Source organism: Podarcis bocagei, assembly GCF_964188305.1.
Source record: "Podarcis bocagei genome assembly, chromosome: 8".
NCBI classification, from domain to species: domain Eukaryota; kingdom Metazoa; phylum Chordata; class Lepidosauria; order Squamata; family Lacertidae; genus Podarcis; species Podarcis bocagei.
Genome location: NC_138133.1, coordinates 89,642,312 through 89,712,843, shown reverse-complemented (window position 1 = coordinate 89,712,843; position 70,532 = coordinate 89,642,312). Strand labels below are relative to the sequence as shown.

General features: G+C 45.8%; 3 protein-coding genes, 1 long non-coding RNA gene and 1 pseudogene across 6 annotated transcripts in view; 3 read left to right on the top strand and 2 right to left on the bottom strand.

The window, feature by feature from the left end:
* LOC308593075 (lymphocyte antigen 6E-like) overlaps positions 1–4,385 on the top strand; it is a 13,992-nt gene extending 9,607 nt beyond the window's left edge. The window contains exons 2-3 of the mRNA XM_081205304.1: positions 1,367–1,486; positions 3,135–4,385. Of these exons, the coding sequence (XP_081061430.1) occupies positions 1,367–1,486; positions 3,135–3,343 (329 nt within the window). The 3' untranslated portion in view covers positions 3,344–4,385. The remainder of the gene's footprint in view (positions 1–1,366; positions 1,487–3,134) is intronic.
* A 19,780-nt stretch (positions 4,386–24,165) lies between these two features.
* On the top strand, positions 24,166–36,261 carry LOC308593076 (lymphocyte antigen 6E-like). The gene is made up of 3 exons (XM_081205305.1): positions 24,166–24,444; positions 32,654–32,773; positions 35,355–36,261. The coding sequence occupies exons 1-3, from the start codon at positions 24,393–24,395 to the stop codon at positions 35,561–35,563; spliced, it is 381 nt and encodes a 126-aa protein (XP_081061431.1). The 5' UTR covers positions 24,166–24,392; the 3' UTR covers positions 35,564–36,261.
* Positions 35,741–39,347, bottom strand: LOC308593169. The gene is made up of 2 exons (XR_014010807.1): positions 37,325–39,347; positions 35,741–36,768 (listed from the first exon to the last, which is right to left on the bottom strand). It is a non-coding gene; the product is annotated as an uncharacterized lncRNA (long non-coding RNA).
* A 7,389-nt stretch (positions 39,348–46,736) lies between these two features.
* On the top strand, positions 46,737–63,261 carry LOC308593072 (ly6/PLAUR domain-containing protein 2-like). Of its 2 annotated transcripts, none has more exons than XM_081205301.1 (3): positions 46,737–46,942; positions 58,586–58,705; positions 61,228–63,261. In XM_081205301.1, the coding sequence occupies exons 1-3, from the start codon at positions 46,894–46,896 to the stop codon at positions 61,437–61,439; spliced, it is 381 nt and encodes a 126-aa protein (XP_081061427.1). In that variant the 5' UTR covers positions 46,737–46,893; the 3' UTR covers positions 61,440–63,261. The 2 variants fall into 2 exon arrangements, with proteins under 2 accessions (XP_081061427.1, XP_081061426.1); XM_081205300.1 differs by lacking the exon at positions 46,737–46,942 and adding an exon at positions 54,964–55,266.
* LOC308592631 (small nuclear ribonucleoprotein Sm D2 pseudogene) lies at positions 47,163–47,906 on the bottom strand (annotated as a pseudogene). The gene has a single exon. The product of its transcript is annotated as a small nuclear ribonucleoprotein Sm D2 pseudogene (transcript).
* Positions 63,262–70,532: the final 7,271 nt, after the last annotated feature.

The window sequence follows — 70,532 nt, the reverse complement described above, 5'->3', positions numbered from 1 at the left end:
ATCGGAAGGTCGGCGGTTTGAATCCCCGCAATGGGGTGAGCTCCCGTTGCTCGGTCCCTGCTCCTGCCAACCTAGCAGTTCGAAAGCATGCAAATGCAAGTAGATAAATAGGTACCGGTCTGGCGGGAAGGTAAAAGGCGTTTCCGTGTGCTGCTCTGGTTCGTCAGAAGCGGGTTAGTCATGCTGGCCACATGATCCGGAAGCTGTACGCCGGCTCCCTCAGCCAATAAAGCGAGATGAGCGCCGCAACCCCAGAGTCGGCCACGACTGGACCTAATGGTCAGGGGTCCCTTTACCTTTATCTTATATATGCCTTGCTTGCCTATTTCTCCCCTTATTCTCCTCCTTACAATCAACATTAAGAAGAGCTTTTGACAGCAAGAGCTGCTAGACTGCGGAATGAACGACCTCGGAAGGTGGTTTTTAAGCATTTTTTAATCTCTGCCAAGTTAAGCAGTTGGCTCCTTTCCTCTCTTGCCCTGACCTAGCCACTGTGATCCACGTGACGGTCACCTCCAGACTGGATTATTGTAACTCGCTCTACGTGGGGCTGCCCTTGAAACTCCAGCGGGTGCAGAGACTCCTTACAGGGTCCTCGCCATGGGATCACATTCACCCGGTGCTCTACCAGCTGCACTGGCTCCTGGTGGAGTACAGGATCAGGCTTAAGGTGCTGGTTTTAACCTTTAAAGCCCTTTATGGCCTAGGACCCTTGTACCTACAGGACCGCCTCTCCTGGTATGCCCCGCGGAGGACCTTAAGGTCCACAAATGACAACACCTTGGAGTTCCCAAGTCGCAAGGTGGTTAGATTGGTCTCAACTAGGGCCAGGGCCTTTTCAGTACTGGCCCCGATCTGGTGGAACGCTCTGTCCTAAGAGACCAGGGCCCTGCGGGACTTGACATCTTTCCGCAGGGCCTGCAAGACAGAGCTGTTCCACCAGGCCTTTGGCCAAGCCACAGCTTGACCCCCTCCTTCTGTAAACCTCATAGAACTCTAGCCCAGTGGTTGCCATTAATTTGATTTTGAACTGATTTTAAAATGAATTGATTTTAGAATGTATTTCAATTAATAGATTGTGATTTTATGTAAACTGTGTTACTTTTACTGTTGTTAGCCGCTCTGAGCCCGGCTTTGGCTGGGGAGGGTGGGATATAAATAAATTAATAATAATAATAATAATAATAATAATAATAATAATAATAATAATAATAATTATTATTATTATCTTTAGCTGAGATTCCTGTGTTTTCAGGGGGTTGGACTAGATGACCCTCTGTGGCCCCTTCCAACTCCAAGCTTCTATGATTCCTGCCCCTGCTTTGCGGTCGGTACCTAAGGAGCGTGTTTTGTGTTCCATTCACAGTGGCATCGCTGACCTGCTTCCACTGTGAGAACGAGGAAAACAATTGGAACTGCCTGAAGCCAAAGACCTGCGGCGACGCGGACAAGTACTGCGTCACCAAGTTTTTCGGTGGAGGCGTCGGTGAGTGCCGCGTAGCTTCATCAACTTCTACCATTCTTGCCTTTTCTCTAAATTGAAATGTCCCAAAGGCGCCAACCTCTGGATTACTTTTACCTGGCCTATCTGAGGGAGTTGCCTAGGGCACAGACCTCAGAGGGGTGCAATACGGACCTTTGAGGGGGGCCAGTTTTATGCAGATTCGATTTTGTTCTCTCTTACAAATTCCTGATATAGTTTACTTTCATTTTGAAGAATGTTATCATTTCTATCAGTTTTTGGAAATTGAAAATTGGAGCCGCCCAGAGTGGCTGGGGAAACCCAGCCAGATGGGTGGGGTATTATTAAGTAGTAGTAGTAGTAGTAGTAGTAGTAGTAGTAGTAGTAGTAGTGTGTGTGTGTGTGTGTGTGTGTGTGTGAGAGCAAGCAAGCAATCTTCAGTCTTCAATCTTTAAATTAAATCATCCAGTTAAATCTTTGCCATTCGCTATATCGGTGGCGCTGTGGGTTAAACCACAGAGCCTAGGGCTTGCTGATCAGAAGGTCGGTGGTTTGAATCCCCGCGACGGGGTGAGCTCCCGTTGCTCGGTCCCTGCTCCTGCCCACCTAGCAGTTCAAAAGCATGTCAAAGTGCAAGTAGATAAATAGGTACCACCCTGGTGGGAAGGTAAACGGCGTTTCCGTGCGCTGCTCTGGTTCGCCAGAAGTGGCTTAGTAATGCTGGGCAAATGACCAGGAAGCTGTACGCTGGCTCCCTCGGCCAATATAGCGAGATGAGCGCTGCAGCCCCAGAGTCGGTCACGACTGGACCTAATGGTCAGGGGTCCCTTTACCTTTATATCAACCTCAATAAAAAATTATTTGAGGAGTAACAGCTGTTTGGCAGCCGTTTGACTCCCTAAGGGAGGTGTGGCCCCTCCTTCCTTAGAGGTGTTTGTGTGTGAGTGTGTGCAAGCAATTAACCTTGTTTAGGGCATAAAATAGCGTTTCACCAGCCCAGGTCCTTTAAAGCGAGATGAGCGCCGCAACCCCCGAGTCGTCTGCGACTGGACTTAATGGTCAGGGGTCCCTTTACCTTTAGTCATAATGGCTGTGCTCCTCTGAATTCCAGCTGCTGGGAACTACAGGAGGGGATAGGGCTCTTGTGTTCAAATCCTGCTTGCGGGTTTCCCATGGGGGCAATAATAATAATAATAATAGTTTATTATTTATACCCCGCCCATCTGGCTGAGTTTCCCCAGCCACTCTGGGCGGCTCCCAATCGAGTGTTAAAAACAATACAGCATTAAATAGTAAAAACTTCCCTAAACAGGGCTGCCTTCAGATGTCTTTTAAAGATAAGATAGCTGCTTATTTCCTTCACATCTGAAGGGAGGGCGTTCAACAGGACGGGTGCCACCACCGAGAAGGCCCTCTGCCTGGTTCCCTGTAACCTCACTTCTCGCAGTGAGGGAACCGCCAGAAGACCCTTGGCGCTGGACCTCAGTGTCCGGGCAGAATGCTGGGGGTGGAGACGCTCCTTCAGGTATACAGGACCGAGGCCATTTAGGATTAATGCTGCCACGCTATAAAGGAGTTTTTAAATATTCTGACTGTTTGAACTGTCTCCTTGGGCAATCTTTATTTTAATATAAAAATAACTGGACCTCTTTCTTTCCCTCCTTCCTTCCAGGTGACAACAAGAAGCAGTCCATCAGCAAATACTGCTCTCCCATGTGCCCCCAAGGAGGAATCGACCTCGGCGTCATGGCCTTTTCCATCAAATGCTGCGATTCCGAGCTGTGCAACTTAAGCGGCGCTTCCGGCGTGAAAAGCAGCTCCCTGATCTTGGTTGCGGGCACCTTGGCCAGTCTGCTGTACATCTTTGGAGCCAAGTTGTAGATGCAGAAGGCGAGAAAGACTTCTCCTCCAGGGAGAAACCCAACCTTTCCCCCCACGTGCAAAACTGTGCTTTATAATGCATGCCTGTTAACTTTATTCTCTGCCCGGAGCCGTCTTTCCCATTGGTGTTAGTGGTGCGTTGCGCCAGGGTGCCGGCCTCTCAAGGGCGCCCTTGCGAGTCGGGGAGCTGTGCAGTTTTGCTGGCAGCTTCCCCCCATAGCTGCCAATGTTTCCCTTTTTTAAAGGGAAATTCCCTTATTCCGAATAGGATTCCTCGCAAGAAAAGGGAAAAGTTGACAGCTATGGCCTCCCCTATCCCTGCCTGCCTGCCCGCTGCGCCCCACATATATGGCGGGCAGGCAGCTTTCCTCCCAAGCCTCTGCATCTGCTGAAGATGGCCCTGATCCCAGTGGTCATCCTCCTCCTGCTTCCTAGACGTCCGCCAGCACGTTTTCCTGCTCGATCACCGCCGCCACGCCGGGGATCGGGACAGTGGGGAAGGCAGAGGACATTTTCCACCACCCCCTCCCTTGTTTTGGAGTTGCAAGGGCGTCAGCGCCGGAGGGATCTTTGCACCAATGCGCCGGATATGCTTAAGACGGCCCTGTCTCTGTCCACACTGACTTGGAGTCAAGGAGCATTCATTCCACTGGCGCCACATCTACGGCCCGCGCACATAATGGTCAGGGCAGGGATTACTCATGAGTAAGCCCCCTCTGGTCTCCTCAAGCTGGAAAGATGAGCTGCAGCTCAATGAGGAACATGGGTGGGTCGGTGGGTGCTTCCTCCTCACGAGTAGGCCCATTTGCGGGGGGAAAGGCAACCTAGCCTCTCACTAGAAACCGGGGCAGCGAGTAAAGCAGCTTGTGGGCTTTCCCTACAGGTTGGTTTACTCCAGAGTAAACACCCATCGCATGCCAAGCTTGCAAGGATGATACGCCACATAATTATTAATCTGTATTTTTACTGTTGGAAACGGCTTGGGGGACAGTTAGCGAAAAGTGGTCTAAAAATCTAATAAATACGTTAACGTACACATATAGATGGCAGGAACATTGTATGTTTTTTTGGGGGGGGTGGGGAGGGTTGGGGGAAGAAAACCTTTTCGCTGGAACATATCCTAAGAAAAACTGCTAATATGGACAAAACACAGACTCCAGGAAGGATTTTTGGGGATGGCTTGGGAAGGGTAAGTATCTTCCCTGAAGAGTTCTGGCCTCTTGAGGCTCTGTTTATATATGCACAGCTTGGTGGGAAATAAAGAGATTGTGAAATAAATACATATAAATCCCTCTTGGGCAAAGTGTAGGCAGCCAACCTCAAATAAAAAAAATCAAAGCACCTCTAATTCCCAGATTTCTTTTCTTTCTTTTTTTAAAAAACACCCCTGCATAGTTAATTTTGCTTTGCATCACACCAGGAATGCTTGCAGGGCAATCCTAAATAGGTTTACTCAGAAGTAAGTCCTGCAGCTTTCAATGTGGACCAGGTTGGGCTGCTTAGGAAAAGCTGTTTATCTCCACGGTGACCTGAGGACACGCAGACACACTTGGCCCAAGGGAGAATCCTGTTATTCAAGGAAATTATTCTCCTCTGGCATTTTATATTCTACACTGTTACAGAAAAATCTAGGTGTGAGGCTGCTCAGTCACCCAGCTCATCAGGCAGAGCCCGCGGGTCCCTGCGGAATAAAGGAAGGAGTCCAGCCACCAACCGGAGCAAATAGCAGTAGACCAAAGTTTATTGCGCAACAGGTTCAAAGAGGAGATTTCAACCCCGAGGATGGAGTGACAAGGACTTTTAAAAGTTTCTATCTTATCCCAGCATACAGTTCATTAAGCATCACCACATCATTGCTACATCAGAAAAGGGGAGGGTTATACATGATTATACATGGGATGCGGGTGGCACTGATGGTCTCTGACCTCTTAAGCAGCCTCGGCAATTGCAGCTGGAATCAATCAGTCAATCAGTCAATCAATCAATCAATCAATCAGAGCCTCGCCCTCCCCAACAAGGTAGAAGGAGGCTAGCAAAATAGGCAGCTGGTCTCACAGGACTCTCAGCCAAGATGGTCTCTTTACATTTATATACAATCCCACCCTGTCCTCAGCTCTCACCTGTAGCTCCTAGAAGCTGTCAGGAGCTGACAGCTGCCACACCCTGAAAACGGCTTCAAATGATCAGCTAAACCAGGTGAGGGGAGCCAATAATAATAAGAATGTATTATTTGTACTCCACCCATCTGGCTGGGTTTCCCCAGTCACTCTGGGCAGCTCCCAACAGAATTACAGTGGTGCCTCGGGTTACAGATGCTTCAGGTTACAGACGCTTCAGATTACAGACGCTTCAGATTACAGACTCTGCTAACCCAGAAATAGTACCTCGGGTTAAGAACTTTGCTTCAGGATGAGAACAGAAATCGTGCGGCAGCGGGAGGCCCCATTAGCTAAAGTGGTGCTTCAGGTTAAGAACAGTTTCAGGTTAAGAAAGCACCTCCAGAACGAATTAAGTTCTTAACCTGAGGTACCACTGTAATGATAACAAAAATTAAAAAGTGATAAAACATCAGACATTAAAAACTTCCCTAAACAGGGCTGCCTTCAGATGTCTTCTAAAAGTCAGATAGTTGACATCTGCTGGGAGGACATTCCACAGGGTGGGTGCCACCACCGAGAAGGCCCTCTGTCTAATTCCCTGTAACCTTGCTTCTTGCAGGAAGGGAACCACCAGAAGGCCCTCAGAGCTGGACCTCAGTGTCTGGGCTGAACGATGGGGGTGGAGATGCTCCTTCAGGTATACTGGGCCGAGGCCATTTTTTAAAAAATTTATTTTTATAAATATTTATTAAAGTGTCAGAAAAAGGAATTGCATTAAAACAGAAAATGCAAGAATAAAAGACAAAAATAAAAATACAAGAAAAATACAGAATAAGTACACAGATAAAAAAATTAAAACTAAAAATTCAACCTTTCCATATCTTACATTCATATCCTTGTTTCCCTGACCTCCTCATACCTCCCTTTTTTGTATTCCAATTCAGTTAATTAATTCAGCAATTTCTTTCCCTCCTTATTATCCTGATCTTTGATCTTAATATATTATAACATTAAATTTTTACCTATTTAAAAATCCAATTTTCCATATTCTTTTATATCATTACAGCTAGAAACCGCTTAACTTCATTCAAACATCATTCTAACATTTATTAATTTTGCAATATTTCTGTAAATAGTTGACTTAGGGCTTGAAAGATCAGCACCAACACTTTGAATTGTGCTTGGAAATGTACTGGGAGCCAATGAAGGTCTTTCAAGACCGGTGTTATGTGGTCTTGGCGGCCGCTCCCAGTCACCTATCTAGCTGCTGCATTCTGGGTCTCAACCCCTCAGTGAGTTAGGGGCTTCGCCTGTGTGCAAAGACAGGCTCTGGCAGATTTAGCAGATGAAACCAAGAGTGGGTCCAACAGTCAAGAGGGAGGTTTTGCACATTCTATAGAGCAGCGGTTCTCAACCCGTGGTTCCCCAGATGTTGTTGGACTACAAATCCCATCACCCCTAGCTAGCAAGGCCAGAGCTCAGGGATGATGGGAGTTGTAGTCCAACAACATCTGGGGACCCACAAGTTGAGAACGGCTGCTGTAGAGGGAAGTGAGGGGCAGATGGGGCTCATCTACCTGGGAAGGTGGACCATCTAGAAGAAGGAAAACTCTGACCCTAAATCGCCGCTGCCTTGTGGGATATCTTCGGGAGAAACAGGCACCCCCAAACTTGGCCCTCCAGCTGTTTTGGGACTACATTTCCCATCGTCCCTGACCTCTGATCCTGTTGGCTAGGGTGATGGGAGTTGTAGTCCCAAAACGGCTGGAGGGCCAAGTTTGGGGATGCCTGCCCTACAAAAATCCAGAGTGGAGTCCCTAAGGCAGTTGGATGGTGCCTTGTATGCCTCCTGGCAAGTCTTGCAGCCAAGCTGGTGCCAAACGTCTGGCTCTGCTTTCCTTCGGACCACATTAGCCAGGCTGAGGGGTGTGTGTCTTGCCATCTGGGCAGCCCAGGGCCTCCAGACACACTGCCCAGGCTTGCGCCCCAAGGAGGTCACTTGGGTGCTGCTAAGGCAGAGGTTAGAGGGACGCAGGTGGCGCTGTGGGTTAAACCACAGAGCCTAGGACTTGCCGATCAGAAGGTCAGCGGTTCGAATCCCCCCAATGACAGGGTGAGCTCCCGTTGCTCGGTCCCTGCTCCTGCCAACCTAGCAGTTTGAAAGCACGTCAAAGTGCAAGTAGATAAATAGGTACCACTCCGGCAGGAAGGTAAACGGCGTTTCCGTGCGCTGCTCTTGTTCGCCAGAAGTGGCTTAGTCATGCTGGCCACATGACCCGGAAGCTGTACGACGGCTCCCTTGGCCAATAAAGCGAGATGAGCACTGCAACCCCAGAGTCGGTCACGACTGGACCTAATGGTCAGGGGTCCCTTTACCTTTATCTTATATATGCCTTGCTTGCCTATTTCTCCCCTTATTCTCCTCCTTACAATCAACATTAAGAAGAGCTTTTGACAGCAAGAGCTGCTAGACTGCGGAATGAACGACCTCGGAAGGTGGTTTTTAAGCATTTTTTAATCTCTGCCAAGCTAAGCAGTTGGCTCCTTTCCTCTCTCGCCCTCTCTCGCAGAGGTTTGGCTTCACCCCCGGAGGCGCACTCCACTGTTTCTCTAGAGAGAAAGGTGCCAACTGCATTCTGCATGGGGTGAAGGGCTCCAGGGCATTAACACCACAACAGATCTCGCTTTTCCCATTAGTCAGAGCATGTCTGCAGCTTCTGGCATTCAACTCATTCACCCACACAGCTCTGTCCCAGCCTATTGCGGGCACACGTGTTAACCCTGTCTGTGGTGCCTACCCCTTTTCCCCAAACGATGAGACAAGAGACCAGAGTATGGGTTCAAATGGGCCACAACTTTAGTGACCTTCAGAAGTGGGAAACTTGGCACAGGCCTTGGCAGGTAACACTCTCAGCCCGCCTGGCTGAGGATATGCAGGCAGATGAGGTCCAGTGAGAGGGGACTGCAAAGCGCAAACTTGCACAGCATGCCCTTCCACCAACCTCATCCCGGGAGTTTGACCTACATGCCGCCGCTCTAGGGCCAGGGACTCCCGCTTTTTGCCCTTTAACAGGCCCTGCAAGTGCCGCCGCATGGGGAGGGAGCATGAATGCATCCCCCCAACTTGATGTTAGACTAAAGGATACCTTGCTAAGGCCTAAAAACCGCCAAAGTTATGACGAAATTGCTTTGGGGAAGGCGAAACCTGCCAATGCAGGGAAAATTCATTCCCAGTTCTGAATACAGTGGTACCTCGGGTTAAGTACTTAATAAGTTCTGGAGGTCCGTTCTTAACCTGAAACTGTTCTTAACCTGAAGCACCACTTTAGCTAATGGGGCCTCCTGCTGCCGCCACGCCGCCGGAGCACGATTTCTGTTCTCATCCTGAAGCAAAGTTCTTGACCTAAAGCACTATTTCTGGGTTAGTGGCGTCTGTAACCTGAAGCATATGTAACCTAAAGCGTATGTAACCTGAGGCACCACTGTACAGCAACCATCTTGTGACCGCAGCAGCGCCTGCTGACCTGGAACGCAGAATATTAGCTGTAAGGAAAGAATCATTAACTTGAAGATCACTGACTTAGGATGAAATTATTAAGGCAAGGAATTATTAATTTGAGGGAGGGTGGGTGGGTGATCCTGGAAGGAAGAACAGCAAAAGAGGCTGGAGCCCAGGAGTCAGCCTCTTTTCTTTTGGCCTTAGGCCCACCCCTGGCCGGCTGCCCATTGTCCTCCCTGGCCGAGGGCGGGTCAAAGGCTGGCCCAAGCAGGTGGGTGGCACCCACCCAGGTGAGCCCTGCTTGGTGCTGCAACACCCACCCACCTGTGGGGAACGGAGGGTGGATATTGCTTTCCATCAGGTCTTGCAGCCAAGCTCATCTTTTGAGATGCGGATCAGAGCATTGCCGAGGTCATTGTCCTACAAAGAAACTTGTCTGACTGGTTCCATAGCCTCTTCTGTTAGATACAAACTCTTCCTGGTCCAGCACAGAGCTACCTTACTTAAGCATCTCTCTTAGCTCTCTTCCATTTGACTCGCCCACAGCAATTCTCTGCATTTTCTCAGATAGCTGAGATCTCAGCTATCTGCCAATCTCCCATTCCCACCACCCTTCTGAGTAATACCCCTCCCCACCTTCTCACTATATAGAAGGATCTGGCAACTTCTGTTTCAGTGTATCTGAAGAAGTGTGCATGCACACGAAAGCTCATACCAAGAACTAACTTAGTTGGTCTTTAAGGTGCTACTGGAAGGATTTTTTTTATTTTGACTATGGCAGACCAACACGGCTACCTATCAATATCTAAGGACTGCAAGAGATGAAAAGCAACATCTCTAGGTCATGACTGCAAACTGTGTGTGTGTGTGTGTGTGTTTTTGTGTGCACGTGCTTAGAAACACAGAACTGTAGAGTTGGAAGGTACCTAAGGGTCATCTAGATCAGGGGTCAGCAAACTTTTTCAGCTGGGGGCCGGTCCACTGTCCCTCAGACCTCGTGGGGGCCGGACTATATTTTGGGGGAAAAACATGAAGGGATTCCTATGCCCTACAAAATAACCCGGAGATTCATTTTAAATAAAAGCACACAATCTACTCATGTAAAAACATGCTGATTCCTAGACCGTCCACTTGTGAGTGTGGATTTTAATCCCACTCACCACATTGTCAGTTTCCTTTCTCTTTGCGGCCCCAGGCACCTGTTTCCTGTTTTCTTGTCCTGAGTAGAGATAAGCGTGGTGTCAGTTGACAACTCTGGGGAACTCTTCCTTAAAAAAGATCAACAATGTTGAGGTTTCTTCCCCTACAACTCTGGGCAACCTGGGGTGTGTGTGCCGGGTGGATATTTGCACCCCGGCACCGTATTTGCTTAAGACGGCCCTGTTTGCAGAGTTGCATCAGTTTCCCAGAAAGCAAACAACATCCACTTTTTTAGCATTGGGGGGGGGAATACCCCAACTTTTAGCAGTGCTTGATTTATAACATAGAACAAACTACTTTGTGATACAATCGTGGGACATCCAGAAAGTATTGTAGCACCCTGCTTGTGGTTAACGCTTAGCTGGAATGAAATATTCAACGCAGCAATAGAGAAATTAAAATAATTATTTATTTGTCAGACAAATAAATGAGAGGCACAGTGGTATATGGTTACCAAGCTCTGGCCTGGCTCCTGCCATTATGGCCAGCCCTTATATTCCCTTAATCCAGCCCCTTTGCTCCTCCTGTGGCTGCCTCTGTCCAATCAGCCTAGTTGGATTTCCTATTGGCTGATTGCTATATCCAATCCTAAAAGATACACCCACATCCTCCTGTCCTTATATGGAACACAAACAGCTATATATTGTTACATCTATAAATGACAAATAAGTAGTAATATATCTTACATGTGTCTCAACAAGGAATCTTAATTACCAGCTCACCTTTTGCCCTCCCTGCCCTATTGCCTTCTAAAACAAATGGTTAATCTTAAATTTTTATCTTAAACATATGTCAAGGATCTTGAGTTTCACATCAACATTGAAAGATATCCTTCATTTGAAGGTTTCTAAACAAATGTCTGACAGCTAATATATCTGGACAGCATTTGATGGCGTCTTCCTGTCTGGCAGGGGGGCTAAACTGCTGGCTGACTTAATTCCAGGATAAATACAACTCTTTACAACTATATGAAATCTAGCATTTCTTAAATCCTTTGCATAATTACATTTAAGCCAATATACTTAATACACAACACAGGTAGCCTCCTAAAAGGAATAAGGCCTTTTTAAAGTAGAGAGAGAAAGAAAAAAAAAAGAACTCAGTTTAAAACAGTTTCAGAAGAAACCTCTTCAGTTTACATCCCCCCCCCTTCTCCAGCCAGTTGCTTTGTTTCCATTAGCTCTTCCCAAACTCTCTCAGTTTAAGAAAGAAACAGTTTTAAAAAGACTTCCCAAAAAAAGCCTCTCTTTCTCTGTCAGCTAGATGCTTCTCCCCATTTGCCTCTGGCCTTAGAAAATACAGCTCAAGGTTTAAGAGAGGCCCATGGTATCATTTTACTATTTGCCCATTCCTAATTATATTTATCTCTGCCTTTGTTATCTTCTGTAACATGTAGGGTCAGTGTCATTACTCAGTCTGTATTTTCAGCTTTTACGACTTTGAGAATTGTTTTCTGCTATCAATCAAAGGGGGGGGGCCCTTGTCTTAGGAGAATGGCCAAGGTTTTCTCTGCCTGGCATGAAACATTTGAAAATCTACTTTTGAAAATCTAAGCCCTCTTTAATATACAAGTCCTGATCAAACATTAATAAAATGCAGGCTTATGCCTGATGCCTCATTCCCCCCTTTCAAGCTCAAGGACCTTCATCCCAAGTGTCCTTGATAGCTTGACCTTCATCATGTTCCTGAGGTAAAGCTCTGTATAGGGCCATGATATGAGGTAGAGTTTCATTTGAAACCATCTTGCTAATTGTACTTCTAAAACATGAAATGATACATGGCATCATACATAAAACCATTACCACTACTGTCAAGAAAAACAAGCAAGACAATAGTATCCCTTTGAGTCCTGTGACATTAGGTAACCAATTGGTGAGCCATCCCATATCCCATCCTTCCCATGTTTGTACTGGGACATGTGCTATATTCTCCATCTTTGTGGCCAACACACGGATTGCCTCACCATTATCTGAAATGTTAAAGCAACAGGCATTCCCTGTCAAATTCAAGACTCCACATAGGCCTCCCTGCTTGGCAAGTACATAATCCATTCCCATTTTCAGCTGCAAAATGGCGGCTCTACTTTCATCCAACTGTTGTGCAATAAGTCTCAAACTCTTGGCCGTTGCATTGGTTACAAGTTCCACTACTGCTTGCAATCGAATTATTCTGTTTAGATTATAAATAGGATCCCGTGCCCCTTGTATGAGCTCACCAGGATTCCAGGAGGCAGGATCATAATAGGCTATAATGCGCTCTGGTGGCCAATCATCAGTACCGCTCCAACTTTGGGTACTTCCTCCTGCTATATGAGAAATATCAGCATTTCTTCGTGTACGCTTGGCCAAATTAGTGGGCATAATCCACATTGGTGGTAATACCCATCCCAGGAAACAAGTCCCACTCCATTTGGAGGGGAGTTTCTTGTATGCCCATTCTCCACATATCCACCACAACCATCGTGTCTGAGGTCTTTGGTACGTGGAGTACAGAAGGCGAAATAGCAAAAGAGGTAGAGAGTTCACAGTGCAGTATGTTAGATTGCCTTTTTCTGTCACAGTTATGTTCCATACCACTTTCCATGCATGAATAAAAGGAGGTGCACAGGGCAAGGCATCCCGAGTTCGATAGGTATTATCGTGTGCCCAGGTATTCTTAATATTATCCCATGTATAGTGACAATGAGAAGAGCCTATCATGGTAGAATCAGCTGCATCTGATGATCTATGTACACAGAATTCCCCTTGTACAGGTATAACTCGTAATGGTTTAGTTGAGTTCCATCCGGGGAAATTCTGTACTTCTGTTTGGTGTGGTATTTCGCTTACCATACCAATGGCATCTAATGGTATCGGTAATAAGGGCATACCTCCCTCTGAATCATCTGGCCCGAGAGAGCAAACAAGGCAATTGGTCCTATTTGCAACATTGGCTACCATTTCAGCTAAACCTACCCACATATTGTGGTCATGGTGGAATCCATATTTAGTCAATTTGGCCAGATTCAAGGACCCTTCCCCTTCCCAAGGGATCAGGATTAATAATAGAATCATGTTGATGTCTAGCATATGCATTCCTTCCACAAAAGATTACCTTATTGTGATAGCAAATAAATATTAGTCCCAATATAATTCCCCCAGTGACAGAAATGGGGAACCACCAAGACCAAAACATATATCCCGAGGATCCCCAATGAGTAATATCTCTGATAATTGTTCCACAAGGGGGGGGCAGTCAATCAATTGTATAAGAGAATCTTTCCTTTCACAATCGCTGGTTCAGATGCTCCTCAAGCTTCAGGCGTGCGCAGGTCAGCCAGCTTCCAGGTTGTGGCTGCAGCAGGCCGGTCGTCAAATGTTGCCCGTGACCTAGCCCGTTCCCGGTAGGGCTAGATACAGGGGTTTTTGGAGAGAGTCAGTTTAAGAGGATTAGAGGGGTCACCTTTGCACGTCCAACTGCCTTCGGACTTCTTCAAACGGGAGTGATGAATCCAGGGGGTCACCTCAGCTACCTTCACCGCTGTTGGAGTAGAGAGCAAGACGGTGTAAGGTCCACGCCACTTAGGTGCAAGTGGATCACGTTTCCACTCTTTCACCCATACGCTATCGCCAGCCTGGAACTGATGAATCGGCTCGGCAATGCTGCACGGCGTGCGCTCGAGGGCCCACCTGTTAAGAGAAACAAAAACACGGGAGAGAGATTGCACTTGTCCCTGTGTCACATGGTCTCCTATTTGTTTAAGATCAGCTGAAATATCCTGAACAAAGGAGGGTGGTCTCCCATACAGGAGCTCAAAAGGTGACAACTTAAGTCTTTTTGTGGGTGCACACCGAACACGAAACAGTGTTATGGGTAACACATCTACCCATCCCAATCCCGTTTCCTGGGTTAATTTTGCCAATTGGGTTTTCAGAGTCCGATTCATTCTTTCAGTTTTCCCTGAACTCTGAGGCCTATAGGCTGCATGCAGTCTCCATTTCACTTGTAGGACTCGACATACTTCTTGTACTACTTGATCAATGAACGCTGGCCCATTGTCACTTCCAATGCATCTAGGTAATCCAAACCTCGGGATCAATTCAGTCAGGAGTCTCTTAGTTACCTCTCGTGCCTTTTCAGTTCGGGTGGGAAAAGCTTCAACCCATCCGGTAAGAGTATCTACAAACACAAGGAGATACTTGAATCCCTTAGAAGGGACCAGCTCTGTGAAGTCCACAATTAGGCTTTCCATGGGGACATATCCCACATGTTGGATTCCAGGAGGTTGTACCGGTCCCTGCCTGGGATTGTTTTTAGCACAAAGAACACATTTCTGTGAAATGCAAGTTGCTAATTGTGATAGATTAATAATATACAACTTCCGACTGAGACTCTCTCTGGTTGCAGTACCGCCAAGGTGAGTAGATTCATGATAATTTCTTACAATTGTGCCTGCTAGATGATGAGGTACATAAATCCTATTGTCTGGCAGGATCATCCAACCGTCCTTCACAACTGCTCCTTCCTTTTCAGCCCACTTCCTCTCTTCTGGGGTATAGTGAGGTTTAACTTCTTCTGGAACTACCTCTGGTATGAGGGCTGCTATAAATCCTCCCACAGGCTTTTGGGCTGCCTCTCGAGCTGCTTTGTCAGCAGCATGATTTCCTCTGGTTATTGGATCCCTTCCTCGTCCATGACCTTTGCAGTGCATTACAGCAATCTGTTCTGGAGCCCATACTGCTTCTAACAGGGTTTCTACTTCAGGTCCATATTTCAAGGCCTTCCCGTGGGCTCCTATTAGACCTCTTTCTTTCCATAGAGCACCATGTGCATGCAGGGTTAAGAAGGCATATTTAGAATCAGTATAGATGTTTGCCTTACATCCGGCTGCCAATTGCAGAGCTCTAGTTAAACCTATAAGTTCAGCTTTTTGTGCCGAGGTGCCAGCAGGCAAAGCTTCAGCTTCCACAACTTCCTCATTGGTGACCACAGCATATCCTGCTCGTCTGGCACCTTCATGCAGGTAACTGCTACCATCAGTATAATATACAACATCTGGATTTTTCAATGGTTCATCTTTCAGATCGGGTCTACTGGAATAAACTTCATCCATTATTTGGAGACAATCATGTGATTCTTCATCATCTACCTCTGGTAGGGGCAGCAAAGTCGCTGGATTGAGCATATTCACTACTCGTAGATGAATCCTGGGATTTTCACACAATAGGCCTTGGTACCTAGCCATCCTTGGGTTCGTTAGCCAATAACTACCCTTATATTCCATGAGTGTCAGAACAGCATGAGGTACATTCACATACATCGTCTGGCCGAAGGTAAATTTATCAGCTTCTTTGACAAGGCTGGCAGTGGCCGCTACTGCCCTTAGGCATGGAGGCCATCCTTTTGCTACTGAGTCCAATTGTTTTGACAAATAAGCTACTGGACGGTTCCAACTTCCTAATCTCTGGGTCAGGACTGCCGCTGCAATCCCATTCTGTTCATGTACATACAGCTGAAAGGGTTTTTCCGAATTAGGCAGTCCAAGGGCTGGGGCCTCCATAAGTCGTTGTTTGATAACTAAAAAGGCTTGTTGCTGCTCAGGTCCCCATACGAATGGGTCCTTTTCTGCACCTCGAGTGCTTTCATGTAAGGGTTTGGCCAGACTGCTGAAATCAGGTATCCATAGTCTACAAAACCCTGCTGTTCCCAGGAATCCTCTGAGTTGTTTCCTTGTGGTAGGTTCCTTGATAAGGCAAATAGCTTCTTTCCTCTCTGGCCTCAATGCTCGTTGTTGGTGTGAGATGTCAAAGCCCAAATATTTGACCTTTTCTAAACATAACTGTGCCTTTTTCTGGGAAACTCGGTAGCCAGCTTCCCAGAGCAAGTGGAGCAGTTCCTCTGTACCTTCTTTACAGGTATCAAAATCCTTTGCTGCTAGTATAAGGTCATCTACATATTGCAGAACCACCTTTTCTCCAGGTATTGAGGGGTAACTTGTTAGATCCTTCGCCAAGGCAGTGCCAAATAAAGTTGGGGAATTTTTGAATCCCTGGGGCAATCTCGTCCAGGTTAGCTGGCCTTTTGTTCCTGTCAAAGGGTCTTCCCACTGGAAGGCAAATATAGGTTGGCTCTGTGGTGCCAGCCGGCAACAGAAGAATGCATCTTTCAAGTCCAATACAGTAAAAAATGTTGCTTCTGGTGGGATCAAACTCAGCAGGGTGTATGGGTTTGGTACATTTGGGTGCAAGGTCTCGATAGCCTGGTTTACGAGCCTCAAGTCCTGCACTGGCCTGTATTCATCTGTCCCAGGTTTTCGAACAGGCAAAAGGGGTGTGTTCCATTCTGATTGGCAGGGCTTAAGCAGACCATATTTTAATAGGCGGTCCAAATGTTTCTGGATGCCCTCTGCTGCTCGCCGGGGTAAAGGATATTGCTTTACAGATACAGGGGTAGCCATAGGTTTTAAGGTTACTACAATTGGAGCTATATTCTTGGCCATTCCTGGTGGGCTATTTTCGGCCCATACTCCTGGTGGCACCTGTAGAGTTCGGAGGAGCTTGTTTAACTCTGTATCCAATGTGGGTTGGACTTGCAGGGCTGACATTAGGCGCCATGATTGTTCCTTAGGTACTGAGAGGGAAATTATTCCTGCTGCCTTTGATGGCAGTTTCATTTCTGGACCTCGAGGAGTGAAGGTGATTTGGGCCTGCAATTTGGACAGCATATCTCTACCTAAGAGAGGTATTGGACACTCAGGTATATACAAAAACTGATGGGTTAAACGATGTCCCCCAATCTGGCATTCCAAAGGTTGGAGGAAAGACCTCTTAGCTGACTGACCAGTGGCACTTTTAATGACTACACTTTTGGATGCCTTTTTCTGCAATAGTTCTGGGAGTACTGAGTATTCAGCCCCAGTATCAATCATAAAGTCTATTAAATGGCTTCCTAATTGGATCGTGACCGTGGGCTCCTGGAAGCCTAACTTTATGGAGTCCGGTCTTTCCTAGTCTTGGGTAAAATCCTCCTCTGCCAGTCCAATGACATTGTCCCTACTCCGTCCTTGTCCAGGTCTCTGATATCTTCCATCTCGGATCATTCCCCGTCCCCGTCCCTGGTTTCTTGGGCCGGAGCCTGGGCCTGGGCCTGGGCGTACTTCTTCCAACCTCAGGGGTTCAGGACACTCCCGCTTCCAATGACCCTCCTTCTTGCAATTTGCACATTGATTCCTTCCCAGTGGTGGATTCCTTCCCCGCCCTCTTCCTCCATTTAAGGGGCGGTAGTCTTGCTTCACTGCTGTGGCTAGCATTACCATCTTTTCCTTCTGCCACTTCTTCTTCTCTTGTTTCTCAGCCTCATCCCTATTCCGATAAACTCGGCGTGCAATGGCCATAATTTGGCTCATCAGCATCCCTTCCCATCCTTCGGATTTCTGAATTTTCTTACGAATGTCAGAAGCGCACTGGGCCACAAATGTAGCAGTAATCATTCTGCTGTTTTCAGGGGCTTCAGGGTCAAAAGGAGTCCATATACGATAGGCTTCTTGCAGCCTCTCTAAAAAGTCTCCTGGACTCTCATTTGGTTTCTGTTCTACTTCTGAGACTTTAGACATATTAGTGGGCTTCTGGCATGCCCTGCGGATACCTTGCACAAGCGTCTGGCGGTAGGTGGTAAGTCTGGCCAGGTGAATTACATTGTTTGGATCCCAATTAGGATCTTCCAAGGGAAAGTTGTCTTGGAGATGATGGTCAATATTATAAATATTTCCCACTCTGGCCTGCTCACGCAAATATATCTGTGCCTTTTCAATTATGTCTCTCCTTTCCTCAGTGGTGAACAGAGTATTCAGGAGCTGGCGGCAATCTGTCCAAGTAGGACTATGAGTATTTATTATTGAAGTCACCAAGTCCATCATAGCCTGAGGTTTTTCTGCAAAAGATGGGGTGTGTGTTTTCCAATTCATCAGATCCGTAGTTGTGAATGGAATGTACTGGAGGGTCGACGTTCGAGGTGGCCTTGGTCCAGGTAGCCCGTTAACCAGCACAGGCTCCTCAAGTGCATCAAATACTCTTCTGAGAGGGGCTACTACGTGATCTTTCTCTTCGCCTTGCTCTAGGGGCCTCAAATCATAGGGGATGGTATTTGTCCCAAGGCGTTCTTTTAGCAGCTTTATACGCCTGGCTGTATTGCTTGCTGACCGATTAAGGTCTCCCTGTAACTTCTGTAATAATTCTCTAGGACTTGGATGTACAGGGGTTTGGGGTAGGCAATCAGTTGTTTCACTAAAAGAGACTGTAGATGGAGTTCTACTGGGACTCACAGATGGAATAACCACTTCTGCTTGGGCTTTATTATAGGCCTCCAATGCCTCCTGAAGATATTTATCATAATCTATCAAGGAATCAAGTTCTGTGACTCCAGCCCCATTATTCATTCCACTTTCTTGCCTTGGGGTTACAACTGGTGGAGTGTTTGGATTAGGCTCCCTTCGATGTGGAGCATAAGGTGGAGGTGGAAGCAGCTCTTCCTCTGGTCCCTCAAAAATGGGTTTGAGTTTATTTGGCAAGATTCCTTTCCTAGCTTCGGCTTTTACAGCCAATAATTTGCATCGTTGGACTTTGCATTCCCTTATCCATGGAGGATTTTTATTTAATGTGCTCAGCCAGGAATCTATATATGAAAATTGTTCTGGGCACCCTCCAATTTCTTTGGCGATGTTAGACCAAAGTTTGCTTACTAAATTTATATCAAAGGTTCCTTGAGATGGCCATTCAGTATTTTGCTTCGGCCACTCTAATTCACATAACGTTCTCAGGCGCTCTGGCGTCATTTTGACTCCATACGCCCCTGAGAAGGCTTTCTTAAAATTATTTAACATACATTCAAGAGGTGTATTTTCCCCTTTTGAACCCCCAACTCCCATTGTATGGCCCTGTGAAGTATCCACTCAGTCACTCACACACACGCTTCGTGGGTTTCCTTGCCCAGATGGAGTCGCCTCACTGGGAACCGAAGTACTGCCCACTCCACACTCAGGTCAGCTACAGATTGCTCTGTACTTTCTCACACATACAATGCGTTAGATACTTCACCACACACTACCTCCCATTCTTCCCTTTTCCCCCACCAGATCACCATCTGATGTATCCAACCACCTAGCGTACTCAGTTCCCACTTACTGAGACGCAGAAGTTTGATCAAGACTTCTCTTCCTCCCAATTAATTGGAGGGCCAAAAATCCCTTTGTGCACTTACCCCTGGTTGGTTCCGTTTCCCCCCCGGTCCGTCGCCGCCAGTGAGCAGGGTATCAGACAGACGAGACTTCTGCGTTCCCCCTGGAAAAATTTACCAGTGCGCGCTTGGGTAAGCAGTTTAAAGATCCTCTCTCTTGTACCCTGCTCAGTAGAGCGAAGGGGCTGCGTTCCAGCAGACCACTTATCCGAGTCACGGCACCATAAAATGTAGCACCCTGCTTGTGGTTAACGCTTAGCTGGAATGAAATATTCAACGCAGCAATAGAGAAATTAAAATAATTATTTATTTGTCAGACAAATAAATGAGAGGCACAGTGGTATATGGTTACCAAGCTCTGGCCTGGCTCCTGCCATTATGGCCAGCCCTTATATTCCCTTAATCCAGCCCCTTTGCTCCTCCTGTGGCTGCCTCTGTCCAATCAGCCTAGTTGGATTTCCTATTGGCTGATTGCTATATCCAATCCTAAAAGATACACCCACATCCTCCTGTCCTTATATGGAACACAAACAGCTATATATTGTTACATCTATAAATGACAAATAAGTAGTAATATATCTTACATGTGTCTCAACAAGGAATCTTAATTACCAGCTCACCTTTTGCCCTCCCTGCCCTATTGCCTTCTAAAACAAATGGTTAATCTTAAATTTTTATCTTAAACATATGTCAAGGATCTTGAGTTTCACATCAACATTGAAAGATATCCTTCATTTGAAGGTTTCTAAACAAATGTCTGACAGCTAATATATCTGGACAGCATTTGATGGCGTCTTCCTGTCTGGCAGGGGGGCTAAACTGCTGGCTGACTTAATTCCAGGATAAATACAACTCTTTACAACTATATGAAATCTAGCATTTCTTAAATCCTTTGCATAATTACATTTAAGCCAATATACTTAATACACAACACAGGTAGCCTCCTAAAAGGAATAAGGCCTTTTTAAAGTAGAGAGAGAAAGAAAAAAAAAAGAACTCAGTTTAAAACAGTTTCAGAAGAAACCTCTTCAGTTTACATCCCCCCCCCTTCTCCAGCCAGTTGCTTTGTTTCCATTAGCTCTTCCCAAACTCTCTCAGTTTAAGAAAGAAACAGTTTTAAAAAGACTTCCCAAAAAAAGCCTCTCTTTCTCTGTCAGCTAGATGCTTCTCCCCATTTGCCTCTGGCCTTAGAAAATACAGCTCAAGGTTTAAGAGAGGCCCATGGTATCATTTTACTATTTGCCCATTCCTAATTATATTTATCTCTGCCTTTGTTATCTTCTGTAACATGTAGGGTCAGTGTCATTACTCAGTCTGTATTTTCAGCTTTTACGACTTTGAGAATTGTTTTCTGCTATCAATCAAAGGGGGGGGCCCCTTGTCTTAGGAGAATGGCCAAGGTTTTCTCTGCCTGGCATGAAACATTTGAAAATCTACTTTTGAAAATCTAAGCCCTCTTTAATATACAAGTCCTGATCAAACATTAATAAAATGCAGGCTTATGCCTGATGCCTCAGTATAAAACAATACAGCTTCATGAGAATCACCCCCAAAATATACCGTATTTTTTGCTCTATAAGACTCACTTTTTCCCTCCTAAAAAGTAAGGGGAAATGTGTGTGCATCTTATGGAGCGAATGCAGGCTGCGCAGCTATCCCAGAAGCCAGAACAGCAAGAGGGATTGCTGCTTTAACTGCGCAGCGATCCCTCTTGCTGTTCTGGCTTCCGAGATTCAGAATATTTTTTTTATTGTTTTCCTCCTCCAAAAACTAGGTGCGTCTTGTGGTCCGGTGCGTCTTATAGAGTGAAAAATACAGTAATCACATACAAGCTTCTTACATATGTACCTTAAGCATGTATACAAATGCAGTGAGAGGCATGAGATTCCTTATATGGGTAATCTCATTTATATTTGTTCTAATTTGAGACAAAACAATTACTCATCTCTTCCATCAACACCAAGATGACTTTCTCTTTTCTGATCTTTCATATTTGTCAGAGTTGAAAATCCCTGTTCACAACAATATATCATTGAGAATAGCCAGTGCTCTTGAAGAGAGGCATAGGTACTGTTTCTGGTTATATAGCTAATAATAATAATAATAATAATAATAATAATAATAATAATAATAATATACTATACTACACTACACTGAAATGTTTCTTTGATTGTCCTTGAATCTTGTAAAATATATATAAATCTAATAAATGAATAAAATCAAGAAAATATATTGGCCTTATTTTCAGCTCTCCTACTCCACTATATAGCTCACATAACCCCGCAATTCTCACTTTTGTCCGCCTTGCTATCTGCGGGTTGAGGAGAAGCTATTTGCCCCTTCCTTTGTTCTCTTGACACCTCACTAGGCTAGCCGGACTTGATTAGGTTTTAACACTTGCTGGATCCAGAGAATCGCAGTGCCTGGCACTCAGCTTAACACCCCAAGTCTCAATTAAATTCTAACACTAACTGGATCCAGGAATTTGGAGAGGTCCAGCACCCATGAACCTGTAGCAACATCATCATTTAAACTGTCATTCCAAAAATGTAAAAACAAAAGCAATCCCTCAATAACTATTTTGTTTCTTATTACATATGGCGTTTCTCCCATATTATTAAGATTAAGTAAAGGTAAAGGGACCCCTGACCATTAGGTCCAGTCGTGGCCGACTCTGGGGTTGTGGTGCTCATCTCGCTTTACAGGCCGAGGAAGACAGTTTTTTCTGGGTCATGTGGCCAGCATGACTAAGCTGCTTCTGGTGAACCAGAGCAGCACACGGAAATGCCGTTTACCTTCCCGCCGGAGTGGTACCTATTTATCTACTTGCACTTTGACGTGCTTTTGAACTGCTAGGTGGGCAGGAGCAGGGACCGAGCAACAGGAGCTCACTCCGTCGCAGGGATTCGAACCGCCAACCTTCTGATCAGCAAGTCCTAGGCTCTGTGGTTTAACCCACAGCGCCACCCGTGTCCCTCCATTAAGATTAAGTAATCAGTGGCAAATCAGTATCAACACCTTCAGAATAAGTATCCAAAGGAGACTTGGAATATTGCAGCCAATAGTTATTCAAGTAATATTCAACACTTATGTAAGAAGGGTTTTTATAACCACTCCGAAAGGCTAAAGCATTTCTGATCTCCAGTCCCGATTTGGACCAGATGCTCTTCGCCCCCCAGATAGGGCGTTGCTTGCTTCCCCATAGCATATCCCAGGTAGGGCTGGTTTTAGGTTTGATGAGGCCCTAAGCGACTGAAGGGACGCAGGTGGCGCTGTGGGTAAAACCTCAGCGCCTAGGACTTGCTGATTGCATGGTCGGCGGTTCGAATCCCCGCGGCGGGGTGAGCTCCCGTCTTTTGGTCCCAGCTCCTGCCCACCTAGCAGTTCGAAAGCACCCCTAAGTGCAAGTAGATAAATAGGTACCACTTTATAGCGGGAAGGTAAACGGCGTTTCCGTGCGCTGCGCTGGTGCTGGCTTGCCAGAGCAGCTTCGTCATGCTGGCCACGTTACCCGGAAGTGTCTCCGGACAGCGCTGGCCCCCGGCCTCTTAAGCGAGATGGGCGTGCAACCCTAGAGTTGGACACGACTGGCCCGTACGGGCAGGGGTACCTTTACCTTTAAGCTACTGAAAGTAATAGGGAAATGTTTTTATGAAAGTTGCAAAAATGTTGAAATGAAATTACTAGGCTCTTGTAAGAATGTTTAAAGAATTAGGTAAAAAGGTAATGGTTATGAGAAGCTGGTAAAAATAAGATTTAAATTTTAAGTTTTAAGGTTTTATATAAGATAAGATGAAAATAGAGCAAGGTAATGTAATGACAGAATATTATGAATTATGGAAAGGATTTGCTGTGACAATTATTAATCAAGATACAAGAGATGGGAGGAGGAGGAGGTCATGGAAAGAAGGTAAAGAAAGTGGATAATTTGAAAATGATGGTTTTATTTTTTATTTTTTTCTGTTTTTGTCTTTTTTCTCTGTAATTTTGTCTTTTTCTTTTATTTGTGATCTTAAAAATTCTTTTTTCAATAAATATCATTAAAAAAATATATGAAAGTAATAGGACCCTTTATATGTGATATTTTAGGGAGCAGTCTAGCAGACGGGCCGTGACTTACATCAGGGGTCAGCAAACTTTTTCAGCAGGGGGCCGGTCCAATTTCCCTCAGACCTTGTGGGGGGCTGGACTATATTTTAGGGGGGAAATGAACGAATTCCTATGTCCCACAGAGGTGCATTTTAAATAAAAGGACACATTCTACTCGTGTAAAAACATGCTGATTCCTGGACCGTCCGTGGGCCAGATTGAAGGCGACTGGGACGGATCCGGCCCCCGGCGCTTAGTTTGCCTACCCATGACTTACATCATATGAGGCTACACAACACAAAACACCGTTGCCGTTATGTAGGTTTTATTTTATTTGTTTTTTAATCTTATATTTTGGAAATGAACATCCAGTCCGTCCCCCCCTTTAATTTTTTTTGCCCCTCAAGAGAGTGGGGCCCTAAGCTAGAGCTTGTTTAGGTTATTGCATTTTAGTGTTCTGTTGGAAGCAGACCAGAGTGGCTGGGGAATAAATAATAAATTATTATTATTATTATAACTCATGCGTAAATCCGGCACTGCTCCCAGGGCCATTTTGGAAAGCTTTCGTTTCTGGTGAAAGGACACCTCGGCAGCAAGAAACGAAAGAGAGATGCGAAGCCCCAGGAGGTGGGTTTGGGGAGGAACAACAAAATTAGAAAAAAGCTTTGCAGCCTCCGCCAAGCCACCTTGGATTTGAGGAGAAGCTACACGTGGGTTGATCTCATCCGGCCCCTCCGGCGGTTTATAAGCAGCTTGCGCCTAAATTGCTGCGCGCTGGGCAGCTGCTGCAAGACGGAGCCGTCCCTCGGTGCTGTTACTCCGCTGTTTTCATTTTTTATTTTTGCAACCCAGCGCAAGAGCTTTCGCCGCCTCTCCACCCCGGAGGTGGGATCCGTCTTTGCAAAAAAAGATAAGGGAAGAAAAAGGAAGCGCGGACAAGACTGCATCCAAGATGAAGGCGTCTTTTGCAATCCTCCTGGCCGCCTGTCTCTGCGTGCAAAGAGGTAAGGCCTTTCCATTTTCACGAGACAGGACCCCCCACAATACAAAATTAAGTTTTTCTCCCCCCCCCGTCTCCCCGCCCAATATCAATTTAGGTTATTTTTAAGGATGCCCGTTAGCTGCTAGCAGGCGTAGCTGCCGCGTCTGCCTTTATCTCTGCAAAGCGGGGGGAGGATAGCTTGCTTTTGCGGCCGCCCTGAGTCTGGTTTGCGAAAATGGGCGTTGCAGGGGCTCGTTAAAAGAGCGCAACCGACGCCGCGATCCTAAACCGCTGGGAGGAAGCGCCGCTGGATTGAACAGGAATTTGTTCTGGGTAGGCGTGGCTTAGGGTTGCGCTCGATCCTAAGGGTGCCGCCCTGACCCCATTTGCCTGGGATTGTTTTGCGGTTCTGTGCACGCGGTAAATGAGAAAGGAGGCCCACCGGGCACACCTGGGTCTACTTTCGAGTCAATGTGCGCTTCAAGCAGTGTGGCGTAGTGGTTAGAGTGTTGGGTTAGGCTCCTGGAGACCAGAGTTGGGGAGGAAGGGTGGGATGCGGATTGGGCCGGAAGCCAAAAGATTAGGCAGGGAAAGCCCCCACTGACGTCAGACATGTCTACCTGTGGTGATGAGCAGGGAGGCACTCGGCACATGCTCAGAGACGTTCTCGGTACAAGGGCTTTGCAAGAGTCGGGGAAGGGGCGGCTGCTGGGAATGGTACCCCCCCCAAAAAAACCCCAATGGCACTCCTGGTATGTCATTTTTGTATGGAGAAGGGGCTGACTTAATTTTTATCTGATGTATTCTTTTGAAACATACAAAATTTAAAAGTATGGATGTGAGTTTTTCTTGATTTTATTGCTTTATCTTTCTGTAAACTCTTGCATGCATGGGAGCAGGGCCGGGAAGAGAAGGTGGCAACCCCTACAGAGTGCCAAAAAAATCCAGGAATGGGGGGAAGGGGGAAGCACGAGGTCTTTCCCACCCCCTTTGTCTGAGGGTCTGGAGCTTTGCCAGGGACTCTTGCAAAAAACTCCGGGTTTTGTGGTCACTCCCATTGTGGTGCTGTGGAATATTTCTGGCATGATGTAAAAGCTGGGATGGTACGGAATGGGAAGGAATGCCCTCCAGCTGTTTTGGGACTACAACTCCCATGATCCCTAGCTAACAGGACCAGTGGTCAGGGATGCTGGGATTTGTAGTCCGTCACTGAATTAAACGGATGTGCCAGAGATGCATCAGAGCAATATTTTAGAGCGGAAACATTTATTGTTTTTTTCCCCTTTAAGAGATATGGAAAAAAAAAGTTTTCACAAATGGGTAAAAGTTTAATGGTAAGGATTTGCTGAACTAACAAATCGAACTGGAATACAAAGAAGGGAGGTATGAGGAGGTCCGAGGAAATAAGTGTATGGAAGTTATGTTATTGAAAATTAATGTGTGTTTTTAACTGTTTTTTATTTTGTATGTTTATTTTTATTTTTTTGTTATATCTTAAAAACTTTAAATAAATATCTTTTTTTAAAAAAAATTTATGGTTTTTTCTTCTTCCGGGAATGCCAGTTCCAGGATTCTGTGGCTCAGTGCCTGTCCCAGCTAGTCCTTTGCGACGGGTAAAATTCTGCCACTCCTTTTTGGGCTGCTGGCACCATCCCTTTCCCTTTCAGTGAATATCCCTTCCCCATCCCCCAAGTGATTTATGCTCTATTCAAACAGCATTGTAAAAAACCCCAGAGAGCATGAAAACCAAGCCTGCCTGTACATGCCAGAAGCTCTGACCTGCCTTTTCCTGCTGTTAAAAAGCTTTTGCATTCGAATAACCCAATTACCTGTAGTCCTACAGTCATTCTGGTCCTTCCTGGTGGAGAGGATATGGATGGCTAGCAGCAGCCACTATGGCTTACCTGCTTACAGGTTTTTCCACAGGCATTTGCATGACCATTGTGAGAACAGGATCCTGGAGTCCAGGAGGGGGCAATGGCCGGATCCAGCAGGCTCTGCTTACATTCTTACGCTCCGTAATTGAATGAACAGCTGTAGAGTTGTATCTCAAGAGGAATCGGGTTCCTCTGGCAAACAATGGAAGTATTCTGTATTTATTTTACTTGTTATAATGGAGGTCAGGTCCTGGCAAGCCCGCTTCTCTCGCTTTACACGGAAGGCAGAAGAGGCCTTTTGGGAACTGCATTCCTTAACCAGGCAAAGGGAATGATGATGGGAATCCAGCTGTTTATTGGGGGAGATTACCTACCATCAGGGACGCAGGTGGTGCTGTGGGTTAAACCACAGAGCCTAGGACTTGCTGATCAGAAGGTCGGCAGTTCGAATCCCTGCGACGGGGTGAGTTCCCGTTGCTCGGTCCCTGCTCCTGCCAACCTAGCAGTTCGAAAGCACATCAAAGTGCAAGTAGATAAATAGGTACCACTCCAGCGGGAAGGTAAACGGTGTTTCCATGCGCTGCTCTGGTTCACCAGAAGCGGCTTAGTCATGCTGGCCACATGACCCGGAAGCTGCATGCTGGCTCCCTCGGCCAGTAAAGTGAGATGAGCGCCGCAATCCCAGAGTTGGTCACGACTGGACCTAATGGTTAGGGGTCCCTTTACCTTCATTTACCTACCTGCTCATTGAGGAACGGCAGGTTACCTATGACATCACTTACCTGCTCATTGAGGAACGGCAGGTTACCTATGACATTAGTTTGAGATTAAGACCCACCGTTCCTTCCAAGGGTGCCCAGAGCTTCAGGTCTCTTAATTTTGATCTGTGATTAGGAAAGTGATTCACAGATGGTATTTAAATCTTGAGTAGGCTTGCAAAAAGGAACCATGGAAAGATAAGAAGGGAAGTCATTGATATATTGAGGATGTAAAAAGAGTAGTTTTCATTGTAAAACAGTGTGTGTGTGTGTGTGTGTGTGTGTGTGTGTGTGAGAGAGAGAGAGAGAGAGAGAGAGAGAGAGAGAGAGAGAGAGAAAGTGAAACAAGAGGAAAGCACTGGTGTGTAAAGAACGCCAGAGCTTGATGGCGCATGGGGCGTAGTTTTGGACTCCAGTCACATGCCGCACACCTTCTTCTCCTGAGACAGTTTAGCAGAACTGGGAGGAAATAAAGGGGAAATATAATAGTTTACTGGGACATGGGTGGCGCTGTGGGTTAAACCACAGAGCCTAGGACTTGCCAATCAGAAGGTCGGCTGTTTGAATCCCCGCAATGGAGTGAGCTCCCGTTGCTCGGTCCCTGTTCCTGCCCACCTAGCAGTTCAAAAGCATGTCAAAGTGCAAGTAGATAAATGGGTACCGCTCTGGCGGGAAGATAAACGGTGTTTCTGTACGCTGCTCTGGTTCGCCAGAAGCGGCTTAGTCATGCTGGCCACATGACCCAGAAGCTGTATGCCGGCTTCCTTGGCCAGTAAAGCGAGATGAGCGCCGCAACCCCAGAGTCGGCTACGACTGGACCTAATGGTCAGGGGTCCCGTTGTTGTTTAGCTGTTTAGTCGTGTCTGACTCTTCGTGACCCCATGGACCAGAGCATGCCAGGAGCTCCTGTCTTCCACTGCCTCCTGCAGCTTGGTCATACTCATGTTGGCAGCTTCGAGAACCCTGTCCAACCATCTCGTCCTCTGTCATCCCTTCTCCTTGTGCCCTCCATCTTTCCCAACATCAGGGTCTTTTCCAGGGAGTCTTCTCTTCTCCTGAGGTGGCCAAAGAATTGGAGCCTCAGCTTCAGGATCTGTCCTTCCAGTGAGCACTCAGGGCTGGTTTCCTTCAGAATGGATTGGTTTGATCTTCTTGCAGTCCATGGGACTCTCAAGAGTCTCCTCCAGCACCAGCATTCAAAAGCATCCATTCTTGACTTCCGGGTTGACGCGATCTGGAAATGGCGGATTCCCTCCGAGCTCCAGAGGGAATCGGCTCCACTGAGGATGGGTCTTTGCCGCGCCGGCGACGCGGGGACCCTTAAAAACCGCAGGCGCGGAAGCCTGCGGACTGAAGACTCGGCGGGTGCCTTAAGCGCCCCCCCTGATTCGCAAAGAGCCTTTTTAAAGGCTGCGGAGGGGATACGGGGGTGGCGTGGCACTGAGAGTCGATCGCTACCTCGGTGGAGCGAAGCCGCGAGCCATAACCAGAGAGCGCTGACTTCCTTCCTTGAAAATTTGGACTGAAAGAATCGCCCGTGAGTAAGACGGATTGGGACTTTATAAAAATTCTACCTTGAATTGGAGACGAGCGGGGGGTGTCTAAAAGGAAGTCCGCACCCCCCCCTTGCAGACGATCTAAGCAACGGCGCAAGAGCTAAGCTGGAGAGCCTACCCCTGGTGGGGTGAGTTAAAAAGGACATTAACTTCCGAGATTTAACTAAGGGAAATTTTGGGCTGGAGAGTGGAGTTTTGGGAACCTTCTTTTTGCTTTAAACAACCCCCCCTCCCGGGCCCGGGAACGTCCTGCCTTGGTGCCTGTGTAAGAGCTGCGGAGTTTGACAGCTGTCAAAGCTGTCAAACGGCCGATTTAAAGTGGAAAATTTGTCATCTAAGATCCCTCTGGACTAAGACGAGTTATAATTGAGCTAAAACTGTTGGAAACAAAGTAATAATAATCAGTTAAAGGATTGTTGGTGAAAAGGCTAATAAGTAACCAGATTCCCCCTAGGGGGAATTCTGTGAAACTACAATGGATACAATGGCTGTGGAAGGAAAGTTATTAGTGGAAATCGAAAGGATGTTTCAATTGGTGGGAATCTTACAAGAACAGAGCTTGGCCATGAATAAACAACTTGAGACTATGACCTTGGGAACAGGCAACTCTGCTCTTAGTATTGAGGACCTCAATGAGAAAGAATCCACAGCTGAATGGGAAACAATACCTACAGAGCTGGAAGAGACTAAACAACAAGAAAAAGAAGAAGTAATCCTGGGAAGCAACAACCAAAAGCTGACATCTGCGGAACACAAGCAAGGAAATGCTGGGAACATATCTACTACAACTCTGCGAAAGACACAGAAGAAGAAGGAGGAGGCCCCGGGACAAAATGGAATACAGAAAATTAAAATAAAGAAATACGATTGGGGCCTCCGCTTGGACTTTGATTGTGAAGAGATAGGCTTTGTGGAAATTCTCCAGCAGTTACTTTTGAACCCCCTTGTGGGAAGAGGATACACTTTGATGGTGAAAGAGCTTTTCCCAGACCTGACGACTGACATAAAGGACTACCAACAGGACAGGCGGAGAGGGACTGAAAGGGATTTGAAAGCCTCGGACGTGAGGAACCCAGGCTGAGAATCTCGAATCTGGATCTTTATTGGGAAGGGACAAAAACCGGGGATGGGAGGGAGGGAAGAAGAGATTCTTAAAAACTCTTAAGACTTCTAGGTTTGGTCAATATGACTCTTAATTAAGATAAAATGAAAATCGATGGAAGAGAACTTAAGTCCAACTTAGGAAAATTAATTTTTATTATAAAAAAGGTAATAAGATGAATAAGAATGTGGAGAGGAGAATTACCAATTTGCTGATATAATCTTGAAACTGGGATGCACGAGGGGAGGTGGGGGGAAGTCAGGGAACAAGTTTATGAAACGGGGATTTGCTGATTTTATACATGTTTTTGTCTTTTGTCTTTTCTTTGTGTATGTTTTGTCTCTATAAAACCAGAAAACCAAATAAAAATTTTATAAAAAACAACAACAAAAGCATCCATTCTTGACGTTCAGCCTTCTTTATTGTCCAGCTCTCACTTCCATACATCACTACTGGGAAAACCATAGCTTTAAATATACGGACCTTTGCTGGCAAGGTGATGTCTTTACCTTTATAATCATTTACTGGATGGGGGTGGAAAACACAGAAGCAGCACCTGAGCTGCCTGCCAGATGTTGCTGAAATTCCTCTCATCATCCCTGCCCATGCTAGCAGTCTACAGTATCTGGGGGCACCAGGTTGCCAAAGCCCTGGTACCTATATTCTCTGTCTACCTGGTCCAGCCGCTCCATTCTGCCCCCCCTCCAAGTCTCTCAACTTTCCATACCATTGAGTTACTAATGGGGTGGTTTGGGGGGTTCCCCCCTCCCCTTACCTTTGTTTCCCCACTGCAGATTTTTGCCACCACAGTAGAAGGTCTAGGGCAGGGGTCAGCAAACTTTGTTAGCAGGGGGCTGGTCCACTGTCCCTCAGACCATGTGGGGGGCCGGACTATATTTTTTGGGGGGAAATGAACAAATTCCTATACCCCACAAATAACCCAGAGATGGATTTTAAATAAAAGGACACATTCTACTCGTGTAAAAACACTTCTCGGACCGTCCGCAGGCCGGATTGAGAAGGCGATTGGGCCGGATCCAGCCCCCAACCCTTAGTTTGCCTACCCCTGGTTTAGAGGCAGGTAGCAAACGCCGGCACCCTGTCTAACTCTTGTGCGCATCATCACCAACACTTCGTTTGATCAAACTTACCTTTGTTGATATCTACAGGAGCCTGGCTAAAGGAACTTTAAAGACTGAATCTTCCTTTTGGACACAATTTGAATGAGTTTTCTGTTTGTGGCTTCTGTAGTAGATCTTGTACACAGCTCTCTCAATTTTTGGATTATTAATATAAGATTTGGAACGTAGAATGGTTTGGTAGCGTTTTGTGTGCCGTTTATGTGCTGCTTACTTTACACTGGTCTACCCCTGGTCTAGGGCACCATTTTTCACCCCAAAGGAAACTGTTGTTATTGTTCATTTCATTTCTATGCCAGATTTTAAAGGGGGAAAAAAATCTCAAAAGTAGTTCGCATTACATTAAAACATCAAATCTAGAATAAAACTCAAGATTCAAGGAAAATATTTCAGTGGCATTCCCCCCCCCCCCCCATTTTTATCTACCTACTTAATTTATAGAGTTGCCCCTTGGGAGACATAATCTAGGAAGCCAGTGTGGTGTAGTGGTTAGCGTGTTGGACTAGGAGCTGAGAGATCAGGGTTCAAATCCCCACTCCACTATGAAACTCACTGTGGGACCTTGGAGTGAGTCACAGCCTCCTCACTTTCCTCGCAGGGTCGGTGTTGGATTAAGTGGGAAAGGGGTGAACTATGTACTCCTTGGAGATAAATGCAGTGAATAAGCTCTTCTTACCTGCCTAAGAAAACTGGAGGGGCCAGCCACAATTGGACCCACACCAGTTGCAAAATGCACCTGGCTAATTTTGAACGCTGCTTGTGTGTCAGTGGTGCATTTCTGGTGATATACTTTGGTGGCAATCAGGGTGGATAAAAATCAATGATTATTATTTTTTTTTTAAAAAAAATTAAATTCGATTTCCCCAAATTTAAATTGGATTTTTAAAATAAAATGCTTTTGGAGGAAAAATCTTCCTAAAGATAGTTTTCTATTTAAGTTACATTGTAGTCCAAAGGCTATTCATTAGGAAATAAGGATTTGTTTTAAGTTTTTCATGTGTGCTAAAACTCTGTTTTTTTAAAATTGTTTAACCACATCAGTTAACAAACATGGATACTATAATGTTATTGTTTTAGTTAAATAAACTGTTTAGATGCTTATTAAGGAAATGATTATTTTTCTCCTTCCAATAAAGCACAGCAGAAAAGTTGTCCAAATGCAAAGCTAACTTATTAAACCTCACAATAATTTCCTAATTATCTGTCTATGTATTTATAATAGTATAACCAAATCAGTAATTTTTGATAGAACTGTAAAAACTACTCTGAAAATTTATTCTTCCAAAAATGAAACCTTCATCTGGTTGTAAATATTAAAATGATACCAGCAAGAATGAGTCTTTCTGTAAAATAATAATAATAATAATAATAATAATAATAATAATAATAATAATAATGATTTAAATCAAGTCTTACAGACTAGTGATTTAAATTAATTTGATTTAAATCAAATCCACTCTGGCTGGAAGGGGAAGTTAAAAGGGTGTATAAACGTCAAAACAGCTGAGTGGGTTGTGGGATGAGTGAAAGCGCCTACAGCAGGCATAGGCAAAACCCGGCCCTCCAGATGTTTTGGGACTACAACTCCCAGCATCCCTAGCTAGCAGGACCAGTGGTCAGGGATGATGGGATTTGTAGTCCCAAACATCTGGAGGGCCAGAGTTTGCCTGTGCCTGGCCTACAGTTTCATCGTGGGTTTGCTTACTCAGGCGTAAGCCCTGGCAACGAGACGATATGACCGAGTTGGAAGTGGGAAACTGTTGCGTCTAATTTTGGGGACGGTTTTAACTGTTTTTCAGCTTCGTCGCTGGTGTGCTGGTACTGCGAAGGAGCGGAATCAAACTGGGGCTGCTGGAGGTGGCAGATTTGCTCTGATTCAGAAACCGCTTGTGCTACCATCTACGTTGGTGCAGGACTGGGTAGGTATATTTTAAACTAGGGGCACAAGGGTTGCTTTACCAGGCAAGGAGATTCTTGGGTTAATAGGCTGTGGGGTTTTCTGTCTTTTGCTACAATCAGTCTTCATCACTTGATGGATAGGCAAGTCTCTCCCGATGGAGACCACAAGCCCATCTAGTCTGGGATCGGGGTCTTGGTTTATTTTGGCTGGCATGTGTCAACCTGTCAAGCCCAAGGGACGTGGGTCTAAACCACGGAGCCACTTGGGCTTCCTGATCAGAAGGTCGGCGGTTCGAGTCCCCACGATGGAGTGAGTTCCCGTTGCTGTATCCCAGCTCCTGCCAACCTAGCAGTTCGAAAGCACACCAGTGCGAGTAGATAAATAGGTATCACTGCAGAGGGAAGGTAAACTGCGTTTCCTTGCGCTCTGGTTTAAGCCACAGTGACCCATTGTGCCAGAAGCGATTTAATCCTGCCAGCCACATGACCCAGAAAGCTGTCTGCGGACAAACGCCGGCTCCCTCGGCCTGAAAGCGAGATTAGCACCGCAACCCCATAGTCGCATCTGACTGGACTTAACCGTCCAGGGGTCCTTTACCTTTTACCTGTCAAGTACCCCACATGTTGTGGGTTGACAGTTTCAGCGGGGTTCAGCCTGTGTCAGAAACTCAGATATACACTCTAATAGCCAAATGGCACCTTATACCTGGGTTACGGTTGCCACAATGGAATGTCTAGGTGCCACCTTTTCACAATGAAGCTTCTTCTTCTTAAAAGCTTCCCTAAATAGGGCCGCCTTCAGTTGTCTTTTAAAAGTAAAATAGTTGTTTATTGCCTTGACATCAACTGGGAGGGCGTTCCACAGGGCGGGTGCCACTACCGAGAAGGCCCTCTGCCTGGTTCCCTGTAGCTTTGCTTCTCGCAGTGAGGGAACCGCCAGAAGGCCCTCGGCGCTGGACCTCATGACCGGGAAGCTGTACGCCGGCTCCCTTGGCCAATAAAGCGAGATGAACGCCGCAACCCCAGAGTCGGTCACGACTGGACCTAATGGTCAGGGGATCTCTTTAGCTTTACCATTATCCTATCTCCTCCCATTCTCCTCTTTTCCAGGCTAAACATACCCGGCTCCTACAACCGTTCCTCATAAGGCTTAGATTCCAGACCGTTCATAATCTTGGTCACCCTCCTCTGCACACATTCCAGCTTGTCAATATCCTTCTCAAATTGTGGCACCCAGAACTGGACCCAGGACTCCAGGTGTGGTCTGTCCAAGACAAAATAGAGTGGGACTGTGACGTCCCTTGATCTATTCCAGGGGTCTGCAACCTGCGACTCCGGAGCCGCATGTGGCTCTTTTACACCTTTGCCGCGGCTCCGGGGCGGATACTAGCAAGGGGAGGAGGCGCATTGTGCACCCCGACACTCCCCACTGTGGCGGGTGCTGTACTGGCTGTGACGTCGCATGGGGCGGTGCGTGCATTAGTCACGCACCGTCCCAACGTCAGCTTCCCGCCCGCCCGCCTGTTACATTGTAAGGTGCATGTACGCTGGTCACTGCATTGAAAGGGGGCATGTACGCTGGTCACTGTTTTTAAGGGGAGTGAGGAACACACACAAAAGTAACTTGTTAATTTAACGTTTATTTCTATGAGGAGGAGTAATTCTCAGGGGTCAAACAAAGAAATAATTAAAAAGTGACAAAAAAGTTATTTTTATAATGACGAGTTTTGCGGCTCCCAGTTTTTCCCCTTCAGAAACGGGTCCAAGTGGCTCTTTTTGTCTTAAAGGTTGCAGACCCCTGATCTAGACACTAGGCTTCTATTGATGCAGTCTAGGATAGCGCTAACTTTTTTTTGCTGCTGCATCACACTGTTGACTCATGTTAGGCTTGTGGTCCACCAAGACCCCTAAATCCTTTTCCCATACACTGTTAGTAAGCCAGGTATCCCCCATCCTCTATTTGTGCATTTGGTTTTTCCTTCCTAAGCGCAGAACCTGACATTTGTCCCTATTGAAATTCGTTTTATTGGTTACGGCGCAGCTATCTAATCTTGAATCCCAATTATGTCCTCCCTGCCATTAGTTACCCCACCCAGTTTGCTGCCTCTCCTGGTATGTCCCATGGACAACCTTACGGTCTTCAAACAAAAACATCTTGGAGATCCCGGGCCACAGGGAGGTTAGGCTGGCCTCAACCAGAGCCAGGGCCTTTTCGGTTGTGGCCCGGATCTGGTGGAACGCTCTGTCACAAGAGACTAGGGCCCTGTGGGACTTGACATCTTTCCGCACGGCCTGCAAGACGGAGCTGTTCTACCAGGCCTTTGGCCAAGGTACAGCCTGACCCCCTCCTTCGGTAATTCTCATAGCACTCCATCTACCCAAATTAATGGTTGCCATTAATTTGACTCTGAATTGATTTTAGAATGAATTGATTTTAGAATGCAATTCAATTAATTGATTGTGATTTTATGTAAACTGTGTTACTTTTTCTGTTAGCCGCTCTGAGCCCGGCTTCAGCTGGGGAGGGCGGGATAAATAATTTTATTATTATTATTATTACTGATGGGCATCCTCTCTGTTGACTCGATTCCTTCCTTCCAGCTGGTTATTCGTCGCAGTCCATCACCAAAGGCTGTGTTCCGGTTTGCCCACAAATGGGGGTCAACCTTGGCTTCGTAGCCACGTCCGTCAGCTGCTGTTCGTCTTTCTTATGCAACATCAACGGAGCCAGCAGCGTCAAAACAAACCACCTGATCTTGGCTGCTGGGATCGCCGCCAGCTTCTTCTACCTCTTTGGACCCAGGCTGTGATTTTTTGAGAAATATTTGCACGCAGGAGGAGTCCGCTCAGCCTTCTCCGCCAAGAAGCCCAAAAATAATGTGTTTTTCAATGGCATATAATTCCATTGCTTTTTAACCCAAATGAATCTGTGTCTCTGCACTTTGTATTGGTCTTGAGAGACCTTTTCCACTTCTCATTTTTTGGGGTGGGGGGAGGGGGAATGAGATGTTTTGTATGGCAACACTGCCCCCTTGAGGCTGCTGGGATTTTTGCACACCCTGGTGAGGCGCTGCAGTTTGTTGGGGAAATAATTTTGCACGAAATAGAAGCCAAAAACTCCGCTGAACAAAACATTCCTAATCCCTATGGGGGGGGGGGCTTTAAACGGGGGCCTTAAACTGTGTTTTCCTCTTGATGGCTCACCAGGAGGCAAAATCGACTGGAGGCGGGAAAACACCTCAGATGAAATCTTTTTCTTTCTTTTTTTGTATATTCTGAATTTAGATCCAGTTTTTTGCTTGTCACATTTCACATAAAGAGCAATGTGATATGCACAAAGTGTTTGGATTCGGAGCAGGGATTTGGTTATTTTTTTTGTTTTGCCTGTTAAAATTTTACATTAAAAACTGAACACTGTCTAGACAATTTTGCAAGCTATGTGGGTTTTCAACACACGGTTCTCTTGTGATTTCTGAACTTTAATAAATACATTTTGGTTTTTACCTTACTTCATTTCCCCCCTTCTGTTTTCCTGTCACAACATGCCTCCAGTTGCATGCCGTGTGTTTTCCTAAAATAACTTACATTATTAATTACTCACCTTTAGGTTCCAGGGTGGATTACAACATTAATGTACGGTTTTGAAAACCATCACAAAAATAAGTTGGGTCCCTAAAATAATACACCTCAAGTGTCAAAAGCCATTATCTCCCACATTTCATATAACCAAAATTGTAGAGTTGGAACAGGCAGGCAGGCAGCAATGATCCTCTGTTCAAACTCCTTGCCATGAAGGAATCTCAACTAGATCATTAGGAAGAACTTTGAAATTGCGGTCTGGCAATATCTTAGGCCCAACCAAATGTCACAACTTGGTTGCCAGCTATTGCCTTGTCCAGTTTGTGAGAGAGAGAGAGAGAGAGAGGGAAAGCTACGTGCTGAAGTCAGCCTTACAATCAAGATTTGTCCACTGTAGAGCAGATTGTTTCAATTCTTTAAAAAAGAGTACTAGAAACTGTCAGCATCGCCCTAGAGAGCCAGTGCACCAACTGGACTCATGCACCTCAACCCCGACTGGGCTAGGCGAGCTGGGAAGCACCGCCAGAGACCTCCTTCTCACAGGAACAGGTCACAGTGCTGTGGACTCACAGCTCAGAGCTGAGAGCACCGGATTCACTGTCTCAATACTACAGTCGTTGCGCAGCAGAGTTTTGCAGAGTCTTGCAGAGTATAAACCACTCGGAGAGCAGCTCTGTAGAATATCTTCCTTTTATTCTGTAACTACAACTATGATACAAAACTATATACAGAGCTGAATATTCTAAGCATAAATCAATGCTACACTGAGAGTCTGCAGCTGCACTTAGCAGCAATCTTATCTCTAGAATCTCTAACACACTCACTTTCTCCGATACACTGACTGACTGTCTCTCTCACACACACAATGATATGTTGCTGGGTAGAATAAGTAGATAGGCAGGACACGCTTCCTACTCTCTGGAGAGTCAGCAGAGACCATCAGGAGATCATCAGGAGATTCTTGGGTATGGGAGGGGTGAAATCTCAGAAACATGCGTTTTAGCTGTAGTGCAACGAAGGAAGCAGGGCTAGTTTTGTGCTCCCTTGCAACCTTTTTGAGTTGGGGAGTAGAACAGTGGTCAGCAACCTAAGGCCCATTGGCCAGTAGCGGCCATTTTAATAATGGCTTTTTTATTATACTTTTTCATGTACAGTTCCCGAGAACTCTCTTGATGTTTTCTTTATGAGGAAGCGGCTTAGAGAACCTTTGTTGTTTAGTCGCTTAGTCGTGTCCGACTCTCGTGACCCCGTGGACCAGTGCACGCCAGGCACTCCTGTCTACAAAAGTAAATAAACAAATAAATAAATAAATAAAATAGGTGTTTCAGGAGATAACAGAATTCACTGGGTTAAAGCTGACCAAAAGTCCAGAGGTAGTGTTCGTATCAATTTACGATGGGTGTGGAAGGTTCACAGGCTATGAAGGACTTGCTCCCAAATTTATTGACAGCTGCACGAAGTATTATAAGCCAGGAATTTGAAGGGGCAAGCAGAATATAAAATGGAAGAGTGGTATAAAGAGGTGTGGGGTATAGCTATTAACGATAAATTAACATGTGCCATTAAGGTAAGACGGGGAATATGCAGGAGAAATGATTTTGAGGAGATAATGTTTGTAGAATTTTGTACTGTTAAAAAACGGAAAGGGGTCAAACCATCGCAAGAGGTATTGAAATTTTGGGAGGTTGGGTAGTTCCAATGGACTGGTCTCAGTGGTGGGGTGCACATTTTTATTCTTTATGATGATTTGTCAAAATAAATAAAAACAGAATCTATCGAGGATCTTTTCCTCTGACGTTTCCTCACTGAGGTCGGCTGCCTCCTGACAACATTCGTCCCAAACATTCCACCAACTATAGTTCCGTCTCCATTGTGACACCCTTGTGCTTCTCCCCCTGTGCCTCAGCATCTTGCAACGATGGCAGCAGGGTATTGTCCCCCTTGCTCTTTCATTGTCCAGGATGCTAAAACGCACACATAGTTGGAACAGGCAGAGCTTTTCTTACCGTCCCCCCGGTTCCAGCAGGACGTTCGCTGCCGAGTCCTGTTCCAGGGCGTGTTGGCGGTGGCTGTCTTCACAAAAGATGGCTGACTGACAGGTAAGAGGGCTGGGGTGGGAGCAGAGGCAATCCTGGGAGATTTCAACCTGCCTGTAGGTTGATCTCTGGCTACCCATTTTAATATTATATTTGTTGTTTAGTCGTTTAGTTGTGTCCGACTCTTCGTGACCCTCTGGACCAGAGCACGCCAGGCACTCCTGTCTTCCACTGCCTCCCACAGTTTGGTCAAACTCATGCTGGTAGCTTCGCGAACACTATCCAACCATCTTGTCCTCTGTCGTCCCCTTATCCTTGTGCCCTCCATCTTTCCCAACATCAGGGTCTTTTCCAGGGAGTCTTCTCTTCTCATGAGGTGGCCAAAGTATTGGAGCCTCAGCTTCAGGATCTGTCCTTCCAGTGAGCACTCAGGGCTGATTTCCTTCAGAATGGAGAGGTTTGATCTTCTTGCAGTCCATGGGACTCTCAAGAGTCTCCTCCAGCACCAGAATTCAAAAACATCCATTCTTCGGCGACCAGCCTTCTTTATGGTCCAGCTCTCACTTCCATACATCACTACTGGGAAAACCATAGCTTTTACTATACGGACCTTTGTTGGCAAGGTGATGTCTCTACTTTTAATATAATATTATATACCAATTTTTTTTTATTGGAACTTGTAGCCTACCTTCAATCCAATTGTCCCAGCAGCTTAGAACTCAAGCTTCCTGGAGCATTTCTGTTAAAACTGGAGGCACAGCATGGCCATCTTAGATGGTGGCTATTGAAAGCCTTCTCTTCCACAATTTTGACCACTCCTCTTTGAAAGCTGTCCTAGTGGGTGTGCTCCAGTGGCAGGGAGTTCCATAGCTTAAGCCCTTTTCCCCTCTTGAATCTTCTAAACATGCAGCTTCACTGGATGTCTTCAAGAGAGCGAGAAGAACTTTTCTCTTTCCACAAGAGAGCGATTTTGTAAAGGAATAAACTTCTGTGTAATTTTTGTCAAGGAATACTTCTGAACTTTATGTGAAGAACTCATCAAAGGGACCACTAGGTGGGGTTGTTGTTTGACTAAAAGGTAGTTTTCGGGCATCCACTGTTAATTCAGAATATGCAATTGCCTGTTCCCGCTTCTTATGCGCTGACTCTGTCCAGGGGTTGGCAGGGAAACTTGGGGCTTGATGGAAATATCCACCCCTTTTGGTGTCTGCAGCAACTGGTAATCTCCAATAATAAAAATTATTGTGATGCATTAGAAGCAGGAAAACAGCCAGGGAGGTGGTCGGACGTTTGAATGACGAGGGAATTTAAGGTGTGCTAAAAGAGGGGACGCGGGTGGCGCTGTGGGTTAAACCACAGAGCCTAGGACTTGCCGATCAGAAGGTTGGTGGTTCGAATCCCCACAACGGGGTGAGCTCCTGTTGCTCGGTCCCTGCTCCTGCCAACCTAGCAGTTTGAAAGCACACCAGCGCAAGTAGATAAATAGGTACCATTCCGGCGGGGAGGTAAATGGTGTTTCCGTGCGCTGCTCTGGTTCACCAGAAGTGGCTTAGTCATGCTGGTCACAACGCCGGCTCCCTTGGCCAGTAAAGCGAGGTGAGTGCCACAACCCCAGAGTCGGTCACGACTGTACCTAATGGTCAGGGGTCCCTTTACCTTTAAAAGAGGGAAAGGGGGATTGCAGAGAAACCGAATCTGCGTAATAAGGACAGGTCAAACGAAGCAGCAGCAACGTGATACAGCGTTCACCTGCGGTGATGAAGGCAACGCTTCTGTGGGAATGTTCAGGGTGGCAGGAGAGGATATATTGTTTATTAATATCCTTCCTAACTTGTGCTAGCAAGGTCCTTTACTTAGTAGAGTTTACATGCCCCTTTTACATTCACAGCAGATAGCTGGTTGCAGGCTCGTGTGAGCCTCTCACAATTATACAATTCAGTCTGTCTCAGATTGAATTGTACATTCCTGATAAGTTCCCTTGAATCCCTCTTAAAAGAATAAATACATCACAATCTAAGTCAATAAAAGAAGTTTACTTACATCAGTTCACAGTTGGATTCCGGAAGGCAGATTTAGTTAGAAATATGTACATGTGGATCTACTCCATGTGGGGGAATATGTAATCCCAGTGCTTCTGCTAGCTGAGATCTAGCAAAGCAGTTCTAGCTAAAAACTGGTCAAACGGAAAAGGAAGTCAAAAAGGGGGAGAGTGCTGCGTGACTCGTCCTTTTGTTACCTGGACAGGTTAGGTCACACCCACCATCTATAACATGCAAAAGGAAGGATGCTGCAGCCAGGAGGAACAGGAAGTTTCGAATGGCTGGACCAAACATCCCCTCGCATGTCTTCTCTAGCAATACAAGGAATGTTGGACTTGACTGCCTCTCATGGATCACATCCCACAGCTTCTGAATCTCTGTTGATGGGGGGGTGGGGGTGGAGTAGAAGTGGGGAGAGAGCACTTTTGCATTGTTGGGTTTCCCAAGGGCCCCCGGTTGACACTGCGAGACGTGATAAGCCTTTGGTCTGATGGTAGAATTACACCCAGGTCCCATTTGGCTCAGCATCCTGGTCTCAGCAGAATGTTTTTAAATGGTACCATCTCCTTTCGCATTCCAACCGCCCTGGCTGCATGAATCACAAAGGAGAGAACTGTGTACAGTCGTGCCTCGGGTTAAGTACTTAATTCGTTCCACAGGTCCGTTCTTAACCTGAAGCACCACTTTAGCTAATGGGGCCTCCTGCTGCCGCTGTGTCACCGGAGCACGATTTCTGTTCTCATCCTGAAGCAAAGCTCTTAACCCGAGGTACTATTTCTGGGTTAGCGGAGTCTGTAACCTGAAGCGTATGTAACACGAGGTACCACTGTACAGTCATAGCTTGGATCCCGAACACCTTGGCTCCTGAATGGCGCAAACCTACAAGCGAGTGTTCTGGTTTGCAAACGTTCTTTGGAACCCAAACGTCTGGCCCTGCTTCCGACTGGCTGCAGTAGCTTCCCGCAGCCAATCGGAAACCGCAGCTTGGTTCCCGAACTTTTTGGAAGTCGAACAGACTTCTGGAACGGATTCCGTTCGACTTCAAAGGTACCACTGTGCAGTCATACCTCTTGTTACGTTTGCTTCAGGTTGCGTCCCGTGGCGACCCAGAAGTACCAGAAAGTGTTACTTCCGGGTTTCGCCACTCGTGCATGTGCAGACACTCAAAATGATGTCATGCGCATGCGCAGAGGCAGCGAATTGCGACCTGTGCATGCACAGACTCGGGTTGCATTCCGCTCATGTTGCGAACGGGGCTCTGGAACGGATCCTGTTCGCAACCAGAGGTACCACTGTATTTCCTGGCTTAATTGTTGATGTGATGGTTTTGTGCACTAAAGGGAACAGGAACTCCTCAAGGCAGGCTGCTTCATCCTAGCGGCGGAGGGAGAAGCGAAATGATGAAGGCTCTTCCTGTCCTACTGTTGACCACCATCTTGTGGACTAAAACGGGTGAGTCTTTGACATGACGGTCATTTGCTCCTGGAACAGCCTCCTTAGCTTGGAGAGGAGAAGACTGAGAGGTGAAAGGATGGCAAACTTCAAGTATCTGAAGGGCTGTCACATGGAAGATGGAGCAAACTTGTTTTCTGCTGCTCCAGAGGGCAGGACCTGAATCAATGGATTCAAATTACAAGAAAGGAGATTGCAACTAAGCATTGGGAAGAACTTTCTGAGGGTAAGAGCTATTCGACAGGGGGATGGACCAGCTCAGAAAGCAGTGGACTGTCCATTATTGGAGGTTTTTAAGGTTGGAGAAGCTGTCAACAACAACAACAACAACAATAATTAATAATAATAATAATAATTTATTATTTATACCCCGCCCATCTGGCTGGGTTTCCCCAACCACTCTGGGTCACTTACAACACATATAAAAACATAGTATAATTTCAAATGTTAAAAACCTCCTGATACAGGGCTGCATTCAGAAGTCTTCTAAAAGTCAGATAGTTGTTTATCTCCTTGACATCTGGTGGGAGGGCGTTCCACAGGGTGGGTGCCACTACCGAGAAGGCCCTCTGTCTGGTTCACTGTAACTTGGCTTCTCGCAATGAGGGAACTGCCAGAAGGCCCTCAGCGCTGGACCTCAGTGTCTGGGCGGAACGATGGGGGTGGAGACACTCCTTCAGGTATACAGGACTGAGGCCGTTTAGGGCTTTAAAGGTCAGCACCAACACTTTGAATTGTGCTTGGAAATGTACTGGGAGCCAGTGTAGGTCTTTCAAGACCGGTGTTATGTGGTCTCAGTCCAGAATTCTTTGGCCCCGATTCCTGCATTGCAGGAGGTTGGACTAGATGATTCTTGGGGGTTCCCTTCCAACTCTACAATTCTGTGATTTTTGTGGGCATCTTGGAAAGGAGCACAAGGACATGGTTTGACCCAGCAGCCAGCCACCCATGGTTGGTTGCTCAGATGCCCTCTTAAGAGACCTACTGGGGAGAGACCTGGGGATCCCTGGTCACTGTATTTTTCGCTCCATAAGACGCACCTGATCATAAGACACACCTAGTTTTTAGAGGAGGAAAACAAGAAAAAAAATATTTTGAATGAAACAGTGGATGTATGATTCTTGTGGTTCATGCTATGGCCACAGACATGTGATTTGATGGTGTATTTGGGGTGACCCAATGCAAAGATCCTGAGGATCCATGTGGATCTGTGCTTTGTAATCACATTTTTGCACCATTGCAGCCCCAGGGAACAGTGGATACGTGATTTTTGTGGTGAAGGCTGTAGCCATGGACATCGTATTGTATTGTAAAACCTTTATTGGCATCACATGCAACATCCAAAACAAATCAATGCAGAATTACCACTTCCCCGGTGTAACAAAATATTTGCTAAAAGAAAGGAGGCATTCGCTCCATAAGACGCAGACATTTCCCCTTACTTTTTAGGAAGAAGAAAGTGCGTCTTATGGAGCGAAAAATACGGTAGGTTGTTCTGGTACTTAGCCTGTTTCATTTGAAAGTCCTAGCAAAGACAGATTTCTCCCCCATCTTTACTGTGTGTGTTTTGTTTTATTTTATTTTAAAAAGTTGCTTCTTCCTTGCAGCTTCTTCCCTGGAATGTTATACCTGCAATGTAACGAAATATTCTGGTTGTGACACTGTTGTAAACTGTTCTGAAACAGATCGCTTCTGCACGCGTTACACTGGTAAGCATGGGGAGGCTGAGTGTAGCCATTGCGCCTAGTACCCATCAGTAGCCCTCTCCTCCATGAATTTGTCTAATTCTTTTTCAAAGCCATCTAAATTGGTAGCCATCACTGCTTCATGGGGAAGTGAGTTCCATAGTTTAACTATGGATGCATGAAAAAGTATGTTATTTATTTGGTCCTTAGTTTTCCAGCGTTCATCTTCCCTGGATGCCCATGAATTCAAGGGTTAGGAGAGTGGGAGAAAAACTGTCTCTCTCCACTTTCTCCAGGTTGTGCATTATTATGTTGCCTTTTGCTTGCCTTTCCTCGAAAGTCAATGAAACAATAAAATTATAGCTTTCTGTGGGTTAAACCACAGAGCCTAGGACTTGCCGATCAGAAGGTCAGCGGTTTGAATCCCCGTGACGGGGTAAGCTCCCCTTGCTCGGTCCATGCTCCTGCCAACCTATCAGTTCGAGAGCATGCCAATGCAAGTAGATAAATAGGTATTGCTCTGGTGGGAAGGTAAACGGTGTTTCCGTGTGCTGCTCTGATTCGCCAGAAGCAGCTTAGTCATGCTGGCCACATGACCCGGAAGCTGTATGCCAGCTCCCTCGGCCAATAAAGTGAGATGAGCACCGCAACCCCAGGGTCGTCCGCGACTGGACCTAATGGTCAGGGGTCCCTTTACCTTTACCTTTAACCATGGCCCTTTCCCATCCTTTCCCTTTTAGAAACAACCTCTGCCGCCGGCTATGCTGTGGAGCAACGCTGCTCCAACACTTGCTTGATCGCCAAGGTTAGTTGGCCGTCGCTGTATACTTTCACCTGCTGTCAAGAGGACAGGTGCAACAGCACAGTGAATGTAAGGTTTGGCATGCTTATGCTGGTGGTGCTGGTTGTCATCAGAGCTTTGATTTGACCAGGAACTGAGACCCCGGGTGGGCAGAACGGAACTAAGGCGAAGCCCCTGCCCAGAAAGCCAGTCGTCTATCTCGGCGGCCAGTTTTAGCCAAGGCGCACAGAGTAATCCCACCACCAAAAAGGCCCTGTACCTTATATTTTTATTATTATTGCTGTGTTGCGTTCTGGACACTCTGTTTCAGGGAGTAAAGTCTAGTACCACCAGTGGCAGACTGATGTACCAAAAGCTGGACTTCTGCGGACAGTTTGGAGGCTTGGGTTCGCTTGTGGCCATCAAGTCATGTCTGATACCTCATGGCTACTTTCTATTTTTAACTTTTCATATTGAGAACTTTCAAAGATGCCAAAAGAAGAAAGAGTAATAAAAAGACTGAACCCCTTCCAGGGAGATTTTAATCGTTATTCAGAAGAAAGGAGAGATAAATGATAAACACCCCCAAGCCAAAGTTAAATGGCTCAGTACCTGAGCTTTGTGGGGATCGCTGGACATTCGGGAAATGAATGGCCACAAAATTGCAGCAAACTCTTCTGGAACCAGCATCGCCTTTTTGTACTTTTAAATGATGTGTGAGTTTTTCAGAAACTGCTAATAAAAGCTTTTTGTCACATATATCTGAGGGCCTTCTTTTTGCTTCTTCCCAGTTCTGAATTCTGAGTGGTCTTGCAGCTACAGAAATAATAATAATAATAATAATAATAATAATAATAATAATAATAATAATAATAATAATAATAATTTATTTATACCCCGCCCATCTGGCTGAGTTTCCCCAGCCACTCTGGGCGGCTCCCAATCAAGTGTTAAAAACAATACAGCATTAAATATTAAAAACTTCCCTAAATAGGGGTGCCTTCAGATGTCTTTTAAAGATAAGATAGCTACTGATTTCCTTCACATCTGAAGGGAGGGCGTTCCACAGGGTGGGCGCCACCACCGAGAAGGCCCTCTGCCTGGTTCCCTGCAACCTCACTTCTCACAATGAGTGAACTGCCAGAAGGCCCTCGGAGCTGGACCTCAGTGTCCGGGCTGAACGATGGGGGTGGAGACGCTCCTTCAGGTATACTGGACCGAGGCCATTGAGGGCTTTAAAGGTCAGCACCAACACTTTAAATTGTGCTCGGAAATGTACTGAGAGCCAATGCAGATCTCTCAGGACCAGTGTTATGTGGTCCCGGCGGCCGCTCCCAGTCACCAGTCTAGCTGTCGCATATTGGATTAATACGGTGGTACCTTGGGTTAAGTGCTTAATTCGTTCCGGAGGTCCGTTCTTAACCTGAAACTGTTCTTAACCTGAAGCACCACTTTAGCTAATGGGGCCTCCTGCTGCTGCCGCGCCGCCGGAGCACAATTTCTGTTCTCATCCTGAAGCAAAGTTCTTAACCCGAGGTACTATTTCCGCGTTAGTGGAGTCTGTAACCTGAAACGTCTGTAACCTGAAGCGTATGTAACCCGAGGTACCACTGTGGTTTCGAACAGTCACTGTTGATTTTTGGATCCCTGTACCACACTTGAATCTGCGCCTGAATGAGCTTCTCCATAGTCGTACAGTCTATAGTGACTTTTGCATATACAGTAGATCACAAATTATCAATGGGATTTACCTCCGGGAAATTCCCTGGCCAATCAAGTACCTGTATTTGCTGCTCTGGCATGTATTTCTTCATCACTTTCGATGTGTGACAGAGGGCTAGGTCCTGCTGCAATATCCCAGTACTGCCAGGATCCCTCTTTTCCAGCCCTGGAATAACTCTCTTTCGTATAACCTCAATATATTGTGGCGAGCGCATCATTCCTTCTACTGAGTGCAGGTTGCTGACACCATAATGATCAACTTTTCGTGTTTCTTTTGAGTACAGGATGACAAGTAAGAGAGAAAACATGCTTTGTTTCAATTAATTTGCACAATGGTATATGGTATAAGTAATGGGCCCCGCCTGCTGGCCTGCTCCCTAAAATATCACTAGTTTGCTTATTTCTATATATAGGGTGCCTACATTCTGCATGTGCAAATGACTTTAGATACCTTTTAGGTCCATAAATTACCATATAGCATATATTCAACACAAAAAAGGCAATTTGTTGTTGACAAAGGACAGCTGGACATATAAAGGGCCCCATTACCTTCAGTAGCTGAGGGCCACATCAAACCCCAATCTGGCCCGGACCATGATACCATTTTAAACTGTCATGGCTTCCCCAAAGAATTCTGGGAGCTGTAGTTTGTTCAGGGTGTTCCGAGTTCTTAGGGGACTTCCATTCCCTTCAAGGAAGCACCATTCTTGGAGTGGTTCTACAATCACAGGGAACTCTGGGAATTGTTCATTTTTTGCCCAGGTGTCTCCACCTTGCTTATTGTATTTAATCACAAGCGAGAGGAGTAAAGCTCCTGTCAATCAGAAGAGGAAAAGAACAACAGGCATGCAAAGCAGAAGAATGAAAAAGGAATTCACCGTTCAGCCAGTTTCAGGTAAGTTGCATGAAACCGCCCAAGTCTTACCATTATCGTATTGTTCTGGGCAATTCAATATGAGAAAAATATCCTGACCGCACACGTCAGTTTGCACTGTTGGTAAAAGAAAATGACAGCAGAGATGCTGTTTCTGTGGGCCTTCTAAAGCTCTCTGCGGGCGAATTTGCCTGTCTGTGGAAAGGTGTGTTCAGAACAGGTTTTTTTTTTATTTTTAGAATTTTAACAAAATGTTTATTACAAAAGAAAAGGTCATCAGGCAACATATATGAACATAACCAGGTGACTGGGGGTTGGAAAATTCATCAGCCAGCTCTATGAATAGCAAGAAGCCTTGCACTTTCCTTCATCGGGGTAGTGAGCAGTCGTAGGACAAAAATACTTGTAAATGATAAGAAGATGCTATTGGCTAAAGCCATCAGCGCACCATAACGGCCTCTTGGTTGTTTACCCAGAAGACAGCTCTTTGCTGGACTAGGCTCTCAAGCACCTACAGCCTGCTGACAGCCTATTATTTGCCAGCGATTAGGGGGTTCCTCAGCACCACAATGGCTGAATCTCCACGCAGGAACATCTTGGAGATGTAGCGGTCCTTGTTGACAGGTTTCGATATCTTCTTGCCTTTCCCACTCTTGGGCACCTCTGTCCACATCTCCTTAACGTTTTCCAACACCATGTTGCAGTGCCTGTCAAAGGCTTTGACCCGGCCAAGCAGCTTCTTGTTGTTTCGACAGTTGATTAGCACCCGAGTATTGTTTTTTACAGACTGGGTGAGAACAGAAAGGGGCCCCGTGTTGAACTCTTCCTCCTCCCTCTTCTGCAGCTCCTCTGGGGTCATCTCACTCTTGGGCTTGTTTAAGAGGCTCAGGGCTGGACCCTTCTCATCTTCCTAGCCGTCAACTCACGCGGCAAACTGCTCCGTCGCGGGTTTGCAAATGTGAGCGCCTTCCCAGGCTTCCACTTCCGGGGCATTTCCAAACTTGCCCGGCCGGCCCTTCGTGTTCAGAACAGTTGACACGGACCGTGTCCTAGATGGTGTCTTGGACTAATATCTGGATTTTCATTGCAAGAAAACAAAGCCCAAATCAAAGAGGTCCTCACACTGGCTTACTAGTAGCACAGGTGAAAAGGATCTATGGGTCTTAGCAGACCACAAACTGAACAGGAGTCAGCAGAGTGATGCAGCAACAAAAAAAAGTGAATGCTATTCTAGCCTGCATCAACAGAAGTACAGTGTCCAGGTCAAGGGAACCCATTGCACTACTCTATTCTGCCTTGGTCAGACCTCACCTGGAGTTTTGTGGACATCACAGTCTAAGAAAAATATTGACAAGCTGGAAGTCATGCAAGGTGTGGGAATGTTCAGGGAGGCAGGAGAGGATATATTTTTAATTAATATCTTCCTAACTTGTACTAGCAAGTGCCTTTTCTTAGAAGAGTTTCACATTCCCCAGCGAATAACTGGTTGCAGGCTTGCGTAAATCTCTAACTATTAGGTTCCTGGTAAGTTCCCTTTTATCCCTCTTAAAAGAATAAACACGCCACAATCTTGTTTAAAGTATATAAAAGAAGTTTACTCACATTCAGTTCACATTTGGATCCCTGAAGGCAGACTTAGTTACAAAGGATATAAATGTGGATCTATCCCATATGGAGATAATCTCAGTGTCCTCTGTTAGAAGCCAACAGAGCATCTCTAGCTAAAAAGCTGCTCCAATGATGGAGGAAGTCAAAGAGAGAGAGAGGGAGCTACATGCCTCGTGCTTTTGTTACCTGGACAGGTAAGGTCACGCCCACCACTAGTCACATGCAAAGGAAGTATATCCCAGCCAGGAGGAAACAGGAAGTTTTCGACTGGCTGGACCAAACATTCCCCCGCAGGTCCACTATAGGAAAACAAGGAATGTTGTACTTGACTGCTACTTATGTATCACATCCCACACAGGGAAGGTGACCAAGATGGTCAAGGGACTGGAAACCAAGCCTGATGAAGAATGGTTGAGGGAATTGGGGATGCTTATGTCACGGCTAAAAATTGGCCACTATTTCTGTAATGCTAAAAGAACTACCGTAAGTCAGCATGAGTCAGCGGCCTACAATGACTCATGCAAACTTTCACCAAATTGTACCTGTATATATGGAGTGGTCAATGTTAGTGTTGGGTGTGGGTTGGTTGGATGGTAGAAAGCTGGTTGTGTTTGGTGTGTGTAAAAGCTGTCGGTCGTGGTTGGAGAAGAAAACTTTTTAAGAATAAAAGCAGCAATACTCTGCAAAAATACACTTTCAAAAAGACTCTTTTGTGCCAACTAAGGTCTGAGGACTAGGCAAAGGAGTAAAAAGGAGGTCAGAACCTTTTCTTTTTCAAACACTGACAGCTTAGCCAGGCGACGTGATAGCCATTTTCAAATCTCTGAAGGGCTGTCACATGGAAGATGGAGCACTTTTCTTCTTCTTCTTCTTCTTCTTCTTCTTCTTCTTCTTCTTCTTCTTCTTCTTCTTCTTCTTCTTCTTCTGTACCAGAGGGTAGGACCTGAACCAACAGATTCAAATCCTAAGAAAGGAGGTTCCAACTCAACATTAGGAAGAACTTTCTGACAGCAAGAGGTCTTCAATGGCAGTGGAACGAACAATCTTGGAAATCTTGGAAGGTGGTGGACTCTCCTTCATTGGAGGTTTTCAAAGAGAGGTTGGATGACCATTTGCCAGGGATGCTTCAGTTATGATTCCTGCATTGCAGGGGGTTGGACTAGATGACCCTTGGGGTCCCTTCCAACTCTGCAATTCTGTGATTCTCTGTGATATTCCACATTGTCTATGAGGTGGCGGGCTTGGTGCTTATGAATGGACTTGTGGATTATTGCGTAAATTTCTCTGGTTATAATGCTAGCCCCAGGTTGTAACGTTCCTCTTAAACTGCATGACCTTCTTTGTTACAGAACTGCTGCAGTTTATTTTATCTGATCCTGTTGTAAACCACTTTGATCTATGCCACTGTATCACAAAAATATAAGTATTTAAGTAAATGAATAATAATAAAAACAAATAAAGAACAATTTCGATAGAAAGAGCAACGAAAACAGCCAAAGTGTATGGCACAAAGCTTTGCATCAAATCTCAATAAATAAACCAGGGATCAATAAATCCCTCTGCAAAATTTGAAGCTCTGTTTGCACTGGGAAGCCACTGATCCACTCTGATCTTTCCGTATCACCTCAGTAAAAATGATTCGTCGTACCCACTAACAGGATTCCAGGAAGCTATCGCTGGGCATGAGATGCAGGAAAGTAGCTTTACACTGCAAGGCGCTATTCCCATACCGTGGGTACACAGGATAAAAGCCTTAGGCTAAATGTTATGAAACCATGATCGCGGTGCAACAAAAAGCTGCCCTCTGGCAGTTGCAGAACAAGAAAGTCAAATCTCTGAAAATTCTCAGTAAAGGCATGGGAGATTTAGGCTGTCTCAGCCAGAGAAGGAAATATTTTTCAACCCCGAAAGAGTAGGGTTGCCAGACCTCCCCTCCAGGGCTGACTTGATGCCTCTAGGTTTGCCTCACCACCCCCAGGTAGCAGCACGAGGGCTTGAATCCCCAGGTAGAAGAGAACACGTTGTATTTCTTTTTAAAAAATAAATAAATAAGAAGATAGTGCCCAAAGCTTTCAAGCTTCAGACTGGTAGGAGCTGGCAGCAAATTATTGCCTGGTGTCAAGAACTGAAGTCTCCATCTTTGCCTGGCTCCCTCCTGGCAAGTGGAGGGTTAAATATCCAGGTGAGCGAGACAGCCTTTAACCATAAAAACAGTTAACAAGAAGATTGTGCATGTAGCTTGCAAGTTTAAGCCTGGCAAGAACCAGCAGCAAATTAGATAGATAGATAGATAGATAGATAGACAGATCTTTATTGAAACTTACTTAACATATATACATAACAACCAAAATTCCCAATGATTCCCTCACATAAAATATAATATCTAAACTAAAACAGTTGCATAACTATACACTTAAATACAAAACACATCACCCACCCTCTACAGCAATTTGACTTCTGTATATTTCTTTCTACCTTTATTCCCTTGCATTCTATAATAAATCGTTTTTGTTAAATTCTGGTTTTTCTTTCTTTTTTTATTTGTTTTGTTATTGCTTACATTTTTTATTCTAAGCCTGTTAACATGTCATTTTTAGAACAATATTTTTACATATAATCTTCGAAATACTTCCACTCCATTCTTAACTTTTGATTTGATAGATATCTTATAATTGAAGTTAATTTCGCCAATTCTATATACTCACTTAATTTACAAATCCACTCTTCCTTTGTTGGTATGGCCTGAGATTTCCATTTAGTAGCAATCACTACCCTGGCAGCTGTTGTTGCATATAAAAAGATTGTTTTTTTCATATGTGGTATGTCTTTGCCCATCAACACTAACAGATAAGCTTCGGGATTTTTATCAAGGGTTTTTAAAGCATTTTCTTAAGTTCCTCATGTATTATTCCCCAAAACTTCTTTATTTCCTTGCAACCCCACCACATATGAATTATCGTTCCAAGAAGAACCAGCAGCAAATTATAGTACAGGCACTCTGAAATCTTCCCTCCTCTGCTCCCCTTTCCCAATTAACCTCCATCGCCTGGGGCATCCCTAGTTCTCAGGTTTCGGCCCTGAAATCTCAGAATCTGGGATGCTCTTGACTTTTCAACCCTAGTAGTGTCCATTCCTTCTTCAAAGGCAGGTAGTGGAATTTCAAATACCTGGGTTGATGGTGTGGCTCCCTGCCCCCCCCATTTCAGTACACATATTTAATCCGATTTGGCTACATGACGACGACTGAAGGCAAATGAGGGCAACTGGAAGTGAGTTGGACCACTGAGGGCTATTTAAAACAAAGTCACTTTTTCACGAGAAACATCAAAAAGGGAAAGCGAGTGCTTGGTGTTTGCTTTTGCAGTGCTGAGGATGCTCACGGAAACCTCTCAAAGAAACCAGTAAGAATTTTAGGCACATAGGAAACTGCTGCAGACTGAGTTAGACCATCAACTAACCCCATGAATATTGTTACAAAATCGGGTGCTATCCCCACACTCTGCAATATCCAAGGGAGTTCCAGGCACTCACCCAGGGTCTGTGTTCTTTTGGAGAACAGAAGATGTGGCAGAGACGTCATAGCTTTAAGAAATATGATTTATTCCCCTATTTACACCTTCAGTTGCACGGAGGGAGTCCAGATCTTACAGCATGGTCATTTCCAGAAGGGCTTGTGCAGTCCTTGGGGTCAAAGGCATATCTCCCAGCCAGCCTTCAGCCAGCCTGCCCAAGATGGACCTTAGTCTCTCTTTCTCCTCCTCCTTCCCAGAACACCTTGCTAAAAACTCTTTTCCTGTCACTTCAAAGAAACACCCCCTCACCTTGGAAACCTCTGTCTCCCAGGCCAAAGGATTCCTCTTGGATGGCCCATCAACCAACAGATTAGCTGGTGGGGCTTCCTGTTTCTGGCGGTGGGAAATGGCTGACTCCCATAATATTGGATCCCAGCCATGCCGGTAATTCAGGGCTGATATGGGGGTAATTAGCCCTGGCAGACTCCCCAGGGTGGGGGAAGACTGTCTCGCAGACCCGCAGATTGTCCGAGATTGTCAGCTTGCATCAAGGTGCAAGCGGCAGGACACTGGGTCCCAGAGCACGACACGGCTGGCACTCTCTGATGTCATTCTCATAGCCGGAAATATCTGTTTGATAAAATGATTGGATTTGGACAATAAACAGACACAGCCTGGACCGAAGAAGACTAAGCAAAAACCTGCAGAACTGTACAGTTCCTGGTGTTTAAGCTCGGATTTCAAAGAGATTCTTATCATGGCGTGTGGATTACGAAGGTGTTTGGTATGTCCTTTTTCTCTTCTTACCATCTACAATTGGTTTTCAATGCCAAGCCTCATTAAGGAACTTTTTTTTTTAAAGAGTACAGATGGACTTTTATTTATAATTAAGCATTCAACTGTGCAGGTTTACTTAGACTTGAAAGAATTGATAAAGATAAAAGAAGAAACAAAGATTGAGCTTGTTAATATGACACAGCACGGAAAAATGAGAATTCCTCACTTTTCGAGAGAAGCAGGGAATATTTGCTGGCTGACTTTGCAATGACTGGAGATAACAATTTGGGACAACATATATCACAGCTGTTTGCAGAAGTTTTTCATTATGAGCGAGAGAGAAGGCTGAATGGATGTCTAGCAGCCCGCTCAAGGGCCCGGAGGGGGGGATTGTGTGGTCTCTGAGAGGCTGATCGATCGCCAAATGACTTATATTGGTGGAATACAGCTCATATTCACTGCATTATTGCAAACAGTATGCTTAACAATTTACAGTAATAACTTAACCTCCCTTTCCAGGGAGGCACAGATTGCAGCTATAACAAAGGCAGCATTTTTTCATCACTGCCAAGCTAAGCAGTTGGCTCCTTACCTCTCTCTCCGTGACCTAGCCACTGTGCTCCACGCGATGGTCACCTCCAGACTGGATTATTGTAACTCGCTCTACATGGGGCTGCCCTTGAGACTGACCCAGAAACTCCAGCGGGTGCAGAATGCCACGGCGAGACTCCTTACGGGGTCCTTGCTGTGGGATCACATTCACCCAGTGCTCTACCAGCTGCACTGGCTCCTGGTGGAGTACAGGGTCAGGTTCAAGGTGCTGTTTTGACATTTAAAGCCCTATACGGCCTAGGACCCTGGTACCTACGGGACCGCCTCTCCTGGTACGTCCCACGGAGGACCTTACGATCTTCAAACAAAAACATCTTGGAGGTCCCAGGCCACAGAGAGGTTAGGCTGGCCTCAACCAGAGCCAGGGCTTTTTTGGCCGTGGCCCCAATCTGGTGGAACGCGCTGTCACAAGAGACTAGGACCGTGCGGGACTTGACATCTTTCCGCAGGGTCTGCAAGACGGAGCTGTTCCACCAGGCCTTTGGCCAGGGCACAGTCTGACCCCCTCCTTTGGCAATCTTCACAGAACTCTAGCCCAATGGTTGCCATCAGTTTGGTTTGATTTGAATTAATTTTATAATGAAATGATTCTAGAATGTTGTATTATTTTATTGTTGTTAGCCGCCCTGAGCCCGGCTTCGGCTGGGGAGGGCGGGATATAAATAAAAATTTATTATTATTATTAACAATGTGGAAGCTACTATGTTATTAAATCTCAAACGAAAAGCTTTGACAACAGCCTGGATTGGAATGGAGTCAGGGAAAGCTGTGCTGGCAAATAGACAGTTGAAAAACTATATATACACAAATAAAGCTGTATTCGACAGACAAAAGGATATATGATTTCTGCCATTACTGAGAATTGCAGAGCCAGGGACGGAGAACTTTAAAGCGTTAAGATCAGAAAGCGGATAATATGAAAACAATGAGAAGAGGCAGGAATGAAGATTTGGAGATATGCTTGAAAGGTCCAGACTGGGGAACCCAGAAAAATTAATAATTACAATTTGGACTATAATTGGTCATTTTTTTAATTTTTAGTTTATTATTTTTAATTGGATTATGATTCGGATATGTTGATTGGCTGTTTTTATTGGAAAATCAATAAAAATCATTTTAAAAAACAAAACAAAGCAGATTAGCTGGTTTGCAGAAGCCAGCCTAGGGATTCCTTGTTTGGCATAGTTCTGCAGGTTGTACATTCATCCATATCCCAGCTAGTCAAAATCCTACCATTTATTAATTTCTAGGGTTTGGGGGGGAAGTCCCCCAATCTATAACTATATCTTCTTTCTCCACAATTGGAGGCAGTGATGCTCCAGTTTTTTTACAAAAGAGAGTTCGTTGCATATTATATCCCCAAATTCCCTTATTTTCTTCTTAAAATTAAGAAAGCAAAATGGGGGGGGGGGATGATCAAAGCATAAAACAAATGTCTGTGTGGATCACCGAAAGGCAAAGAAACCAAGGCGGAGCAGGAATTCAGAGAGAACCCTGGCGAGTTAGGTAGCAAATTCCTAGCAGATGTGGGGCAGAATAAACCAGGCAGGTGTGTTTGCTTTTGGTTTCAGGTAGCTTAATCCTCTCCAGACTGAAAGGGAACTTGTTTTTTTCGGCACAATATTATTTCAGAGAGGAGGGACATGATAGGTTGGGGAAAAAACAACAACAACCCACCGTTGCTGAGAGAGTAAAAGGCAGAGAATCAAACTTCTACCTTTGTCCGGACTGTCGACCGGCAAAACTGGAATGCTGAGATAGTGAGGCATTGCTCAAGAAGCAGGATGAAGGTGTTTCTTACTGCATTGCTGGCTACTCTTTGGTGTGCTGAGTTTGGTAAGGCCCCTTTTATTTACGCAGATCCATTTTTTGATGTTTCAGTTGGCTGAGAGTTAAATTGAGGGATGTTTAGCCCTGGAGAAGAGGAGACCGAGAGGTGTTAGGAAAGCCATCTTCAAATATCTGAAGGGCTGTCCCATGGAAGATGGAGAAAGCTTGTTTTCTCTTGTTCTGGAGGGCAGGACCTGAACCAATGACTTCGAATCGTAGGAAAGGAGACTCAGACTAAACACCAGGAAGAGTTTTCTGAGGGTAAGAGTTGCGGAACGGACTCCCTCACAAGGCAGTGGGCTCTCCTTGGAAGAAGAGTCAGTCCGCATTCCCTTGGAACTTTGTTGTTTAGTGGTTTAGAGTCCCATTAAGTTAAATAGGGTTTGCAGACCGATCCTATACAGTGGTACCTCGGGTTAAGAACTTAATTCGTTCTGAAAACAGAAAAATAAAAATAAAAAATAAAACCATCATTTTCAAATTCTCCACTTTCATTACCTTCTTTCCATGACCTCCTCCTCCTCCCATCTCTTGTATCTTGTTTTCTGTTTTTGTCTTTTTTCTTTAAATATCTTTAAAAAAAAAAAAGAACTTAATTCGTTCTGGAGGTCTGTTCTTAACCTGAAACTGTTCTTAACCTGAAGCACCACTTTAGCTAATGGGGCCTCCTGCTGCTGCCCCAGCGCCACCGCTGCACGATTTCTGTTTTCATCCTGAAGCAAAGTTCTTAACCCGAGGTATTATTTCTGGGTTAGGGGAATGTCAGAAGTGTAGATGTTGGTGCATTTTCTTAAAAATAGGTCAAAAACTTCAATGGCTTTTGATTGTGAGTTTGCAAAAAACAAAAAAAGCTCAACAACTTTGGGCAACAACAACAACAACTTTTGCGTCTGGATATTCACTTTTTGGAATATGGGAACCCTCGGCTAAGAGGAGGAAAGCCTTTTCTGGTTCACCTCTGGCAGCAAAATGTCTTGATCTGGCCCTGCAGATCCCTTAGTGTTTTCATAGAGGCCAGACAATATCTTTCTGCTGCTGCTGCTCTGAACGGAGATTGCATCTACGCTGCTGAGATTGTTTTAGTAGGCAGAGCAGACTATTGGTGATTTTGAACGTGGGACCCTTCTGTATTTGAGGAAGATGCTCTCATTACCACTCAGATACAGCCCTTTCTTTTTATTTTTAATTTTTGCCTCAAATCAGAAACTCTGTGAATCTGGGACTGTCTCCAGAAAATAGGGGCACTAGGAGGGTCTGTAAATGTGAACTGAAATGCAACTTCCCCCTCCTCCTTAGCACTAAGTTGTTTTATGCTGCATTTTGTGTGAGATTTGGGTAGCCTTTTCCTTTGACGTTCTTAGGAGCCTCCGATTCATCCAGTGTGCAAGGCAGCTTACGGAACAATAAAAACCAGCAGAGTAATAAAATGCTGTCCACACAAACCACAAACTAAGCAGCTCTAAGGATCTGATTCAGAGCTTGGCACACAGATTTTCTGCTGGGTGTCAGCTGTTACGTAAATCTGCAAGGAACCATTGGGTTGCACAGGTGCTGTGGACAGAGTTGGCCAGCTGGAAATCCTCACTAAGGTGGCCAAGAAACACCTGATCGCTCCGCAATTACCTTTAGATTCTACGGAATGCTAAAAGAAAGTGTTTTTAACAATATCCAAACCATACCCGGCCCCAGTTAAGCTAAGTTTCATCTGTGTCCACCTTACGGGGTCTTGGTGTTCAGAACAAGGGAGGGATTCATTTGGTCCAATCCAATGCTCCGAAATGTGCTTGTGGACAAGAATGCAACTTGAAGTCAAGTTACGCATTTCTCTGGATTTTGCAGTGCATGTACAGTGCTCAAAAAGCATGCACAAAAAGAGCATCTTACGCAACAGGTGTGCATAAAACGTGCATTTCTTTAGCGAACCATAGCTGTCAACTTACAGATTTGAAAATAAGGGACCAGCAGCCTCAAAAATAAGGAATCAGCAGCCAAAATTAGGGGTTTTCCCAGGACAGGTATGTTCAACTTCTGAGCCCCTCCAAGCCAAAGGCAGAAAGCTCAGCCAGCAGCCAAATGAAGCCTCAAGCGGTGGTTTCCACAGCGCAGCAACCCGGCAAAGGGGATGCAGCAAGGAAAACCACCTGGCCGGCAGGGAGGGAGGGAGGGAGAGGAGCTGCTTCCTTTGAAACCCGGGAAATTTAAGGGACATCATCAATCCGGGACAGCAGCGGGAAACGGCGCTGGGATAAGGGAGTTTCCCGCCAAATAAGGGACAGTTGACAGCTATGTAGCGAACGCTCCCATCAGGCCTGGCCAGCAAGGGATGATGGGAGTTGTAGTCCCACAGATCTGGTAGAGAGCCGCAGGTTCCCCTTTCCTGGCCTGTTGATGATACAGAACTAGATACACCATCACTAACCTGACTGTGTAAGGCAGGTTCGTATGTTCCTATGAAGTTAGGAGTTGAAGTGCTGAAAATGCACATAAATTTGTAAGCTTTGGAGGTTTCTTTCTTTCTTTTTGGTAACACCCCAAAACCCAGCGTTTCTTCTTGTCTTTCATTTTGTCTTTCGGAAAGGGTAACATCCTACGTTGACTGCCATGTCTTCTTTGCCTAATATCCTGAAATGGGCATTCACTTCTGCTCCAATGGGAATTTCCTCCCCTAAGGCTAAACACAGCACAGGTAGAAGTGGAAGTTGGGAGTCTTCCTTGGAAACGTGGCTGGAGAGGGAAGAACTAAATATCTTCTCCTCATGCTCTGTGGTTCTGTGGTCTAAACCACCAAGCCTCTTGGGCTTGCCGATCAGAAGGTTGGCGGTTCGAATCCCTGCGACGGGCTGAGCTCCCGTTGCTCTGTCCCAGTTCCTGCCAACCTAGCAGTTCCAAAGCACGCCAGTGCAAGTAGATAAATAAGTACCGCTTCGGCAGGAAGGTAAATGATGTTTCCATGCGCTCTAGTTTCCGTCACGGCGTCCCATTGCACCAGAAGTATTTTAGTCCTGTTGGCCACATGCCCCGGAAAGCTGTCTGTGGACAAACGCCGGCTCCCTTGGCCTGAAAGCGAGATGAGCGCCGCAACCCCATAGTCGCCTTTGACTGGACTTAACCGTTCAGGGGTCCTTTACCTTGTCTTACCTTGGTTCTCATGCACCCCCTTCCCAAAGGCTTATCTTTAAATAGAAGAAAACCGCACAATTAAAGGGACCTCTAAGCTGGCTCTCAGCTTTTCAAAATTGGAAACAGGTTTGAGCGTTGAGCAAGAAAGTAGACCTGCGGGCAACTCGTGTTAGTAAAGATTTTTCTGTCACCCTTTCCCCTACAGCCCAGGCTTTGCGGTGTTATTCTTGCCCGGAGCCGATAACGGCTGTAAAATGCATGAAGGTGGACAACTGCTTGCAGAATGAGACCATGTGCAAGACTACCATGTACTCGCGTGAAGAAGGTGAGAGACTTGGCTGCGTTCTCCTTCCACTCTCTGAGAGAGCCTGCCTCTGAACACCTGGGCTGGGATCCCCAAACGGGAGAGCGTGGTTGAACTCAAGTCCTGTTTGTGGAGTTCTCATGTTGGCATTTGGCTAAAAACATAAGAAGAGTCTGATGGACCAGGGCAATGGCTCACTCAATCCAGCATCCTTGTTTTCACAGGGGCTGAGGAGTTGCCCGTGAGAAACGTGTAAGCAGGATTCGAACACATAAATAAATATAAATATTTTTTTATTTATACCCCGCCCTTCCCGGTTCAGAAAACCGGGCTCAGGGCGGCTAACAACAAATTTAAAACACTTAATTGATGCAACAAAAAACAATATAAAACATGAATAACAATAAATTCAGAATTAAAAAATCAATTGGGGGGGGGGGAATCCACCCAATAAACATTAGATGATCCCCAGGGCTAGCTGGCTAAATTAGTCCTATTTGGGCCAGCGAGGAGACCAGGGGAGAATTAGCTGTGGGATCCCAGAGCGGGTAATCTTCATAAAAAGGGGAGGGGGGAAGGAAGGGGAATAAAATATCAGGCTAAATTCAAATTGAGGCGGAATAGCTCTGTCTTACAGGACCCACGGAAGGAGGTTAAATCCTAAAGGGCCCTGGTCTCGTGGGACAAAGCATTCCACCAGGTCAGAGCCATCACTGAGAAGGCCCTGGCCCTGGTGGAGGATAATCTGACTTCCTTAGGGCCTGGGACCTCTAAACTATGATTATTCGTGGACCTTAAGGTCCTCTGCAGGGCAGACCAGGAGAGGCGGTCCTGTAAATACGAGGGCCCTGAGCCATACATGAGTAATCTACCTTCCTGCAGTTCCCAGCAAGGGGTATTCAGAATCATTGCTGCCTCCAGCTGTGAAGGCAGGACATTGGCATCATGGTTAGTAGTCATCAACAACCTTCTCCTCCATGATGCAGTTGGCGCTGTGGTCTAAACCACTGAGCCTCTTGGGCTTGCCGATCGGAAGGTTGGTGGTTCGAATCCCTGTGACGGAGTGAGCTCCAGTTGCTCTGCCCCAGCTTCTGCCAACCTAGCAGTTCAAAAGCACACCAGTACAAGTAGATAAATAGGTACCGCTGCGGCGGGAAGGTAAACAGTCTTTCCATGCGCTCTGGTTTCCGTCATCGTGTTCCATTGCGCCAGAAGCAGTTTCGTCACGCTGGCTACATGACCCCGAAAGCTGTCTGTGGACAAACGCCGGCTCCCTTGGCCTGAAAGTGAGATGAGCGCCACAACCCCATAGTCGCCTTTGACTGGACTTAACCGTCCAGGGGTCCCTTACCTTTACCTTAACCTCCATGAATTTGCCGAATCCTTTTTTAAAGTCATCTAGCTTGGTGACCATCACTGCCTCCTGTGGAAATGAGTTCCATAGTTTGTGCTGTGTGCAGAATGACCTTCTCTTATCTGCCCTGAATCTTCCAACATTCAGCTGTGCTGGACTGGGGGGTGGGTGCAGATCTTGGCCAGATCCACCAGTTTTCTTCTTATATAAATGGTCTAGATGTGAAAAACGCTCCGGGGGCTGTGATGTAACAGTCACGTACCTCTCGTTGCTGTTAATAATTATGAAACAAAAAACAGGTTCCAGAAGATTCTAGGTCCACCATGTCTATTGACAGGGAAGGACATCGTGGACCTAGAATTATCTGTCTGGTGCATTTTATCAATAGCTACTAGCCACAAAGGCCTACCTTGACTATTGGAGCCAGTATTACCAGCTGTGAGGAATGAGGGTGGGGGTCTGCGTTGCTGCTGTGCTCAGGTGGGCTTCTCATAAAAGGTAAAAAGGTAAAGGTACCCCTGCCCGTACGGGCCAGTCTTGCCAGACTCTAGGGTTGTGCGCTCATCTCACTCTATAGGCCGGGAGCCAGCGCTGTCCGCAGACACTTCCGGGTCACGTGGCCAGCGTGACAAAGCTGCAACTGGCGAGCCAGCACAGCACATGGAACACCGTTTACCTTCCCGCTGGTAAGCGGTCCCTATGTATCTACTTGCACCCGGAGGTGCTTTCGAACTGCTAGGTTGGCAGGCGCTGGGACCGAACGACGGGAGCGCACCCCGCCGCGGGGATTTGAACCGCCGAGCATGCGATCGGCAAGTCCTAGGCGCTGAGGTTTTACCCACAGCACCACACCCAGCCTCCAAACCACCTCCTCTCTGGTGCACTATCTGAATAAGTGCTTTCTTATCTCTGCAAGAGTTGGGTTAGCTCTCCAGGTCTTTCCCCAGGCAATCCTAGCACTGCAGAGTTGGAAGGGCCCCGATCCCCTGCAATACATGATTTGGAGATTCTGAACCCCGTTGTTCCCTTACCCAATTGGCAGGGTATCCACAGCCTCGACTTCCCAGTTGTGCAAAAATTCACAACTGCACAGGGGAGGCATAGAGGACCGTGTCCCTGCTGCACCGTGGTCGATTTCGAAGAGGGGTGGACGACAGGGACTGATCTGTCTTGCCACTTGCATTTGCAGTGTACCCATTCCAGGGCGATTCAACCGTCACACGGTCTTGTTCTTCGAGGTGCATTCCGTCCGATGTGGATGGGATTGGCTTGACTCGCCCGGTGACCTGCTGCAACACGGATCTCTGCAACCACGATGGGGCAGCCAGCGTGCAGATCAGCTACATCACGGTGGGGACCTCAGCTGCTTCCTTCTTCATCCTCCTCCGGCCTGGACTGTGATTCAGAAGGCAAAGGCAGAAGATCTTGGGGGGTGTGTGTGTGTGTGTGCAAATGACAACAACTCCTTGATCAAGCCCCAGCTTGGCTTCGCTATCTCAGTTTCTCTCTCCTCCTGCAATTGCAGACTCCTCTTCTCATTGGGTGAAGAAAACGGGGGGCGAAAATGCTTTGCGCTGTGAAAAATGCTGGCCAACCTGCTCCTCCTGGCTGAAAAGAGAATCAGAGAGCTGGTGCTTACGTATTTTGGGGGTGCCAGTCAGCCCTTTGCTCAGCTCATTGTCTCTGATTCTGCCTTTCATGGCTCACCCCATGTTTAGAAAACACAGTTCCAAGCAGTTTCCCCCTTGCCCCACTCCTTTCCCAGGGAAAACCTGCTCTTTAGCTCTAAATCAGAACAAACAGCAATTCACGGAAAACCCAAATGGCTGTTGTCTCCGATTGAGGACTAAAGAGCAGTTTTCCCCAGGGAAAGGCAGCGAGACTTTCACATGACTTGTATTTTTATCATATTGTTTTCTAGTGACCGTATTTTTCGCTCCATAAGACGCACCTTTTTCTTCCTAAAAGGTAAGGGGAAATGTCTGTATGTCTTATGGAGTGAATGCGTGGTCGCTGGAGCCGAATTGCCCAGGGGCAAAAAGCAGATCATGCTGTTGTTTTTTGAAAGAGGAAAGTGGGTGTTGAAACAAAGCCGCTGATTGTTTGCCATCGGGGAGAGAGATAAGGGAGGCTAGAGATAAAGGAGGATGCCTGGGAGGGGAGGGAGGTAAAAGCACATGGATCTTCAGGGTTTTTGCATTGGGTCACCCCAAATTCACCATCAGATCACATAGCATGTCCACGGCTACAACCTGCACCAAAAAAAATCACGCATCCACTGTTTCGTGGGGCCGCAATGGTGCAAAAACGTGGTTACAGAGCATGGATCCACATGGATCTTCAGGATTTTTGCATTGGGTCACCCCAAGTTCACCATCAGATCACATGTCTGTGGTCACAGAATGAACCCCAAAAATCATACATCCACTGTTTCACTCTGAATATTTTTTTTCTTGTTTTCCTCCTCTAAAAACTAGGTGCGTCTTATTGTCAGGTTCGTCTTATGGAGTGAAAAATACGGTAATTCCTCCCCGGGTCTGAGAGCTTTTCTCATTGCTCCATGACTGTGCCTTGAGAAAACCCTATCTTGCCTGTTGCACTGAAGCTCCTTTAGCAGCAAAACCTTTCTTTGGATTTCCTGTGCATCCGATAAGATTAAGGTCAGAGTTTCGCAAAGCCCAGCTGCGGAGCATCGAGAAAATCTCCCGGACCTGGGGAAATGAATTGCTACAGAATGCAATAAAAATGCAGGTCAAGCGGAAATGTGGCTGGACACTTAGTCTTAAAGATGTGCCCTTATGCACACCTGATCACGGCTCCCAATAGCCAGGCAGGATTCCGAGAGCAGTCACCAGAACTCATCTTAAAATCCCCTTAAAATCTTCCTTCTCAATGTGAGGCTGTCCGAAACGGATCTGTTGCATGTAGAGACATTGGGGACGGGCTTTGCATGATTCTATTTTTATGCATGAAGTACCCTTCCAGAAACCCTCTCCTCTTTATCAATCATTTATCCTAACTTGTTGCACGATGCTTATGCTGAAATTACACGATGCCCCCGTTTTTGTCGAACGCCTACCGCGATCTGTTTGCAGGCAGTTTATACAACAATGAGCAATCCATCCTGATTTACTTGTGTAGATAGATTATATGTCTCCTTCGGGAGGTAGGGCAGGATGGAAACCGAATAAATAATAAAAAATTCCCATTGATCAGTAAATTATCCCACACTGTTTTGTGCGTGATTTCATCAGTTTCCTAACTACAAAATCTTTTTTTATATGTAAAAGTGGACTGGATAGAATTGTAGAGAATTTAATAGAATTGTAATAGAGGGACCTCTGAAGGCCGTCTAGTCCAACCCCGGCAATCTCAGCTAGAGCATCCAGGACACATGGCCATCCAACCTCTGCTTAGAAACCTCCAAGGAAGGAGAGTCCACAGCCTCCCAAGGGAGACTGTTCCGCTGTCAAACAGCTCTTGCTGTCAGAAAGCTTTTCTGTATGTTTAGTCAGAATCTCCTTTCACTTGAAGCCATGGGTTCGAGTCCTACCCTCCAGAGCAGGAGAAAACCAGCTTGCTCCATCTTCCACGGACAGCCCTTGAGATATTTGAAGATGGCTGGTGTATAGAATCATAGAATCGTAGAGTTGGAAGAGACCACAAGGGCCATCGAGTCCAACCCCCTGCCAAGCAGGAAACACCATCAGAGCACTCCTGACATATGATTGTCAAGCCTCTGCTTAAAGACCTCCAAAGTAGGAGACTCCACCACATTCCTTGGCAGCAAATTCCACTGTCGAACAGCTCTTACTGTCAGGAAGTTCTTCCTAATGTTTAGTTGGAATCTTCTTTCTTGTAGTTTGGATCCATTGCTTTCTTGTAGTTTGGATCCATATAGATGGATTTGTTGCATCAGAGCACAATCGTCCACTTTAATTGCAGAGAACTTCATTCCCAGATTGAGATTTGATCCATCACGCAAAACACTGACAGTCCAGAGGCGATCTAAGTTTCGTGTTTTGTCATGTCCTTCGCAGTTTTCACTTTCTCCACGGCTCAGTTGTTGCCCTCTGAGCTTTCCCTACTGAGCCTATCCCAGGGGTCAGCAAACTTTTTCAGCAGGGGGCCAGTCCACTGTCCCTCAGACCTTTTCGGGGGCCGGACTATTTTTTTTTTGGGGGGGGGGGAGAATGAACGAATTCTTATGCCCCACAAATAACCCAGAGATGCATTTTAAATAAAAGGGCACATTCTACTCATGTAAAAACACGCTGATTCCTGGACTGTCTGCAGGCCGGATTGAGAAGGTGATTGGGCCTTAGTTTGCCTACCCATGGCTTAGTGCCTTGCAAATCTTCTTCTTCTTTGGTGATCCCTCGTAGCCGAGTAAGACACAGTTTTAACAATGAGTCCATAAGTGACTGTCGAGGCTGATTCTGGATCTACACGTCCTTCCACGGTGGGGACATTGGTTTCCGGGTGGGAGTTGATCATGGTGTGGATTTGCCAAGCCTTCCTCTTAGCACATTTCTCCCTTGAGTCCTGAGTTCGAGTGTCTTCGAAGCCCATGACACCTTTGGTAAAGGCTGTTCTCCAACTGGAGCACTCGCAGGCCAGTGTTTCCCAATTGTTTGTGTTTATACTACATTTTTTTTAGATTTGTCTTGAGTCTTTAAACCTCTTTTGTTGACCACCAGCACTACGCTTTCCATTTTTAAGTTCGGAGCCTTGCAAATAATCCCTGTGCTTTTGGGGGGAAGTATTCAAGACACATCGCAAGGTGGTCAAAGCAGCTGCCTTGAGTGGTGTTCAGTGGGGTTGTGGGACTTAAATCACTTTGAAATCATCTGTGTTTATTTGGGTATCTGCGGAGATGAACTTCCAAACACATGTACTTTGAAGTACAGAAGATCTCATTCATGGGTCGTGCCCTGATCCCTTTGACAGCCACCGCCCTGCTCTGGCAAAAACACCAAAGTTAGCAGCAATAAAACGTTGTGCCTTAAAATTGTGAGATGGGTTTAATAGGTTTGAAAGGATATATTAATTGCAATTAATCCCTCCAGGCACCCATGTGTGGGTTGAACATAAACAGAGCAGAGTTTAAATTCCCATCCTTAGCAGAAAAATGGAAAGTATATAGAAATAGGCTGTGTAGCCTTCCTTAAAGTACCGGTAACCCCAGCTGCAAAGCATGCTGGCTCCCTCTTTTCTTGCCTCGCTTAACAAAGAATCAGGCAACAGACTGCGAAGTAAGTTTAAATTATGATTTACTTACTCATAATCATGCATTGGTTCTCATGCATTGGCCTAGGACCCACATACCTACGGGATCGCCTCTCCTGGTATACCCCGCGGAGGACCTTATGGTCCACAAATGACAACATTTTGGAGGTCCCAAGTCACAAGGTGGTTAGATTGGTCTCAACTAGGGCCAGGGCCTTTTCAGTACTGGCCCCAACTTGGTGGAACGCTCTGTCACAAGAAACTAGGGCCCTGTGGGACTTGACATCTTTCCGCAGGGCCTGCAAGACAGAGCTGTTCCGCCTGGCCTTTGGTTTGGACTCAATCTGACCCTTATGTTTCCCTCCCCTTACGGTTTTGATTTATTGGTTACTTTTAAAATGAGGTTGCATTTTAAATTGGGGCTCCCCCCCCCATGTTTTTTACTGTGATTTTATTGGTGTTAGCCGCCCTGAGCCCGGCTCTGGCCAGGGAGGGCGGGGTATAAATACAATTTATTATTATTATTAACAGCAACAGCAGAAAATTAAATGGAGACAAAATACTTATATTTACAGTATAAGCTGTTCAGGTATGTGCCTGAGACTGGAGCAGGTATCTGCTTCCACGGCTGGTAAAAGAGAGCGAGGAAAGAGGAACAGTAATTTCTTATCTGATTCCTCCCGCTCAAGATAGAATAGAATCACAGAATCATAGAATCATAGAGTTGGAAGAGACCACAAGGGCCATCGAGTCCAACCCCCTGCCAAGCAGGAAACACCATCAGAGCACTCCTGACATATGGTTGTCAAGCCTCTGCTTAAAGACCTCCAAAGTAGGAGACTCCACCACACTCCCAGGCAGCAAATTCCACTGTCAAACAGCTCTTACTGTCAGGAAGTTCTTCCTAATGTTTAGGTGGAATCTTCTTTCTTGTAGTTTGGATCCATTGCTCCGTGTCCGCTTCTCTGGAGCAGCAGAAAACAACCTTTCTCCCTCCTCTATGTGACATCCTTTTATATATTTGAACATGGCTATCATATCACCCCTTAACCTCCTCTTCTCCAGGCTAAACATGCCCAGCTGCCTTAACCGTTCCTCATAAGGCATCGTTTCCAGGCCTTTGACCATTTTGGTTGCCCTCTTCTGGACACGTTCCAGTTTGTCAGTGTCCTTCTTGAATTGTGGTGCCCAGAACTGGACACAGTACTCCAGGTGAGGTCTGACCAGAGCAGAATACAGTGGCACTAGATAGGAGGGGAAATGACATCACACAGAGCCCTCTCTACCAACGACATTTCTATGGTCAGAGTGCCTGCCTATCAGCAACACAGATCTTTTGTCTTAACCCCTTCTCATGCTAACTAGCAAAAATATGCATTGTTAGATTTGGCTGCTAATCTCCCACAAAAATGCTGAAGGTACTTCCTGGCCCTTGAGAAAGCTGTTATTTGGTTTGAATGAAGTCCAAGACAGCAGGATTACCAAGAAAGCCTGAAATTAGATATCTGCACATAGTTGGAGATGAGATTTCCTTTGTAATAGATCCGCTGGGAATGTCCGCTGTCTGTAATCCTGGAGAGCAGCTGCCAGTCAGTTCTGAGTTAGATGGAGCAGTACTTTGACTTGGTATAAGGGAACTTACTCTATTTAAGCCTACGTTGCATCTCCATAGGGTTAACGTGAGCCAGAACTGTGATAAAGAAGGTATCATGGCAGTGGGTTGGACTGGATGACCCTTTGGGTTCCCTTCTACAATTCTTTCATTCAGTAGGTTAGTTGCCTGTAAACTGCTGTTCAGCTCTGCAAGATGCCACTGTTGCTTTGCACCGAAGAACTGATGACCTGGGACAGCTCAGTCGGTAGAGCATAAGACTCTTAATCACAGGGTTGTGGGTTCAATTCCTGTGTTGGGTAAAAGATTCCTGCATTGCAGGGGGTATAATAATAATAATAATAATAATAATAATAATAATAATAATTTATTTATACCCCGCCCTTCTGGCTGGGTTTCCCCTACCACTCTGGGCGGCTCCCAACAAAATATTAATAATAATTTTAAAAAGTGAAAAAAGATCAGACATTAAAAACTTCCCTAAACAGGGCTGCCTTCAGATGTCTTCTAAAAGCCAGATAGTTGTTTATTTCCTTGACATCTGATGGGAGGGTGTTCTGGAGGGAGGGCGCCACCACCGAGAAGGCCCTCTGCTTGGTTCCCTGTAACCTTGCTTCTCGCAGGGAGGGAACCGCCAGAAGGCCTTTGGAGCTGGACCTCAGTGTCTAAGCAGAAAAGGTTAGCACCCACAATTTGAATTGTCCCTCAAGGTCCCTTCCAATTTTACAATAGAATGATCTTTGCAGTGAAATAAAAAATTTAAGGTCTCTCATATATATATATATATATATATATATATATATATATATATATGCAGGTTTTGGTGTCTTCGGGTGTCTTCCCGTGTAAGAGTTGGGGTGTCTAGGCGACGTTTCGACGAGGTCTCACTCGTCATCTTCAGGCTGGTGCTTTCGGCTTCTTGTTACTAGAACAGAGCAGGATCTCAGTGTTTGAGTTCCTATAAATACTGTTGAGGGGGTGTGGTGTATAGCCTCCAACGTTCTGGGCAGAGAGGGAGTTCCCAGGTTAGTGTGCCTTTTCTTCTTTTGTTCCTTAATTACTTGAGGGATATCTTGAGTGATTTCTTGAGTGATATTCTGAGTACCACTTAGGAGGGTCATTAGGTGTGGATTAGTTGCTAAAGCTTTCGTGTCTTGACCTCTTGAGCTTGTGAAAAGTTTTTATGAGAAGATGGCTGTACTGCACTTAGTTGTGCTCTGGCTTGGCTTCGTGTATAGGGGCGAGCTGTGGTTTTGTGCCCTGTGCCAGCCAGATCTGTGTAGGGATTGCAGGGGGGTGCAGCATCCGGAGGTGCCACTATGGTTTGGCTACTGGATGGTGTCTGTACTTTATCTGTGGAGAGGGTCTGGGTTTGGGTCTGGTGTGGTTGATTGGAGATGGCGTTCTGTGTGTCTCTGGTTCTGGTGTCGGTTTTTGTGGGGAGGGCTAATTTCCAGATGTCTGGCAGGCGGGACGTGTCGTCACGCTTGTTCATGTTGTGAGGGTGTTTCTCTATCTCGATGGCTTCCATGATTATTCTCTTGTGGTGATGTTCCATGTTAAAGAGCAATTTGGAATCTGCAAAATTAATTTCGTGTCCTGTTTCTTTCATGTGTTGGTAAAGAGAGGAAGTTTTTTCTTCTTTTTTGACGGCATTCTTGTGTTCTGCGATACGTGCATTTATTCGCCTGTTTGTTTGTCCAATGTACGTGGCTGGGCAGACTTTGCAGGGTATTTCATAGACCCCTTGGTTTTCTAACTGGATTTTATCTTTTGGGTTTCTGAGGATATTGGCTATTTTTTGGTTGGTGCAAAAGGCTGTTTTGATATTGTGTTTATGGAGGATTTTGCTAATTTTATCTGTAGTGCCCTTGATATAAGGAAGGAGGGCCATGCCATTGTTTTCTTCTGTGTCTTGGTTTTTGGGGGGTGTTTCTTTTTGGATTAGCTTCGTAACCCTGTTTTGTTGGTATCCGTTGGCGATTAACACATTTGAGAGATTCTGTAACTCAGTTGTCAAGTGGTCCTTGTCAGCCAGGCGTTTGGTTCTGGAGATGAGAGTCTTGGCTACGGAGTTTATTTGTGCAGGGTGGTGGTGTGATTGTGCATGTAAGTAGCGGTTGGTGTGTGTTTTTTTCCGGTAGATAGTGTGTCCTAGGGAGCCATCAGGTTTTTTGTAGATTAGGACGTCAAGGAAGGGAAGTTGGTTGTTGGCTTCTATTTCCATAGTGAATTGTATTTTGGGGTGTAGGCTGTTGAGATGTGTGAGGAAGCTATCTAGTTTTTCCTTCCCGTGTGGCCAAATTACAAAGGTGTCATCAACATATCTGAGCCAAAGTTTGGGTTTGTGTTCTGACTTGTCTAAAGCATTGGTTTCAAAGTGTTCCATGTACAGATTTGCGATGACCGGTGAGAGGGGTGATCCCATAGGTGCTCCTTCTATCTGTTTATATCTTTGTCCATTGTGGATGAAGTACGTGTTGGTTAGGCAGTGGTTGGTCAGGTCCAGGATGTATTCGGGGGGATTGTATTTGTTTTGAATGGCTGTCAAGGCTTCATTAATGGGCACTTGTGTGAAGAGAGATACAACATCGAAGCTCACAAGTAGGTCGTCGGGATGTAGGTTTTGCTTCTTTATTGTTTCTATGAACTGGAAGGAGTTTGTAACGTGTGAAGCGATAGATTCTGCATAGGGCTGAAGTTGCTTAGCGAGAAATTTAGCGAGATTTTGTAGAGGTGAGCCTATGGAGCTGACTATTGGTCTGAGTGGTGTTCCTTCTTTGTGTATCTTGGGGAGACCGTAGAGTTTGGGGCATCTGGATGATTTTTCTCTGGGGATGATTCTTAGCTGGATTTCTTCACTGATAGGAGAGGCTTTTATTTTGGATTTGGTGGTTTTTTCCAGATAGGTGGTGGGATCTGTTTTTATAGGTTGGTAGGTAGGGTCTTGGAGTAGATTTGATAGTTTTGCTTGGTAGTCCGATGTGTTCATCACAACAGTGGCATTACCTTTGTCTGCTGGGAGAATGATTATGTTGTTGTCTTTCCTCAGGTTGGTTCCTTGACGTCCTAATCTACAAAAAACCTGATGGCTCCCTAGGACACACTATCTACCGGAAAAAAACACACACCAACCGCTACTTACATGCACAATCACACCACCACCCTGCACAAATAAACTCCGTAGCCAAGACTCTCATCTCCAGAACCAAACGCCTGGCTGACAAGGACCACTTGACAACTGAGTTACAGAATCTCTCAAATGTGTTAATCGCCAACGGATACCAACAAAACAGGGTTACGAAGCTAATCCAAAAAGAAACACCCCCCAAAAACCAAGACACAGAAGAAAACAATGGCATGGCCCTCCTTCCTTATATCAAGGGCACTACAGATAAAATTAGCAAAATCCTCCATAAACACAATATCAAAACAGCCTTTTGCACCAACCAAAAAATAGCCAATATCCTCAGAAACCCAAAAGATAAAATCCAGTTAGAAAACCAAGGGGTCTATGAAATACCCTGCAAAGTCTGCCCAGCCACGTACATTGGACAAACAAACAGACGAATAAATGCACGTATCGCAGAACACAAGAATGCCGTCAAAAAAGAAGAAAAAACTTCCTCTCTTTACCAACACATGAAAGAAAC

What these genes read in the sequence shown, in the direction of transcription:
- LOC308593076 (XM_081205305.1), top strand. Translation starts at nt 24,393, where the DNA reads ATGAAGGCGTCTTTTGCAATCCTCCTGGCCGCCTGTCTCTGCGTGCAA. An exon ending in CTGTCTCTGCGTGCAAAGAG is followed by an intron (nt 24,445 to 32,653) that starts GTAAGGCCTTTC and finishes ACTGTTTTTCAG; the next exon opens with CTTCGTCGCTGGTGTGCTGG. An exon ending in CTACGTTGGTGCAGGACTGG is followed by an intron (nt 32,774 to 35,354) that starts GTAGGTATATTT and finishes CCTTCCTTCCAG; the next exon opens with CTGGTTATTCGTCGCAGTCC.
- LOC308593072 (XM_081205300.1), top strand. Translation starts at nt 55,215, where the DNA reads ATGAAGGTGTTTCTTACTGCATTGCTGGCTACTCTTTGGTGTGCTGAG. An exon ending in TCTTTGGTGTGCTGAGTTTG is followed by an intron (nt 55,267 to 58,585) that starts GTAAGGCCCCTT and finishes TTTCCCCTACAG; the next exon opens with CCCAGGCTTTGCGGTGTTAT. An exon ending in CATGTACTCGCGTGAAGAAG is followed by an intron (nt 58,706 to 61,227) that starts GTGAGAGACTTG and finishes TTGCATTTGCAG; the next exon opens with TGTACCCATTCCAGGGCGAT.